General features: G+C 41.2%; 3 protein-coding genes across 4 annotated transcripts in view; 2 read left to right on the top strand and 1 right to left on the bottom strand.

The window, feature by feature from the left end:
- LOC114568302 (voltage-dependent calcium channel gamma-6 subunit) overlaps positions 1-6605 on the bottom strand; it is a 13901-nt gene extending 7296 nt beyond the window's left edge. Inside the window, exons 1-2 of one of the 2 annotated variants that reach the window (XM_028597837.1) lie at positions 6555-6605; positions 612-1385 (exon numbers count right to left, since the gene is read on the bottom strand). In XM_028597837.1, coding sequence (XP_028453638.1) covers positions 612-803 — 192 coding nt within the window. In that variant the 5' untranslated portion in view covers positions 804-1385; positions 6555-6605. Of the gene's footprint in view, positions 155-611; positions 1386-6554 lie in introns of those variants that run through there. The other variant, XM_028597838.1, reaches the window with a different exon arrangement.
- Positions 6606-46049: 39444 nt separating this feature from the next.
- LOC114568542 (lactose-binding lectin l-2) lies at positions 46050-57796 on the top strand. The gene is made up of 6 exons (XM_028598164.1): positions 46050-46113; positions 47645-47751; positions 49935-50055; positions 52959-53110; positions 56531-56655; positions 57646-57796. The coding sequence occupies exons 1-6, from the start codon at positions 46050-46052 to the stop codon at positions 57794-57796; spliced, it is 720 nt and encodes a 239-aa protein (XP_028453965.1).
- A 1494-nt stretch (positions 57797-59290) lies between these two features.
- On the top strand, positions 59291-65593 carry LOC114568261 (cytochrome c oxidase subunit 6B1). Its single transcript, XM_028597745.1, has 4 exons — positions 59291-59398; positions 60735-60858; positions 64346-64446; positions 65440-65593. The coding sequence occupies exons 2-4, from the start codon at positions 60753-60755 to the stop codon at positions 65491-65493; spliced, it is 261 nt and encodes an 86-aa protein (XP_028453546.1). The 5' UTR covers positions 59291-59398; positions 60735-60752; the 3' UTR covers positions 65494-65593.
- Positions 65594-72089: the final 6496 nt, after the last annotated feature.

Here is a 72089-nt window from a genome sequence, read left to right as displayed (position 1 = left end):
TCGTTTCAGCGGACATCACAGTTATGTTTAGCCGAGAAAAAGTGAGCGGCATGCGGCGACGAGAGTTAAGTTTAGGCACTAAAACGACTAGTTAAGTTTAGGAAAAAGATCGTGGTTTTGGATTAAAACATTCCCGAGGAACGAACACGCGTTTCCTTGGTGTTATGCCCAGGAAGCGAACTCCGCTATATTTTATAACCCACCCATCCCCCCTCCTCTGTGTGGTCCGCAGCAATCTTATACAGCAGCAGTCAGTGTGGTGCATACAGCAAAAAATACGTACGAATTACAGTGCATTACTTTTCATAGCTATATGTATAAATGGTTCATGAGAACAGCCTGAGCATTTATATCCCACCTGCAGATTACTCACATGGTTTTTACAACATTTTATCTCCGTAATGTCAAAGAACTGCATTTGACATTTTGTAAATACTTATTTTCTAACATTAGAAGTCATTCAGCTGCTCTTGTGGAGTGTTCCCTGCCCTTTGGACGAGCCTGATTTCAGTTGAAAAAGCAGCTGAATGACTGATGGGTTCCATTAGCTCCAAAGTATTTTCGTACAGCCTAAGGGGGAACACACATTCACACTATATGAAACCAGTCACCTTCCCTTCCTGGGCCTCACTCATGGCGTGTCCTGCTGACGTCGTCCTGCGGCGCTTGCCCCCCCCACCGCGTCCAGTCATGAGGCCGGAAAGACCTCCTCCAGCACCCTGGGGTGCTCCTACCGTTGCAAGCGCCGTTCCTGGCGGTGCCATGCGGCCGTCATCATCGGTCACAGAAAAGGCAGACCACATGTTGTGACGAAATGGAAAACAACTAAGACAGATGAGTGGTGTTCAGTTTAGCAGCTAAGTTTGCCTTGCGCTTTGCCCTCAACAGGGATGGTTAAAAAAGAACAAAAACAGAGGAAAGCTGTTGTCAGTTTGTGCCCATTAAAAAAAAAACAAAAAAAAAAAAACAGGACAAATACCTGAGACGGTATAAAAGTAAAATAATGTCCAACAGGTGTATCTGACAGAAAGGAAGGAAAAGCACAGGAAGAGGTAGAAATGTGAACCTTAAAAGAAAACTGTGATAAGAACAGCGAAAAAAAAACAGTATACAAAAGCAGAATAAAAAATGTTTAAACCCAAAGAGTCTTCTTGGTATCAAAAACTAAACATACTTCTGTGAAAAACGTTCTCAGACAAAAGCAGGAATCAGCCTTCTCTTGAGAAAAAGCCCCAGAAAAAATGGCGGCTTTGATGACGGATGCAAAACTGATAAACGAATCATAATGAAAAGAGAAAAAAAAGATGACAGAAAATGTGTGTAGAAAAATGTGGCCGCTGAGAGTCTGTAGAGGTAGAAGTCAGGAGTGGATGAAGTGATGTAACCTGGGGATGGAAATAGAAAGAGAAAAGAAAGAAGGAGAAAGTAAAAGTAACTAGAAGGCATTTATATACAGAATGTCCTTAGACAGATGTTCTGGTCTTTTGCACAAACTTCACTTTATAAAGAACAGAAATGTATAGATGGAGGAACTGCTGCACATTTCATGGTACAAAAATAAACCAAGAAGCAGTATCGATCAAGCAGTAGTGCTAATACTGTGCTAGCAGTATTAGCACTGTGCTTTCTCCACTGATATGCCACGTTAATCAGATTTTAGCTTTGTAGAGATAAAGTGGAGAATGACACTACTGTCTGTGTATATGGATGTGTAGACACGTTTGCATTTATAGGTGCATAAAATCTCTTTAAGCCATAATTTTTGACTCATGTGGATGTGTGCGATAATGAATATGACTTCACTTCTTTGGGAATTTCCATCTTAAATTTGTTATGAGAACTTTAACATTCATTTTTAAACAGAAAAGAAAAAAAACAATCAGTAGGTGTGAGGAAAACATCATGAAAGACACAGACACAGTTGTTTGCTGTGATTTGAAAGCCAAAACAAAAGAAAGTAAAATCTGATTAATTAATTACCGATTTTAACAGAAATAGGTCAATTACTGAAAATATTGCAGACAAGTGACAAGAGTCTAGAATCGAGATCTTACTCCCCGTTTACACCTGGCATTAACAATGCAATCTGGATCTGGTTATCTTAACGAGGAAGAATGCATGGGTTGCCCGCTGGCCGACCAAGCAGCATCTTGCTTGTATGACAGCTAAGAGGGCTGATGACAACCCCCCCCCCCCCCATGATGTGTTCATGTCTTTTTGTAAATAAAGATGAAATATAACAATTTACTTGAGTTGTTTTCGTTATTTGATAACCACTAATAAAAAGCTATTTGTGTAGGGGCCAGTAAAAATTGAATTCAGGCACGTAGAATTGCTTCACTTGCCCGGTTGTGAAATAAAACCTTAAAGAGTAACTAACATTTTTTTCAACCTGGACCTTATTTTTCCTGTTTCTGTGTTTAAGTGACTGATGGGAACAACAATCTTTGACAATGGTCTAGTATAAAGTGAGATTGCTGCAGTCGGCAGCAACAAACCAAGCTACAATGTAAGTTAAAAGGGCAATTGTGCAGCTTATATTTACCTTCACAAAAGTGCTTGTTTTGTCACTGACAGGCTCAGATTAATATACTAAGTGTCTGACAACATTATGGAAAGGATCCCTTCAGAGAAAGACCTTTAAAACCTCTTTGAGACCTTTCTGTTTAACCAGAAACCGCTCTGAAGTAGTTAGCGCTAAACCCACCAGAATTCATTTAAAAAAGCAATCCTTTAAGCGTGTATAGAGCCAACATATTTTCACATGTAAATCAGTAAAATATGTGTTTATTTCAACCAAAACTAGAGTTGTGATGGTTGGAAAAGTGGAAAAACCCAAAATGGCTTTTCATAGTTTTATTTTGTTTCTGTCGACTTTGAATTAAGTGCATTTTACGATGCTAAAATTACTGTTTATTTACATGGAGTCTGGTGGGTCTAGCGAATGCAATTTCGCGGATGTTTTTATGTTTACTCTTTAACAGAAAGGTCGTCCTCCTTAGAAATCCTTTCCATAATGTTGTCAGACGCTTGGAATATAAATTAGAGCCTGTCAGTGGCAAAACAAGCCCTTTTTTGAAGGTAAATACAAGCTGGACAATTGCCCTATTAACTTACATTGTAGCTTGTTTTGCCTCTGCCGACTGCAGCAATGTAATTTAATACTGGACCAATTTCAAAGATTGTTGTTCCCATCAGTCACTTAGACACAAAAACATAGGAAAGCAGGGTCCAGGTTGAAGAAAAATAACGGTAGTTACCCTTTATCTTCGAACCCTGGCATAATGCAGGTGGAATGGCCAATGTACAGTGTATATTGTGCCTCGCATTTTGATTTTGGATCACAAGGTGAAAGGTCACCAAGTTACTGCACCATTTCTTTAATAGATCTGGGAAGGTGCTGTGTTTCTTAAAAAACAACACCAGTTGCATATTGAGATACCATCACACTGCAGGCCAAATTTGAGATAACAAGAACATATTAAAATACAGACTGCAAAAACATAACACTTAATACCCTCTTAGTTGCTGGTTTGGAATGTATCCGTTTACAATCTTTGATGACATCCATCTCTTGTTCTTATGCCAAATAAATGTAATGTAATGGAGTGCATGGGGCAAATGGGGTCTTCTAGGACCCCTTGCTGCCAAAATCATCAAAATGTCAAAGAGTGACAGGTTGCCAGAACTCTAATGGGTCCAGTAACTTAAGAGTAAAAGCATTTGTTCGTCTGTAATTGGGCAGTGTGAAAACAAACAAGTCAGATCTAAAAATGTAATAAAATAAGTTGTTCTATTATAGTCTGCATAAACCAAAGACAGTAACTGAATGTATTATCCAGAATTCGGAAACTTCCTCAGTTGATGCTTCTGATAGAAGACAAGCTTCCTCCAATCACAAATAATTATCTGTGCTGTCTGTTCTAGTTTTTCGATCAGAAACGGAAAAGCAATGTAAAAGCACTTGCAGCATGGTGGAATCACAATCAATTGTCTATTTTGAGATGTTATGTGACAGCAAAACCCAACAGAAAAAAACACTCAGGGTGCTGTATCATAACCTGCTATCTATTCTGAGACGCTTTGTGGTACCTCAGCGGCACAAAAACATTCATCGTGTTCAAGCCATAACCAATTATCTATTCCGAGAAGCTCTGTGATGGAGAAGTCACGCAGATACGCTGCCGATGAATTGAATCTTAAACCCTTTATGTCTGTAGGGTGAAAGAAACAGCTGTCCCGCTGCATTCCACCAGGATGTGGTGACAACAGACATGACATGCCGTCCTCCCTCTTGTTAGCAAAAATGAAACACATTCCCCAGGGAGAACAAATAACTTTGCTTTCCCATCACAGTCTGTCTTGTTAACGAGCTAACAAGCTACAGAGTGTAAGTTTAGGATCGTTTTCCGGCAAAGTTCTCCATGGAATACAGATAATAAGACAAATTGGCACAGTGTAATACATAAAGAAATACACTTTCACACATATTTAACTCATACCCTGTTAGTAAGTCACATCTTATCAGTTCAAACACTGACACAGCTATTTAGATTCAGTCACCAAGTATCTCATTAAGAGAATCTGCAGGTACATTTATGCTGCAGTAGTGCACCAGTAAGAAATGTACCAACTCCCAACTGGTTGTTAATACTAAACAAGATGTACAGTACAGTGTAGTCTATGCAGTAACTCCAAAAGAAATGACTCAAGTCATCATTCTATTTAAGCCTAAAAGAAAGTCTATTTGTCACAAATACTGTGTAAATGTAAAAAGAAATAATACATTTTTATGTCCTTTTGTCTTGACCCCTGAGTGGAGACATTCCGTTTTACCATTTGAAAATATTCAAATTGAATAAAAGGAAGAAGGCTTATATTTCAGTTGGGTACATGTTAAATTAATCTACAAATAATTGAGACATTTAGACAAACTGAAATCATTAGATTTGACAAAAGAGAATTAAGAACTTATCCACTCGAAGCGGTTGACAGCATGTCAATAAACGATTAAATGTTGCTTAATCTTCACTCAAAATGGTCAATGCAGTACAAATTTTAAACATAACTGAGTAATTAAGGATATTAGGATAATAGTATTATCCTACTTAGTAGTAGAAGAATTATTGATACAAGAAGAAGTAGTAGTATCGTAGTGACACATTCTCACTCCCAACTTGTCACATACAGACGCTTTGGCATAATTTTTTCAACACACAGAGTAGGGCAAGGTTTAGGTAATCTATATCCACGACGTTCCACTTTCGGGATTGCTCAGGTGCCGCCAGAAATTCCGCCGGATGTCCTTTTCAGCCGGATGTCTGTTACCTTTCACTTCTTTGTGTTGGAATTTTAAACTCCGGTCGATTTCTGAGGACTATGGTTAACTGCTCCTCAGATCTCTGCAGGGTAAATCCAGACATCTAGCTATAGACTATCTGTCCAATCTGAGTTTTCTGTCGCACAAGTAAAACAACTTTTAAACGTACACAAATTCTCACCAAAACATGTTCCTTCCCGAGGCTATTTTGCAGAGGCACTGGGGCTCCGTCCAGTGCTTAGTGCCGCCCAAGACTATTGTGATTGGTTTAAAGAAATGCCAATAAACCAAAGCACGTTTTTCTCCCATCCCGAAATACTGTGTGGACTAGCCAGACCTGTATGCCAATTCTGTTTTCCAAAGAGATATGCCAAAAATGAGGCAGGCACTGGGCATCTTGTTCAAGCATACTCTGGCAGGCGCATCGGACCTTCAAGCTTTCTGTTAGACACAGAATGAACTACTCTTCAACTGGAACAAACAACTGCAATACTGATGTTAACAATACTACTGTCTGTATTTTTCACTACTGGGTTATTATGCACTGTATTGATTTATTATCGTACAGTTCCTGATAAGTCCAACACTAAAACCAGGGTTGTATATATTAATAAATACATTTGAATATGTCAAGGAACAAATATATTTCTACTTAATACATAAATAAAACCACAGTAAACAACCGGGCAACATTCACATCTGTCATTACAGAACAAGTTAGTTAAAGAAATAGTTAGTGGTCAAGAATATGAAAGCATTTAGTAAACGCTGCTGTCCTTACTCATGACATCTGACCATGGCTTTCTTTATAAGGCATCCAATTGGCCTCACTGGAAAAGTAGCACTGAAGCATGAGGAAGGAACTCATTACAGCGGCTGTCACCAGCGACAAACACTCTTTAAAAAGTTCACTCTCTTAAAATATCCTTCTTACTGTCTCCAAGAATAAGTCAAAATGGAATTTTGCTCCGAGGAGAAAGTTCCTGCATTATGTCATAGCAAACTGGACTCCATCAACACTTGCAACGTTTGAAGAAGAAGCCATTTCAGCTTTATTCACCCCACTAGCTCAAACCCCCCACCACACCCCCCACCCCCAAACAGTTTAGCAGACAAACAATATCATGCTAAAATTAGACACATTAGTTTTATTTTTTCCCTCTTTAACAGGTGCTCCACAACGCTCGCCGCCACTTCACACATATCACAACAATGGTATTAACAAGTTGCTGACCTGGTTTTTGTGTGTGTGCTTCTGCTCGGAGTGACTGAGGGCGAGGCGAGGAGAGGGAGTGAGCGAGGGAGAGAGAGAGGTGGTCAGTGAGCGAGGGAGGGAGGGGAAAAGAGGGTGGAGGTCCAAGTAGGAGTCGGTGTTACGTTCGAGGGAGGATGGGGGGTATTTAAGAGTGCACGTGTGTGTGGAGGTGAAAAAGAGGATCCGCTTATTGCCCTAAGTGTGTGCGTGTGTGTGTGTGTGTGTGTGTGTGTTTTTCTCGTTTAACTACATTCGTGGGGTCCAAAAACCAGGAATACGGTAAACTTGTGGGGTCCCGACAACTTTGTGGGGCCAAAATGCTGGACCCCACAACATTAAAGGTCAGTTTGAGGGTTAAGACTTGGTTTTAGGATTAGGGTTAGAATTAGGTTATGGTTAGGGTGAGGGTTAGGGTAAGGGGCTAGGGAATGCATTATGTCAGTGGCGGGTCCCCACAAAGATAGTGAGACGCAGTGTGTGTGTGTGTGTGTGTGTGTGTGTGTGTGTGTGAGGGAATGCAGTAGCATCTGAAAGTGAATCTGTTTGTTTATGCTAACGTGGACAGTTGTGCTGGACAAGTCTCATGGCTTGAAAATGTACTTGTGTAGAAATGTGTCACACCACACCAACACACACACACACACAGACAACCCCAACTCCTTATCTGTGTGTGTACGTGCATGTTATGCCTCCCTTCTATCTATTTTTGCCCCCCACCTGTTAATGACATTAAAGCCGACCCAGGGGAAAAGGCTGCAGCGGGGGGGCTTGTGTCAGCTCGACTCTGGCTGGGAGGCTCGTGTCTGCGGCCACCGCTACGATCCCGCTGATTGAAGAGGGAATTGTAGATTCATCACCTCGAAAACAAGTTACACTGTCAGGTTGCCTGCTCACATGGTCAGACGTCGGAGCCGTGAGATCGATTCCAAGCGGACAGTGAAACCCTCACACCATCACACCATCACAGCCTGCATGACAAATGCAAATGCAGCACTTTATCCTCAGTTTGTTTGTACTAAAAGACGATGTCTTTAAAAAAAGGTTGTAACAGTCTAAAACTTAACTTTTATAACGTTTACAGTGTTGTGCTCCATTTAGTGGACTATTCAGATTGACACTTAAAGAAGATACATTATGGAAAACTAAAAATGTCAATGTTCAAGAGGTGGATTGTAGATGGGACTCAATTTCACAAGCTTTTTGATGTGATGAATGACTGCCCTAGATGCCCTGAATAAGCTATTTTGACCTGTCATGTCATATTAGGGGGGAAATGGCAGTTCCAGTACTATTCACATACCGTACAACAAAACTGCATTCTCAATTCTGATGTATCACAAATATGTTTCTAATCAAGTCTGCGTAAGAAAGGATGTTGGGGTGGATGGATGCGTCAAACAAAGACAGGACTTTTACTACCCAGGAGGCCGCTGTTTGTGTAGCCTGGAAATCCAGACCCAAATCCGAAAGATTAAGGGTCTGGCATTGAGTAATGAAAATGGCTCGAGGGGCGGCACCAAGCATGCATATGAAAATCTCATTGCAGGCAATTCAGATAACACTACGACCAATCACAACAATACACGGGGTGACGTATCCAGAGCCCCATACGCTTAAGCTAACTGGTAAATTAAAGAACTATAAAAGAACTAGGGTAGTGTTTGTGTCCAGCGTGAAACCAAAAGTCAATGTTGATTTGCTTATGTAACAAACTTAACATACATTACATACCTAACATGCTTAACTTATGTATGTATATTAAAGTGGCTATATGTAACTTTCAGTTTGTGTTGATTCTAGCGGCCGCTTTGGACAAAAGCAGAAGTGTTTTTACCACACCTGCTGCCGTAAAGCTCTTTTTTTTTTACGGTGCTGTATTGCCCACTGTAGATTACTTAGATTACTTACATTAGTGACCGTTACCGGGAGGTCATATAGTCATGATTAATGTTTTGCTCAGACAGAAAATCAATAATTTACAATAAGAGAATAAGTTACGGATGCATCTTTGCATTTCAAGTGTTGCATACTTTGGATGTCTCGTGAGCTAAACCCGGATATCACCGTCACTGTGGAACGAGAAAGAGATTGTTGTAGCAACCAACGTAATAATAACTTGGATTAATATAGCGCATTTCATGAAACCCACGGATGCTTTACACAAGTTGTATTACAGTGGGACAAGGACAAGAAAATAGGCCAATGCAAACATGGACTAAAAGGAATTAAACATCCGCGCTAAATGGAAGTGGGAGGTAATATAATGTTGGCTACTGACATACAACCACATCGCGCATTGTAAAGTTATTTTATGAATGAAATATACATATAACATACCTGAGGGACTTCAGGGTGGGTTTTGAATCATTTAAAATCCCGTAATTGTCTCCATCTGTTGACTCATGTTATCGCCCGTTGTCTTTCACTTTCCCTTTTAACTTTTAGTTGTTCTTGTTTAATTTCCTCCTTTCCTGACCTGTCAGAATGTTTTGCTGTAGCGCAATCTACCTACCACAAATCATTCTGTTACTTCGCGGGAAAAATGGGACCCGGGCAGATGCCTTACTAAAAACTATATAAAGATAACGTTCTTTTCACTGTTAGTCTCGTTTGCTGTTACAGGTCATTTAGGACCATTGTATGAAAAATGACAGAGCTTCAGAAACCTTAAAAAGTTACATATAGTCACTTTAAATGACGTAACAAATGTACTTTTTCTAACCCTAACCCAAGTATTTGCATTTATAATCACAATGTTAAAGGTGCAGTAGATAAGACTTATTAAACTAACTTTCTGTCATATAGCTCCCTGTTCAGATGCACCAATCATGGCCAGGGGGGGAGTGTCTAACTGCGTGTCAATCACTGCTCATGCACACGCCTTCATTCTCCCTTGTGGGGGGAGGGGCTTAGAGAACATTTTTGGGCTTTAGCAGGAAGGGGGGAGGGACTGAGAAGTTGTCGATGGTAAATTTTTTTGGCTAAGTCTTCCCAATCCTACCTACAGCACCTTTAACCAAGTGTTTAAAACAGTGACAGTTTCGCAACATGTGCCAGTCGCTGGAAAATACATGATGTGTTTTGTGTGGGTATGGCAATCCTGATGTGAGTGTTGTGGAAAAGTATGCTCGAAATTGAGGAGCTCAACTAATACATTAATGCTCTTCACATTCGTATCCAACAACCAGATTATCAGGACCTCTGGGTAGAACTCAGACACAATGGACAAGAAAAAAATCCAGTAAGAAGGCTTCTATACCAACCAAGCAGTCACTTCAACTAATTTGATATTGACATTATAACATATATATATATATATACTCTAGTAGTCTACACTAAGTATTCATTCAGTAGTTTTTTACCTCCATATAATCAAAGGGTCATTGCCTGGTCCTTCTGCTGCCTTGGAGAGGGAGAGAGAGAGAGAGAATACTGCAGTCAGATGTGCCTGGCATTGTGATAAATGGTGTGTGTGCAAACAAGAAGGCCAGACAGACAAAGACAGACAGAGTTGGGGGACAGAATGGAAGGGAGAGACAGATTAAGAAAAGAACAGCGAGGAAAGAGAAGAACCGAAGAATGATGGACACGGAGACGAGACAGGATCAGACAGTTACCTCACCGCTGAGCCTGAGCAGCCACATTAAAATGCACAGCATGCGGAGGTGGATGGTGGAGGCTGGTTTGGAGCAGCTCAGAGTTACCAACTAATTACATGTTGTTGTTAATAGTCAGCCCTGAAGCTACTGGTTCAAGACCAGTTAACACTTTTTTGAATGGTTTAATATCTTGACTGGTGAATACAAAAAGGTTTCACCGAAGTGATTTAACATGATGAAATGATTTTGTCATTTCAACCTTTCACCTTCTGTTTTGTCCCATAAAGCATGCATTGATAGCTTTATTTACTGATGACCTATTGATGCTGTTTTAATGCACTAGGGAACTCATACATGGAACAGAAATATGGGGTTTGTGAACTGATAGAAGAAAAATCAACATTTATTGATTTTAATGCTTTCTTTTTTACCACTGCAATGTGTTTATTGCTACTTCACTGTGACCCCTAATTGTTTAAAAATCACCATAAAGTACAATGTGGCTCAACTTTTTATTTTTTTTATTTTACCCTTTATTCCTTTGACAGGAAAAGGTGACTTTACACCAGACTTTACAACTATTGGTCTAAAGGACAGCTCACTCAGCCAATCAGGTGATACATGAACCAGTAACCTAAGGGTGTGCTGACTCCTTATCAGCATAACATTAGTTCCCAACAAACGTAGGTGTTGAAAAAATTTTGTCATGTATTTTTAATGGAAAACTGCAGTTCTTAATCCACCTGTGCATCCATCCCCCGTGCAGTAGTGAGCGCTAACCATAAGATGGCACTCCCTGGCAGGGAGGGAGGGAGGGAGGGATGGTGGAGGGTGTGATACTGAGCTGCTCTGATCCTTCAGGCATGCAGAGAGTCAGGAGCCTGACCCCTGAACTTGTGTGTTGCAGGGAGGTCTGATGGGATTACAACCACTCAGAGGGGCAAGAGGATTGATTGTGATGTATGACCTGTTGGGGACAAAGTCCCCCCTTCAGTTGCAATTCTTGTCACATCTTGTCATAAACATACTGTATCAGATGGACAGTCTGAAAAATAGAAAATTAGCCAGCTGGCTAACAGTGGCACATTGACAGAAATGTTGATTAATGTGTGTTGTATGTAGTGAGGTCCAGTGGTAGCGAGCGGGAATGGTGGATGGCAGGAATGAAGTGGCAGCCAGAGTCAGGTTCCAAAGAACTGTAGCGAAGACAAGAGAAAATAGATCAGGACAGGCAAAAAAAAATCACAAAGAGAAATATCCAGCGGGTTGAGTCAGCAGCGAGACTAACGTGGTCGTCTTGACTCTGATCTGACGAAGAGTGGCAGGTTGACCGGGGTATTAAAAGCTGAGGTGATTATGGTGAATGAACTGTAGCTGGAACCCTGACTTCAGCACACCAGGCTTCACACCTGCAATTAAAAGCAGACAGAGGGGAGGGGGAGAGGAGAGACAGAATGCTACCTGGCGGTAGCAGGCCTAACAGTAGATCAGAGATCTTCAACAGGGGGTCTGTGACACGTAGGGGGACCTCAGAGTTACGCTTGATTTAGACTTCTAAATTCACAAACGTGCACCTCTCGAAAAACGTAACGACACGTTGCGGCCGAGGCTTGGTAGCGTTGCATTTCCCCTGACTCATTTCTAGGTACTCCTTCTCCATAAACAACATGAAATCAAGGAGAGGGTTAACTTTTCCAGCTACAGATTTCCCACCGTGGTCAGAAAGCCCAGGGGAGACACTTTGTTTCTCTCACTATGACTCTAGAGTCGCTACTCGCTCCGAAGCTAATCGCCGCCACTCTCTCACTTTCTCCCTCGCTCTACCACACACTCCCCACACGCACACATGCGGGCTTGACGGGTACACCAACGCACAGGTATAAACTTCAGGCCACTTACGTAAGAACCATAAATCAGGCTTAACTCCAGGGGGACCGCCACATTATTGTTTGTTAATTTTATGAAAGTTCTTTATTTTTAAATTAAAATGTCTGAAAATATAGATTAACATGAAAAACTTTGACCATGTATGTTTAACATTAACATGTGATGTATAAATAATGTATAAATATCCATCCATCCACCCAGTTTAATATGCAGCTCAGTTTAAAACAATATATATAGTAGGGGGTCCCAGCTCTGTCTCTCTTTCAGCGACGGGGTCCTTGGCCTAAAAAACGTTGAAGACCCCTGCTGATCAAAGGTTCACACTCGACACTGCCTGCCCAGATGTTAATTGGATGAACAGATGAATGAAAGAGACTCCTTTCATTTTAGTTAGATGTTAAACAACAGCTCAGTTATCTTGGTGCAAGTGGAGTTGGTGTATTTCATACATGTAGGCTATTCGTGTATTTTCCAAGGAAGTGAGATCATTGCGTTACCACAGTGAGAGCAGAGCTGTGTCAGCTACTTTTCTTGTGGCTCTCTGTCTGACTTGAAGCAGTCGCTGAGGCGGGGAGAGAAAAGGAGATTGCCATCAAAGGACAGAATTGGAGACAAGTGTAAAGCTATAATTAAAGGAAGCAACAAAAACAAAGTTTGGAAAGCGGAAAAGAGGGGTTTTGAAGGAACAAACGGAGATAATGGCAGCCATCTGGTGCGTCAAATCAAGCTCATCTCTCCTCCCTAATCCGTTGTCCTCAATCTGTGACTCATAACGTACAGATGTAGGCAGATGCGCACAGAGACAAACTTTTCGGCACACAGTTCTGTTTGTTCTTCATTTTCTCTGTGACCTTGTTATTCATCCGTACACTCCCCTCCACCAGCAGCTCTCCTCCGTCTTCAGTTGTTATTGTACAAAAGACAATTAGAAATAATTATCCACCTGCGTCAGCGATGACCCTCCCCCCAGGTCACGGTCCAAATAACCGTATGTATGAAGTGTTCACTGTCTTGATGATGTGTTACGGTAATAATGGCAGAACAAAACACAGAGGGAGCATTGTGCTTTCTGTGAATGAGATTACTTATTTTTTTCTGAACTGAAGTCCTCTCTAAACACAGTAGAGATAAAGTTGTCAAAGTGTGGAGCTTCTTCAATTGTTTGTATAACACGGGGGAACAAAAAGCCTCATTAGTCTCGCTGTGGATAACAGCAGTCCAAAGTCTTGAGAATCCTACAACGGAAATGTCTGGACACACTGGTTTCCTCGCTCCTCTAGAAGCCTCCTCTCTCCTTGTCTCCTCAGCATTTAAGGGATTAGAAGATCCTCCACGATGGCGGACAGCGAGCGATTTCCGGGTCACGGGAGGTAAGAGGAAGCATAAGGTAGCGTAATGAAAAGCACCCCGTGTGTTTGCCAGATTGTCTACACGCTTCCGCCTAGCTTATACCAGCCTTCATCCTGCCTGCCATTTGATGATTCTCTGCCGAGCCCCTTATTGGATTTGTTTGCCTGATCTGAGACCTGATCTGTCTGGTTTCAATCCTCGTCCGGAATTTGGCCAAAGTAAACTTGGACTTCTATCTTAACCTGCCTGTCTGTGAGTCGTGCTTTTGAGGTTCAAGCTTTGTAACGGCTCTTTCTGAGCCGTTACAACATGAACTAAAATTTCTTTTTGTACTTTTTCGTTTTCTTCGTCTCCAAGCTGCAGCACTGATACTAAATCATTATATACTGCATGAGCAACAAAAGGTGACTCTGGCCAGTTCCTATTATTCATCATTGTTTGACAGCTTTTGTGACCTCAACCTGTGGCGATGACCCAGATAATGTAATTCACAAAATGAGATGTTGGCTGAGAAATGCTGTTGCCTCGCCCTCGATAACATCCTTAAAACAGGCAGAGATGTCAGTGGTCAAATTCAAATTTTGAATGTCAGTTCAAGAAGAAAGGAAAAGGTTGTATTTTTTTCCCATATCATGAAATTGATGCCTTTTAGTTTGTGAAAATAGAAACACAAATACCAGTGCTTGATTTCATGCAAATATCTTGCACATAAATGTGTACTTTCGGGGGAATATCAACAAAAAAGAATCAGACGCTCAACAATTTCTTCTGAACTTGTTTTTGTGAAGCTGAAACTAAATATGTGAACAGCAGAAGGAGGTGCAAACCATCATCATGGAAACAATGGTTTTCAAAAGCAACAAAAGCTCTTCTTTTTTTACAACTTTGCTATCAAAACGTTTAAGTCAGTTCTAAAATTGTGTTTTAGCTGTTTTATAAGGGCATTTGTAATAGCACTGCAGCTTGTATGAGCTGTCAATCAAAATGACAGATCAGACGATGAAGTTTTCTATTCCACAGTTCGAACAGAAATATTCAAATTTATTCATAGTTTCATTCCTGTGTGGTTGCATTTAAAATGTGCTAATCTCGCTCCGAAATCTATAATGTATCTGTCAGTCCTTCACCGAGTGAAGAGCTTTGTTTCATTCTGGCATGAATACATTTGGGGATTAAAATGATTTCCTGACATCTATCATTCAACAGCACTAGAAAGGGGAGCTGGTCTGTAAAAATAGCATCGACATACCTGCTGTCTGTTGGAGAACCTGTACGATTACCTCTACATGGACAATCTATCAGCCCTCAAAACTCATTTCATTTGCACATGTACAGAACATGAAAAGCAATTTAGGACATTTTCTGTTTTCATAGGATTTCTTTCCTGGATACAGAGTGTCAGACCCTCAACTTAAAGGGGAAAAGTTCATTCATTTTGAAGTAAAGGCTTGATTTTTTTTAATACCTTTCTGCATTATGGGGCCTATTTCCCCCTGATACTGACCCATTCTCACTCTCATCGCGTAAAATACAGCCGCTTGGTCGGATGTCTTTGGTGTTGACGCTAAAAGTCTCCTTTAGCGTCAGATCTAAATTTAGATAAACGCGCTTGGTCGGGACTAAGTAAAAGATCGTGGGTGGGCTTTAAAAAGGGATGTTTACGTGACACGCAGGACACGAACCCTGGTTTTTGACCCATCCACCACCCCAATCAACCTCCCCACGCTGAATTTCGGGCTTTCATACTTCTCGCTACCATTGTCGCTGTTAATACAACGTCATCATCACGCGTCGCGGAGCTGCTGCTCTGCCCGGTGCGTTCCAGGGGTGCTGAGAGCCACTGACCAAGCGTCCGTACGAGTTGGGAGTGAGAACGGGTTGCTGATACATACCAGTAGTGGAATATTAAGAAGTACATATACTCAAGTACTGTTAATAAGTACACATTTGAGGTGCTTGTACTTTACTTGAGTCTTTTCTTTTCATGCCACTTTCTACTCCTACTCCGCTACATTTCAGAACGAAATATTGTACTTTTTACTCTACATTAATCTGACAGCTTTCTCACTCCGAACTCGTAAAAAAAAAACTGGAAACGATAAAAACAGTTCTGTGTTATTTTACAAATCAAGATTTTTGCACAAAAAAACACATGTAGTTTATAAAATCTTAAGTTGTATTATAAATGAAACTACCCAACAATATATAGGCCTACAAGTACAGCTGAAATTATAAGACGATAAAACGCAGAACGGTTTTCATCGTTTCCAGTTTCTAAAATGTGAGGATTTCTTGCATTGATAGTACATTTTCCTGATGATACTTACAGACTTTTAGTTAAGTAACATTTTAAATGCAGGACCTTTACTTGTAAGAGACTATTTCTGAAGTGTGGTATTAGTACTTAGTACTATCCAAGTTGTGTTTGTGCCTATACTTAAAGGTCCCATGGCATGGAAATTTCACTTTATGAGTTTTTTTTTTAACATTAATATGCGTTCCCCCAGCCTGCCTATGGTCCCCCAGTGGCTAGAAATGGCGATAGGTGTAAACCGAGCCCTGGGTATCCTGCTCTGCCTTTGGGAAAATGAAAGCTCAGATGGGCCAATCAGGAATCTTCTCCTTATGAGGTCATAAGGGGAAAAGTTACCTCCCCTTTCTCTGCTTTGCCCGCCCAGAGAATTTGGCCCACCCATGAGAGACATCATGGCTTTCAAACAAGCAAAGTGGCAGTTGGTCAAGGCCACACCCCCACCCTCCACCTTGCCCCCTCTTTCTCCTCCTCAATAGCATTTAAAGCTACAGACACAGAAATGGCACATCCTAAGGAAAGCTCATTGAGGGACTGGCTCTAGTGGCTGTAATTCTGCACCAAGGCTGAATTTTGGGAAAGAGACTTCAGATACAGTATTAGGGGACCACTAAGGTCTATATAAAAGAGACTTCAGATACAGTATTAGGGGACAACTAAGGCCTATATAAAAAGCATCCAAAAAGCAGCATGTCATGGAACCTTTAATCAAACCTTAGCTGTACTGTTGTTCCATCATTTCAACAGTGTCAGATCAGAAAACACTTCTGATAACAGGGACATAGTGTAATCCCTTGAACCTTTTTTTCTGTCATCTTAATACATAATCTCATACAATTACAACTGATTTACCCTAACCTAGATGATAAACTGATTGAACAGAAACACCAACTTACGTTTACTTAAATAACATCTCTGACTCGTTGTGTACTCATCATTAGTAGGTCTTTCACCCATGGCCAATCAGGTGTGTGGGACTTCTCCAGTCGTAACCTCAAATCGGGAAGCACCTAAAATTGTAAATAGGTGGGCGTGGTTACATTTGCTGGGTCCTCGGTCAAGGCTAAAGGCCCAACCCTAATCTTCAATTAAAAGGACGCCAGAGGCCAAAGTGATTAAAGTGAATTCAAATAGAGTTTGACCCAGCCCTGGGATTTCACAGCGAGCACTTACAGCCCGTGTAACACATTGAAATGGGTTTGCAGAATAAAAAGAAAAACACACAGTTTAAAGATGATTGTAGAAAGAAAAATTTTAAATTTGTATTTTACATTTAGCGTAATGTACAGCAGAAGAAAAGTTATGATGGTCTATTAATCTAAAGACCTCTTGTTGCTTAAATTTGGTTTTTAAGTTACTGATGTATTACTACCCTGCACAGATCATCTTTCTCTCAACGGTTGAGTAAGGAATTATTAGTTTCTGAATACAGCACTGCAGGTTTGCATTAAAAAAATATTCACAAGTCTCATGCAAAAGCGAGAAAACCTGACACAAAATGGCAGTTGGGAGCTAGTTGGGAGCTAGGGTGAAGAAACATACAGTAAAGAGGTGTGTGTGTGTGAGTGAGTGAGTGAGTGAGTGAGTGAGTGAGTGAGTGAGAGAGAGAGAGAGAGAGAGAGAGAGAGAGAGAGAGTGTGTGTGTGTTAAAATTATCTACCTAAAGCCAATCCTCCTCAAGCTGATCAGTGTGCTGAAGGGACTAACCAGCTTGGGAACTTCAAACTTGCACGCAGGTAAGAAAACTTTTTGTTTCTTTCTCACAAAGTTATTTGTTATTTCTTAAAAGCAAAACCTCTGGTATTTTAAACATATATGAGTGTTAATCCTCTGCTTTGAGCTACTCGATCAGGCAATGCTGAAACACAAAGTTAAAACTGAACTCCTCAGGTAGTTTACAGTAATGCAGATGATGTGAATAATGCTCCTGCAGACTGAATGAGATTTTGATGTTATGTGTTTAAATCATCTGCACTTTTTAGAAACCAGTTTGTCTCATTTTCAATATTGCAAATATAAGGTGTGATTTATTTAGTTATGTAATACACTTATACGGATTGTCTATATGGGGCCAGAAGTCTATAAGCTGTAAGCTTATGTGCTATATACATACTGCACAAATAGCACAGCAGCGCAAGAGTAACTGATTGAGTAATATAGTTTCTGCCAAAAATATATCTGAACTCAAATCAAAACCACCCTTAAAATCACTTAATTTTACTGATTGAACGTTTGGCGAGATGTCCTGGTGCAGGAACGTGATGTTTGAAAATGTAGTTTTGCTTATTTGCATTTCTATTTTTGCTCTCCGTAACAGTCTGCGTGCATCTTTGTTATAAACTAAAAGGCCTGTCATTTCAATTACTGCATCTCGTGTCAGTGAACAATAAGCAGCAGGTTAAGCTAAAGACACTTCCTGAATTTACATAAAGCATTGCTGCGCTATGATATGAAGTTGATGGTTTATGTTGAAAGACTTGAAAGAAGTCTCAAAACTAAAGGCTACTTGCACATGTGTTCATTGCCATTTAACAATGTGAAAATACATTTTAATTATTGCATTAAAACTTTTTTAAATGTAAGATTTGACTTGGCAGCATCAGTAAATTGCAGCCGATGGGTTACTGAATATGATTCGTTTTGTGGTGTTTTAGTGATTGTTTTTGTACCATGTTGGAGTACCTTAACCGGTGCAAGACATTATTTTGGTGCCGATATTTTCCGGCTAAATTAATCACCACCACCCCATCCCCAACTGTGCATGTGCCTGCATCTTCAGCCACGTCTAATATTCAGCGCCGGTTTGATGAGCTTTAGCTCACGTGCGGCTAAGATCTTGAGGTGTTTGACACATCGTCTTTAACCTTTGTGCAATCGCCTTATGTGTTTACAAGTATAAATACATCCAGTTAAATAATCAAATTGTATAAGCAAAGACATTCAAATAGACAGTACTGTAGCAGCTGTATCTCATTCGGTGATCATTTGCTGTGCTATCATTCCCTTAGCATAAATGTTGTTGTTTGTTCAGATGTGTCATATATATCAGATTGTCTTATGTCTGTTTTGCAAAAGAAGTGTTGTGGTTATTAAGTTCCTAAATTGTTGTTTCAATCGAAATGCCGCTTCCAACTTAACATCAGCAAAATGCGTCAAACAGACATACAATACACGGGAGTCTTTTGTTGTTGTGGCCTTGGCATTCTCTTCAGTCCCTTCCTGTGTATCCTGCGGAGCGTTTGGCCCAGTCTGCGCAGTGCTGATGGGCCACGCGCAGCACTGAGACCTTGGTTTGATTCCTCTTCATTAGTTGCAGCGAGGCCAGAGACAGCTTACAGAAGCCAAACAGAATGTGAGGAGATCCATCACCCCTCAGATCACAAATCCACTTCTTGACAAGTGTGACACCGTCTCTCACTAAATCACTGACGGACAAGAATTAAGATAAATGATAGTATTATTTCAAAGATTGAACAGGGACTTAAATCCTTGGGTGGTGGGAAGATAGACAACCTTAAGAACAAAATGAAATGCCTTTTAGTTCATTCCGCCGAAACGCGTTGAAGTTGGTTTTCAACTTAATCTATTGAGAATGTGCCAGATGAACTAAAGGCATTTCAATTTTTTCTTAAGACGAGTGCCTTTGGCTTTACCTTGATGTCTATTAGATTCATTCTTGCCCCCAACCAAAGTGCAATGTCTTTTGTTCCCTAACATTAGTTCCAAGAAGCTCTCCAGTTCTTCCTTTTCTTCATCGAGTATTACCTAAAGTTCAACATCGAGATCCAGTCTGTAAGAGGTGAAAGTTCGGACCAAACTTTTAACTTTGCCATCTAATTCTGGGACTGCAGAGGGGGAACCATGTTACTACTGTTTCTGTTTCTGTTGTTGTCCTCATATTAAGCACCTTTTACTGACATGCTGTTATTTGTGGTTCACTCTTTCTCAATACACTTTCTTGCAACACGAGTGCTTCACAGACCAAACTAAATCAAAATCAAATAGCGCAGAGGAGGTCTCAACTTCACATCAAGTGGCTGTTGAATTAAAGTGCTTCACAGAATGATACAACAGAAAGAACATCACAATGGATTAGTGTCCAGAGTCTAAAAGAAAACAGGGATTCGGAGTCTGTGTTTCTTTAATGCTTTTTACTTTTAACACTTCTGGGATAATGTGTGATGGAAGTCTCTCTGTTTTTACAATAGGCAGTCCAGACCTTTGTTGAGAAACCTGAGCTCCTTGCACTAATCCAGTGCATCGTCACATATGGGTCAATTATGTAAGCAGCTCATAACAACAGAAAATTACGTTTCTTGTTAGCCACTAACTCTCACGGCTGTAGTAATTATTGCGAGAGCAAATGAGGTTGTGGTGTTGGATGTGTCAAACAAACACATGACTTTCTCTCAGGAGACCAGGGTTCGTGTCCCGTGTAAAAAACAAATGTCAACTTTCATTTTGAAATTATCCGAGTAATAGTCTTGCATTGCCAGACCTATCTCCACAGCGCTGCGGAGCAAAGTCTGGCTCCACCACAGACACATTACAGAATAGGAGAAACAAACACTCTGAGTTGTTTGCATTTCTTTAAACCAATCACTTGCTCTGGTCACAGCGACGGTGGCTATAATATTATATATAATAGTCTCAGGAAGGAACTTGTTTTGGTGGAACATTTGCACCCCTCAAAAGAAAACGCCACATACAATATTAAGTAAAGTTAACACAAGTTCACACAATACAGTAACGTGAGCTATTTAAATTAGCTGGACACATGGTTAAATGTCGTCTTTTACCAGTGTATCAGCCTTGCCTTGTTGCATGATCTAAATTTTCTTAAAAACTTGCCATTTTCAGCGTGTAGCTTGCTAGCTCCAAGTTTTGTGTTCGGTGTGGGACATTGTCACATTACGTCCTCATTTTAGTAGCTTCACGTGACTCATTTTAAACCAATCCCTGATGTTTTACTAGCCCTAAGTAATTTTGTCGCCTAAACTTAACTAGTTGGGTTTCATAATGTTTACTACGTGTTTAAAACTGCACCTGTTACGTTAAATAGAGCGGTCACATTACTACGGTCACATTGAACTTTGACCCTGCGGCAGTTAATAGAACAGTCATATGTTTTAGGTGTTTTGGTGATCGACCTATAATGTTATTAAGGTACGAGGATGTGTTGTTCCACGGCATTACAAGTATTGTAATTGCCTGGTGAGGCAGGACGGTCTGTGATGAAGCTGTCCCTGTTTAAACTCATAGAAAGTAAAAGAATGGACTCTGGACGGAGACCAGTGAAGTCAATTAGAAGCACTTTTCAGGTGATGACTGAGCGTACTGCACAGCCTCAAACTGAGCTTGTCGCCATAGATGTGACGTGAGCAACCTGTCTGAAAGTTGTAAGTCTTCTGGTAGCTGTGCCATTTCGAATTTTGCAGAGACGGAGAGTGTAGGTATATGTAAGGAGATAACATAGGCACAGGCTAATTATTGATAATTAAAATGTTAGTTAACATTAGTAATTAAACTTAAACAGCTAATGTGAGTCGAAACTGCCTGCGAGCTTATCCTGACTATACGGTAATTTCTCTACTATGCGACAGAAAGTTGCGTGGTTATGACACAATCGTTAGCCTATTTTTACAAAAACGTCTGCTACGGGGCCATAACATGAGATACAAGGTAATGGAGCCTTTTATACATTGTCGTGTTTCTTTAGAAATAAACGATGGACAAATGGAGTCTTTTAACGCTTCAGATGTAAAGTTATTCGCTGACAAAGTGACGCCAAAATGAATGGGAGTCAATGGAATGCTAACGGCAGGTGATGGCTTGTTAGCCTAAGAGTCTCTCCATAGGAGGTAGGCTTTCTGGATGCTCGCTTACCCCCTTGTTTAAACTCAGTCAGTGTTTTAACCTCAGGGTGAAGGCAGGGCGCTGGCCTCTGAGCAGCACAGGTTAGCCTGAGTTCACTTCGGCCCACGTTCACACAAGTTTTTTTCCACTCTTAATGCTGTTGTGGGAAACATAGTCTATATCCACAACTTTCCACTTCCGGGATTGCTCTCTTTCCGTCGGAAATTCCGCCGGATGTCACTCTTTTCGGATGTCCGTTTTCGGATGTCCCGTTACTTTACGCTTTCTATGTGTTGGAATTCTAAACTCTGGTGGATTTTTGAGGACTATGGTTAACAACTCCTCAGATCTCTGCAGGGTAAATCCAGACCGCTAGCTAGACTATCTGTCCAATCTGAGTTTTCTGTTGTTGTTGTTGTTGTTGTAAACTTGACAATAAGTAAAATTGCAGCTGTAAAAATGTTCTTATATTATTTTTACAGCATATCTACATTTCTATTGACCTTCTTATGCAAGACAATAGCAAAAAAAGAATTCATATTCTGAACATCATTTTTGGACGTTGTTTTTTTTGTGTTTATCACATTAAAATGTTTGGTAATGATAATGTTTAAAGTGAGGGTTAGAGTCAGGTTACTTTGGCTTTGTCTCACTTTGCTCATTTTCATCCTGTCATTCTCCTCCGCCCCCTCCTCCCCAGAATCGAAGTTTACGGAGGTTTGGCAGGCTGAGACCGCAGCATCCACAACAATGTTGCTAGACGCTTGTCTTACATGGGACATTTTTAGGACATTACTTCACAGGACAGCGGAGTATCTAACGTTAGATGCTGGCTATACTGCTCAAGCGGAGCTCTGTACCCAACTGACAGACAAACTTTTTTGGCTTAGAATTACGGTAGGAACCGTTAAAAACACAACAACCTCGCCGTCGTCTCAACCCGATGGACATACACTTTATTTGCTTAGAATTACGGCAACAATCGCTAAACACACTGCAAACTCACGATCCTCTCGATTTACAGCCTCCCTCTCTTGGCTTAAAATAACTCACCGTTGTCGGCTACGGCCGCTGAACAGGCTACACGTTGTAAATACCCGTGGCCTGCTTGCCTGCCCGGTCCTCCGGTAACATTAGCATTAGCATGGCGGCGTTAGCCAGGACCAGTCGGGATGACTTTACTGGCTTTGTCTCAATTGTTTTTGCAAGTAACCAACTTGGGTACGCTAGCTATATAATTCAATGTGAGTACACAAATGTTGAAATGACATAAAATGCCCGTCCATTGTAGCTGTGTTGACGCTCGTAGAGCTCTAAACTGTAATTACACGTAGCTGTGTGGATGTTCAAAAGGGAAGTAAGTAACTTGTCTTTAGCCCTTTTTAGTTGATTTTTAATTAAACTTGTTCTGGTTTGCAGTGACAGGAAGATAGATCTTTGTTTTAGTCATACAGTTCTTCAAAATAGTTCTTATAGAAATCTGTTGTTGTCATCCATGATTGTGTTTGATTGTCTGTCAGCAACTACGCAATTTTAACCAACGAACAACGGAAGTTTTTGGAGATGGCCGACAAAAGCCCCAAAACAGAGGCATGAGACAGCCTTGAGACATCTAGCAGGTTAAATATCTGGACTTCATAACAAAAAAGTCCTCATGACTAAAAGATCTCACAATGAAAAGTCCTTACAATGTCTTCAAAAGTCCCCACATATTACAAGTCTGCATAACAAAAAGTCTTCACAGCTTAACAATGTTACAACAAAGTCCTGCCAATGTTCTTACAATCAAAAGTTCTCACAGAGAAAAGCCATCGTGCTGAGGAGGAAGGTCTGACAAAGCGAGACTAGTGTGGACTGTGAAAAAAATGGTTCAGACTTTGTTAACAAAGGCTTCAACACTCAAATAGCTTGTTTATAATGCAGAGAGATCAGGATGTACAGACAGCTATAAAGACTGCTGAGAGGATATTAAAGAGAGTAACAGTCTCGTTTTTTTTCTACTCAAACTTTCCCATTATGCACTCCAATGCATTTCTTTTGCATAACATATCGAAAAGAAAGTTTTGATAATGAATATCAGCATGTTTGATAAAAGCATACTAATGATAATAGAGTCTACATACTGTCCCAAAAGGCTTTTATGTTTTATTAAGTTACATTTTGAATGAATTTAGGGTAGTCCATTATCGCCTATGAAATCTCAGAAGTGATACAGCTTTTGGTCTGTCTCATGCTGATTGTCCGAAAAGAGAGTTTGAATCTTAAAAAGGCTTTTACCGGTTTAATAAATGTAATGTAGTAAGTTAGAGTGGTGCTAAAAGTTCACTCAGAACTATGAGCTTTTTCCTTAGATTCCTTTGATGAAGATTGAGCTTCCGTGGGAAACACTCTGTCTGTTTAGACATTCTATTCAAAGTTAAAATAAGTACTGAAAACAAATCCAGAATTAGAAGAAGAAAGGCTTATATAGTTTGCTTGTAAGAAGAGAATATGTTAAGTTTTTCTGAATGGAAAGTCTGATTGTTTCAAATTTCTCATGTGGAGGAAAGGTGGGAAGGAGCTTTGACTTCACATACTTTACTATAAAGTTCACTTTTTACAGGATATTTAGTTACACACTATTTCATGACAGAAATCTGAGACATAATACTTTTTTGAATTGCTGCTATGCGGAAGAAAACAAAACATTTTACTTGCTGAACTGATCCAAAAGTTATCTAAAATTTCTAAATCTATTCAACAACAAAATGTCTCCCTTTGTCTAACTTTTGTCTCAATGAGAGCGGTGTTTTTTCAGCAGTTTCCCATATCTGTACTTGTAATTAAATGGGAGAAATGAATGTCCATCCAGGTGTTAGAACACTCCCCCAGCCTGTCACCTTGCTGTTTAAAGAAATTAAGACTGTTGGCTGTGACACATGGTGTCACAACACCTCCTGCACCTTCAGTCCTCAAAGTGCCACTTGGCTGTTGTGTTGTGTTTTGGCCAGTCACGTTGAGACAGACTTGACTCTCCTCCACACCGAGTTGAACCATCCAGCCGGAGCTCCTGATGGGGAGGGAGGGTGCGCTTGTGTAATGAGTTCATGAGGCAATGAGGTCAGCTCAGAGGCCTGCACAGGAAGAGGAGGAGGAGGAGGAGGAGGAGGAGAAGGAGCACCTTTAAGATGGAGTAAAGAAAGGCCATGTATATCCAGTGAACCTGGATAACTGATCCATTCGGCTGGGATTGGCTTGAGAAGCTGAACGTGTACGTGCCCGGACACTGTACATGTTAGCGTCACACAACAGCGAGGACAGATGTAGTGGAAGTTTTTTTTTATAAACCATAAGGTTTATACACCCTGAGAAAGGCTCAAGCCGACAAGCATTGGTGTATTTTTTTAATGTCTTGCCCTATTTATTAAAGGTCTTTTTATCACTTTTTGTAACCAACCTTGAGTGTCTGGGCATGATTTTTTTTATGACTTTCTTGGTCATTATTCTTTTTCCTTTTTGTAAAACATACTGTAAGTTTTATTGGCATTTTTAGAGCTCTTATAGTGTGCATCATAGTAAGAACAAATCCTAGATGGATGGATGGATGGATGGATGAATGGATGGATGAATGGATGGACGGACTATATTAATCCCAATCTGGGAAATTACTCTGTTACAGCGGCAAGTTACAGAGACATACATACATACCCACTACACAGAAAATACAATTAATATACTAGCATAATAAATAAGAATATAAAAAAATAAGCTAAAATAAAATATGCCAGAACAACTACTAAAAAGAATATACTCAGAGGAATGAAAAGAATGTTCATGTATGTACAAGTGTAGAATAAAATGTACTACCTACATACATAGCATATATCATAAGTCCTAAATCATAAGTGTTATTGACAAAAATAATATTAATATGACAAATATGAATTCGGGGAACACTTTTAACTTCCAAATGATTCTCACAAAAAAAATAAAAATCTAATGTTGAACACTGGGAAATATTCATTGTAGTAATAAACTTGAACAGGAAATTTAGACATAATGCAAACTTCCTATGAAAACGTGTTTTTTTTTTTGTTCATTGTGGCTGTTGATGGCCTGATAATGTTAACTGGCTGCATGTCACTCACATGTTCTTCTTCTGCATTGACACGTGGGACAACAATGGCTTGACTTTATGGGTGGGCGGGAAAGTTGCTTTGGCAGAACGAGGACCCTGCAGCCAATCCCTCGTTAGCATTAAATCCATCCAATCCTATTAGTCTGTCACCGCTGAGAGGAGGAGGTGAGACGGGGAGACGCGTTCCTGTAGCCTGCAATGTCTCTGCTGAGGGAAACGTGAACAGATCGACCGGATGCACTCCACCTGTAAGAGCCACTGTGAGCCATAGTTACTTTGTACTGAAAGACAGAAAAGTACAGAAAAAATAGAGTACAAGTAATGATTTGAAAGAAACATTCAAAAGAAATAATTGTCATGCATAAAAACAATTGGAGAAAATTACATGAAATAAAGAAACTATGTCTGATAGGCTATTGTTCTCACTGCCCACTCAGTGTCATTAGCCTTGGTGTGATGCTCTATGGGTTTATGTGTGATGCCTTGTGCCTCAGTGAAGTATCATGTCTCTTTAATCTCACATATGTTGTCTTTAAGTATCAGACAGCGGGGCTCACTGTCAGATTAAATCCTTCATCTTTCACTTGATTCACTCAGTGAACCGACTTTACAATTATCATGTTAATTGCTAGATAGCAGGTGGTTACAAAATCAATACTGGTATAAAAGTGAAACTTTCTGCTATAGTTTTGACTGTGATGTCACTTCCTGTCTTTTGTCCTATATATTTCCTGTTAGTGTCTAACTTCTGGTTGAGCCAAGCAAACCTTGAGGAGGGGAAACATAGACACAGTTATTAAATGATCAAAAACAGAAGGAGAGAGCATTGTGTGGAAGGAAATGAACAAAAAGTGGCAACAGCACTGGGAACAACAACAAAAGGGAAGACATTTATATAACATCCAAAATAGTTGTTGGTAATGTAAGGAGAGGAGGAGGAAATAGGAAAGAGGAGACGGTCATCACCAGACTGAGAATTGGGCCTACTTATTTAAATAGTACGCTTTTCATCATGGGGAAACATCCAACAGGGTTGTGAAAAAGATGTCAAAAACCAGAAACTGTGTGACATGTTTTAACTGAATGTAGGAAATATATGTTAGAGAGAAGGATCATGATGGGGGGAACTGGATTGGGAAACATACTGGAATGTGGAGGAGGTGAACAAGGCAGGAGGTATCTGATTAGTTTTTAAATGGTAGCTGAGTTGTTGGAGAGAATCTGAGGAACTAGCTGAAAACAGTAGGTGAAATGTGACACCAGTAGTTGGTGGTAGTCCAAACGCAATGGATGCAAACCGCCGTTAAAATACACAGAAGAAGACACTCCTGGTTAGTCAAACTGAAGAAGGCCTGTGCGCCACAACGCGTTAACTTTTTCTTCAACAAGACTGCCTTGGTTTTCCCCCCCTGTTCTGATGTTATTTTGTCACCCCTGCACCAGAGAGCACCTTGTTGGACTTTTTTCCAACCATCACCACCAAAATGAAAACACTCCTTTCCTCTGTCTTCCTAGCCAAGTTCCTTGCGCATAACTGTTATAAAGCCTTTAGGGGTGTCAGGTTGAAGATAAATCTCAAACGGAGGGCAACAAGTTGTTATATCTTAATGAGAAAATGGGAAATTTCCTCCTTTTTGTGACCTTTAGAGTTGCTTTCAGGGGTGTCGCACTGGGGGTGGAAATGGGACTGAATACCCAGGGCCCTCATGTGAGGAGGGCCCAAAAAGATGCTAGAATGAATAGCTGTGGATGCGGAGAGGCCCATAGAGAATGCCTTTCTATAGAGCCCAGAATGTTGTGCTTGTAGGTGGATTGTGTCAACGTTGTACAAAGCCAGGCTAGCTGTTTCCTCTTTCCAGTCTTTACGCTAAGCTAAGCTAACAGGTTGCTGGCTGCGGCTTCATAGTCATAATCTGCTCATCCAACTCTCAGCAAGAAAGCTAATAGCCTACGTGTATTTCTCACAGTGTTAAACTACTGCTTTAACAAAAACCATTGCGCATAAAACCAATGCTGTCATTTTTCTGAGGAGGACAGTGTCACCGAGAGTGCAGTGCCTGAGACTCGGCGGTTTGTACTTAATGGGTGCTGTGGGTGTTTGAACTGGTGATAGGCTATGGAGATAAGGAGCTTAGAGGGAACAGCGTCCTGTGTGTTCATTTTTGCTTTCTGGCTGACCCAACAGATGGAATGTTTTTTTTTTTTTTTTTTTTAGCTGGAAACATGTAAATAGATCATCTCTGCTCACTTTAATTAATCGACCATAGCTGCATTGTTCCTCACCTTAAACATTCTAAAACCTGTTCCCCTCACGAATGTGAAAACAGTCACACCTGCACAAAAAAACTTGATTTCCTTTTTCACTAACAAGCAACCAATGGCAAAATATATATGGAGTTTCTGTTTATTAGTTTATGCTATATAGTTAGGAAACCTTCAGAAATTAGGCAGAGTGATGTGGTTAGAAACATAGATATTTTTGACTGTACACATGCAAAGCTGGTGAGCAAGAATTTAACAGATGGGGATGTGCAAATGAGCAAAGTTTAAAATCCCCATCTGTTAAAAAAAATATATATATACAATATTCATGGCAACTGTTAGAACTCAGAAACACATTCAGTTACTGATAGCCTATAGTTAAACATCACAGCTATGTACGACTAGGGTTTTTTTTTTTTCATTTTGGTTCTAGGATCATCATCCCTCCCAGTTGATCCTTCCCCTCTTACACTCTGACTTTGTCTCCCGTGCTTGGCAAGTCAAGGCAAAGCAGCTTTATTTATATAGCACATTTCAGCAGCAAGGCAATTTATATTGCTCTACATAAAACATTGAAGAGCAGTTAAAAGCAAATAAAAACATTTGTTAAAGAATATAAAAAACAGCTTAAATAGAATAAGACAGGAATAAAATACAAGAATAAAAGTTACAGTGACTTTTTACACTTGATTTTAAAAAGCCAGAGTCTTTAAATAGCCTATAAATGTGCTGGCCGAGGGCGGGTGAGCTCTGGCACTGATTCACACGGTCCTGGTGTGAGTGGCTGGTCTCAACAGGCCCGCAAATGTTTCAACTTAAACCCAGCTTTCATTACGTGAATTGCTTGGCTGTGGTTTTGGGGGCAGGTTAATTGGCTGTAATCTTATCACACTGTGGCCTGCTGCACTCTTCATGACCCCCCCCCCAGTCTAGGGCTCGGAAATGCCGGCGTGCTGAAGGAGCAATTTGATAATTGGAGATGAATTGTTTACCATGCAGATCACCTTTCACTTACCCATCCTCTTCCTGTTATATAGTGCTACATTTCTCCTAATTCAGTCGTGACCCAGATTCCCGTCTTTTAAATCTCATTCTGTCCACTTTAAGTTTCACTCCTTCAATGAAAGATCTTGACAATTATATATGTTACGTGATCTCTAGTTTTTCTTGTGGTTGTTCTATTTGGTTGCGATCTAAATGGTTTATGCTTCAAACTGAAAATTACCCAAACCAAAATATCAATATACTCCATCATTTTGAAACAGAGTCAATCAAAGTTCCTGTTAGTCATTTATTTGCCATTATATCAACACATAGCTTGTTTTTCTTGTCCTATAGGTTGGATACCCTCTGGGATCTGATGGGTGGTTAGAAGCCGAAGTTAAAGGGATTACTCTTGACTGTCGAACGCAGGAGGTTCTTGGAGTCGAGAGGGAGCACCTGACTAGCGGTGGCCTAACACCTCTTCCCAGAGACAGCAGGTTCTATCAAGATACATCAGCCCAGCTTAACTCGCCATGGAGCCAATGGCACTGTTGTATTGAAGCAACAAACAGCTAAAGACTTCAGCAGCACCCTTTGTGTGCTTCGGGAATACTGCCTTGGAATTTGTACTGCTTGTCGTTCAAAAGGACTTTATGTGGTCTGGGAGGAGTTTCCAGCTGCAATTTTATGGTTGACATGCGTTACCCCACCACCTTTCAATCCAGCACTTATAACCTCTATTCATGGTGTTTGGCGCAACAAAGCTAAGGCCTAGGAGGACTGTCATTTGTCGAGGAATAACTTGGACTCAGGCCAAACATGGCCAGAGACGTCAGTCCTCTGAGCCTCATGCCTCTGTCTGCAAAACACCACCAATGGGTTGGAGCCTCTCTGGGGTCTATCCTCCCCTTCTCCCCCTTACGTTCTCTAATTTTTTACTACTTCCTGTCATGTGCAGCAGCAGCAGGAAGTTTGCCTGGCATAGAATATGACTATGGCATTAGCCCTAAATTTGTTTGCACCCCAATTCCCCCAGAAGCAGACCCCAGCTGCTATTCGCCACCCAGTGTGCCCCATGGACCAAGCAGTAACGGCCACACAAACGGTCACAACGGCAGTAGCCGGCGAGGCATGATGTCCGAAGAGGCCAAAGCCACCATCTTGCACCTGCGCGAGAGCCTTGTGAGGCAAAAGGAGACCATCCTGGACCAGCGGGAGACCATCAGGGAGCTGACCGCCAAGCTCACCTTGTGCGAGGGCTTCGGTGGCGGTCACCACGGCACCGACCACCACGACAACCATCACGATACCCATCATGACAATCATCACGACGGCCACCATGACGGCCACCACGACGGCCACCACGACGACCACCACGGGCCGCACGGCAGCCACCACACACCCTCGTCGTCGCACCACGGTTCTTCGCCGTATCACAGCAGCGATCACCACTACTCCCACGGCGGCCACAGGTCCGACCCCCACCACAGGAAGCCCTCGACATACGGAAAGCACAGCTCCTTCTCCCCTGAACAGACGGGCAAAACACTGCAGACACTGAAGGAGAGGCTCGAGAACTTGCAGGTGAGTGCAAAAATCTGCAATACACGCTCAGAGAAGAGGCATGTTTTTGTGTCACCAGTGGGGATTAACCACTAAACAACAAAGATTTGGAAGTGTCAACCAATGCCAGGAAAGATATGCACTGATAGATGGACATTTCTGAAGTTCAGTTCAAGACACAGCAGGGGGTAAAATGCAGTTAGTTTGTAGCCTGTTTGACATCTTGTACCACAAGCCCCTGCTTTATGACAACCAGCTTCTTGCCCCAAAATTGAGGAAAAACGTTTGTTCAAGCAGCAATTACAACTCATATTTGCGTTTATATGGGGGGTGCCCTCTAGTGGCCATAGTAATTATTACAGGAGCAAAGTGTAAGAGCGCCAAATTACACGTAGGAGATAGGTGGATGGGTCACACACAGGAATTTCACCCAGAAGACAAGGCTTTGTGTCCCATTTGAAAATCAAAAGGAAACGGTGAGTTTTTTTTTTCACTACGTAACAAGCGTAACACCACGTTCTGCGTCACGTGCGTAACCGGAAGTGAAGTAACATAACAGATGAACTGATTTTAACCCAAACCACAATCTTTTTTCTAAACTTAACCAAGTAGTTTTGATGCCTAAACCTAACCAAACTGTGACTGTTTCACAACGTTAGGAGGGAAAGCGCTTCTGTGGGTCGTATTAGAGGGTAGGAATCAACTGCCTATATTGTTGTGTGGTTTGGAGAACTCGTTGGAATTGAGAGTTGGAGCTCATCTCTAGTCCATAGTATATTGTACAGGTACACCTGCAGTATTGACTTTCTGTCTTGTAGCTTCAGCCACTACTGCCTTTTGTCTTCCAGCCCAAGGGATGTGAGAAGGGCTGTAGAGCTTGTAATTACAGTATACAAATAATTAGCTAAAGTTAGTGTTAAATGTTACTGATATGAATTATTGAACATGTTAAAAGCAGCCGGGTGCGTTTTGTGATGTCTATTGTTAACTGCTAAATGTAAGAGCTGGGTTGGAACTTACCACTCCAGACTAATATACAGGACATTTTGGAAAAAAATATAAAAATAAACAATTTGTTTGAATTTAAAAGAATACATGTGTTAAAGATAACGTGTTTAGTGTTTCAGAGGGCAAGCCATTTCAAAGATCAGCTACTAAAAAAAAAAAAAATTGAAAACAGCATGTGGGACTCCATTTAAAGCACGCACATTGTAAGAAGTGGTGCTAGAAAAGAGGCTGGTTAAGGAGACATGTTTTAAAGTGCAGTTTAAACATTCCAGCAGAGTCTGCCTCTCTAATATCTCTGGGTAGGCTGTTCCCCAGTTTGTGAGCATGGCTGAAAAGAAGCTGCATCTGCAATCAATCTTTTGAGTATCTAGAGAAGCAGCAGTAACACATTAAAGGGCTCACGAAGGAACATAAGACGACAGGGAATCTCTCTCTCAATGATCCAGTCCTAAGCCGTTGAGAGCTTTGTATAAAAGTAGAAGGACTTTAAAATGACTTACAGCTGTTGTCTGACAACCGACAACTGTTAACGAAACACAAACTAATAGACCACAGAGAGATGAAGCAGGTAGAAAGTTCCGCAAGTAAATAAACTATAAGAAAACAATCTACGGTCTGCAGCAAGGTTATGTTTATTGTCAACGTATTTAACTTGTGTAGACTACAGTATTTAAAGAAGACAAATGGTTCATGCATTTCCATTAAAGTTCCATTAGAGTTCAGTGATCCAAAGTGACTCCTACAAAAGCTGTTACATTACATTTTTTAATAATTAAAGAATCTAATTAAAGGATCCAAGAGTTTCTTCTCTTAACGATACAAAAACACGGCAGGGCTACCAAGGCACAGCGCTGTCTCCTGCCTAAAAAATAGTTGTTATATGGCTACAATTAAAGCTCTGATGTTTCAGGTGAAAGGGGGTAAATATTCTGTAAAAGCTCCTGAAGGACTTACTTCTCCTGCACCATACGAACATTTGGAGATGCTTAGTAATGTGTCCACAAGGAGAGGTGAAACAGACTGCAGGGAGACGGAAGCCTATCAAAGGTTTGACATAATTGGGGTCGTATCCAGCGTCATTAAGGGTCACAAGCTCAGACGCCAAATCATCTGCCACTGCTGTCCGCTGCCAAAGTACTGTAGGAAGGATGTGTTTCATGAAGACATGGTAACCCACGGGATATTGTTTGTGTTCCCTGCATTAAAAGGCATTTTTCTGATTAATTACATACTCAGTTAAAAAAAAAAGTGATGACACTTTTAGTGGCATATATCTGTAGTTTTGGAATAAACGCAAAGATTTAAAGTAAGAGTCAAAAGTTGGAGGAGATACTTCTCACATTAAGAACTAGAGATGGTCCGATACCATTTTTTTTCTTCCCAATACCGATTCTGATACCTGAAATTGCGTATCGGCCGATACCGAGTACTGATCCGATACCAGTGCGCCATATATTTTATTATGTTTTAACAACTGTATACTACTATCCCTGTATGGATGTGATATGATGTATAACAGCTGTATAATACTATCCCTGTATGGATGTGATGTATAACAGCTGTATACTACTGTCCCTGTATGGATGTGATATGATGTATAACAGCTATATACTACTATCCCTGTATGGATGTGATATGATGTATAACAGCTGTATACTACTATCCCTGTATGGATGTGATATGATGTATAACAGCTGTATACTACTATCCCTGTATGGATGTGATATGATGTATAACAGCTGTATACTACTATCTCTGTATGGATGTGATATCATGTATAACAGCTGTATACTACTATCCCTGTATGGATGTGATATGATGTATAACAGCTGTATACTACTATCCCTGTATGGATGTGATATGATGTATAACAACTGTATACTACTATCCCTGTATGGATGTGATATGATTTCTATCTTTGTTGTCGGTCTGGCTCAGGTTAAACGCTTATGTGTGTGAAACATGAACAAACACAAACAATGAATGCCACAGAACTTTCTTTAATTATCCAGTTTGACAGTCAGTTATAACGGAAAAAGAACATAAATAAACTACTTCAACGTAGATTTTCTTTAGGGCTTTATTCCGTGGTATCAGATCAGTGCATAAACTCCAGTACTTCCCGATACCGATACCAGCATTTTAGAGAGTATCGGTATCGCCTCAGGAACATCTCTATTAAGAACCACCCATCAGTCTTTGTGAGACACACAGCACCTACAAAGCAAAACATCAAAATGCTAATGTCCTCTCAGAGTTGTTCCAGCTCTCGATCTCTGCTGGATATCAGTGGCCAAGACTGAGCTCAAACAGAAAGCTGCTCTAAGTTGATTAGCCCTCATAACCCCTAAACAACCTTTGCGGTAAACCATCACATGTTGACAAGTGAAGCTTAGAGGAGCAAGAGGGACGGTCCTAGTTTCTGAGAAAGATCTCCACAACATCAGTATTGTTAACTTTACTGTTTATTCATCCTGGAGAATTGCACTGAGATTAACCTGGGGAAACCAGGCCAAGTAAACCAGGCCAAGCCTGGGGAAACCAGGCCAAATAAGTCAACTTTGTCTCATTTATAAAGCGTCACAAGCCAAAAAGGTTTGGAACCACTGATCCGACAGTCTAAAAAAATCTTCATTTTTACGTAAATTTAATTCTACGGGGAGCCCAATGAAGCATTAAATTAGTGCTCACTGGGAACTGTTTTAGCTGTTGTCGTGGCTCTCTCCGAATTTTGTCGCACAGCAAGTGATACAGTCTCTAAATTGTCTGACTTATTTACAATTTTTAATGATGCTGGGGTCACATTGCGAGACTAAAACCCTGCTGCCCTCGTCATCAGTGCAGGTGATCTCAGGCCGTGCTCAGGGAAAGTGTTGAAATCCCCTTCAATCTCTCTCAAAAGTGTGAGACAAACCAGAAGCCAAGCCAGGATTTATGTCACTCCTTCCACTGACAGGATGTCTATACCGCCAGCCTCTGGCCACGCGCCGAAGGGCGCAAGTGAGCCTCACCTTCAATTAGCTTCATCCTCCCTGACGAGGCTATTAATCGTGGCGTGCGCTGGCAGGGAACAAAGCCGGATTTGCTGGTGAAAAAGACAAGGATGAGCAAGGGAGACGAGGGAGGGGCGGAAATTATTCCCCTGCAACTTTAAATGTCATTCCACAATTCGTCTTTATTTGCTGCACATAACTAAATTCACTGCAAAGAACTTCTGACTCTTGGTTATTTCTAAATTTAATTGTTTTCTTGAAAGCTCACAGCTTGTTAGTTTTGACATTTCTTGAAGACAAAGTGTATTCTTGACCTTGGAAAGTAGTACTTAACAGAACAATCCCGACTCATGGTCCACTTTCTAGCTTTTTCAGTATCCCACATCTTCATCAGCATATCGTGTTTGCTCAGTTCCGCTTATCAAGAAGATAATAAATAATTGTTAATGAGGACCCCCTTAAGGATCTTTGCAGGATGCTGATAATAATATTTTTTTATGTTATGATGGTGGTGATGATTTTAATGATGGTAAAAGTATTCCTGTGATAGGAACGGTCTACTGCATTACAAACCCCAAAGTGTAGTGGTTTCAGGGCAGAGTAAGATAATAGCACTTGGTTATAAAAATTAAAATGTAGACTAAACAAATAGATGGAACATGTATGCCATTGGCATTAAAGATAAATCCAACAAGTCCTTCAAACTATACATAATCGGCTGTTTATTCCTACCCTCTAATACGACTCATAGGGAATTTCATAAATTAGTGGCCCCTAGCGGTGGAAATATACGACCCACAGTAGTGCTTTCCGTCCTCATATCTAAACCAGAGAACGGTCGGGTTTGTAAACATGTTAACATTAAACGGTCACAGTTTGGTTAGGTTTAGGCACCAAAACTACTTAGTCAAGTTTAAAAAAGATTGTGGTTAGGGTTGAAATCATTTATGTTACTTCACTTCCGGTTACGCAGAACGTGACCTAGTTCCATTTGTTCTGTAAAAAAAAAGTTAAAAAAAATAAATAAAAATGCTGGTTATTTTGATTTTCAAAGGGACAGGAACCCTGGTCTGCTGGGAGAAAGTCCTGTGTTTGTTTGACCCATCCACCACCTTAACCTGCCTCCTTATGCCTAAATAGGCACTCTTATCCCCTTGACGCCTGAATTTATTCACAATTATATAAACAAAATATTATGTGTGTTTCTGGCTCCAAGCTGATGCTAAATTAAGTTGAGATTGTTAATTTGTCTATAGCATATGGAATAGATATAAATTTAGGTATGATGCAAATTAGCGACAACAGGCTTTATGGTAAAATTCTTTACAAAATGGTCAAATTAATAAAACACATAGATTTCATTCATGTCACAAAGTTGTTAGAACTTCTAAACTGTAATTGACAAATACATGGATCTTGACAACGGCATGAAAGAAAACACTCTTCTACTCCCTAACATTGACAGTAGTTTCTTTAGGGTTAGGGGCAGGGGTAGGGTTAGGTGTAGGGGCAGGGGTAGGGTTAGGTGTAGGGGCAGGGGCAGGGGTAGGGTTAGGGGTAGGGTTAGGTTTAATTTCGCTTCCGTGAACCGGATGTATCTCCCACTCCGACCGGTCCTACGAGAAACCAGTGCATGCAAAAGGTTCCGAGGTATGTATCGCATGTAAACAAACCGGCATTGGGGGGAATACACACGCTATCTCGCCTGCAGTCGGAATGGAAGGGGTTTGATGCAAATTAGCGACAGTCGGCGTTAAGGGGTTAAATTTCGTCACATTACTTCCTGCTTCCTGCTTTGCTCCCATTATAATTATTAAAAGGCACCGCCACTATAAACACAGAGTTATAATTGCTGCTTGAACAAACTACCTATGGGAGCGTTTTTGTGAGGGGAAGACAGTGTCAATAAATCCTAACCCTCAAAATCTCAAGCTAGGAGCTATTCAGGTTCTGTTCATTGTTTGACCAGAGGACATACTTCTAAAGCCATATTTCATATAGTTTATGACATTCAAGTGGAAACTAAATCCCTCAGAGCAGAGCAGAACTCATGACCGATGCGTTTTTCTTTGTTCTGCAGGCCAGGAACTCCTCCAGCTCCTACTCCAGCTCACTGAGAGAACTCCTCCAGCGGAAGATCACCGCCCTGGAGGAGCAGCTGCACAGCTACTACAGAGATACCCGTGACTACGGTCACCGGGACGACCACCATGACGATCACCACGACGTTCACCCCGACGACCACCACGGCAGCAGCCACCCCGACGACCATCACGACAACCACCACGACGACCACCGTGGTACCGGTCACCGGGACGACCACCACGACAGCCATCACGGCAGCCACCACGATAGCCACAGGAACAACCACCGTGGCGGTTACCATAATCGCCACCACGACCACCACTACGACTGGCACAACAGCCGGCAACGTGGTCACTATGGCAACCATCACAGCACCCACCATTACGATGACCACCACAACGATCACCACGACTATCACCCCGAGGATCACCACGAAGATCACCACGACTATCACCACGGGCCTGGACACCACGATGACCACCATGAGGATCACCATGACAATCACCACGGCAACGACCACCATGACAGCCGCCACGGGATCGATCACAGCCCGCGGCGGGTGCTTTCCAGCGGCAAAGAGACCAATCTGCGCGGCGCGGGGCACGGCAAGCTGGAAACAGTGCTCAGCCAGCTGCACCACGGCAACATTGACTCTGGTACACACACCAGGCTGTTCTTATCAAACAATCGTACATATCGCTACGAAAAGTAATGCACCATCATTCGTATTTATTCCACGTATTTATTGGTGTATGCACCACATTGACTGTCGCAGCATAACAGCCTGGATCCACGTTGGGAGGAGGTTGGGGTGGATGTTTGTGTCCTAACACACCGGGCTTTCAAGCAAGGGAGCGGAGTTTGTGTCCCTGAACTAGAAAACACAAGACTTTTACCAAGGAAACGGGTGTCTGTATCCCAGGAGTATTACTTAAGGGAACTGGTGTTTTAAAGGTCCCATGACATGGTGCTTTTTGGATGCTTTTATATAGACCTTAGTGGTCCCCTAATACTGTATCTGAAGTCTCTTTTATATCGACCTTAGTGGTCCCCTAATACTGTATCTGAAGTCTCTTTTATATAGACCTTAGTGGTCCCCTAATACTGTATCTGAAGTCTCTTTTATATAGACCTTAGTGGTCCCCTAATACTGTATCTTAAGTCTCTTTTATATAGGCCTTAGTGGTCCCCTAATACTGTATCTGAAGTCTCTTTTATATAGACCTTAGTGGTCCCCTAATACTGTATCTGAAGTCTCTTTTATATAGACCTTAGTGGTCCCCTAATACTGTATTTGAAGTCTCTTTTATATAGACCTTAGTGGTCCCCTATTACTGTATCTGAAATCTCTTTCCCGAATTTCAGCCTTGGTGCAGAATTACAGCCACTAGAGCCAGTCACACAATGAGCTTTCCTTAGGATGTGCCATTTCTGTGTCTGTAGCTTTAAATGCTATTGAGGAGGAGAGGGGGTGTGGCAAGGTGGAGGGGGTTGGTGTGGCCTTGACCAACTGCCACTTTGCTCGTTTGAAAGCCATGATGTCTCTCTCTCATGGGTGGGCCAAATTCTCTGGGCGGGCAAAGCAGAGAAAGGGGAGGTAACCTTGCTCCTTATGACCTCATAAGGAGAAGATTCCAGATCGGCCCATCTGAGCTTTCATTTTCTCAAAGGCAGAGCAGGATACCCAGGGCTCAGTTTACACCTATCGCCATTTCTAGCCACTGGGGGACCAAAGGCAGGCTGGGGGACTGCATATTAATGTTAAAAAACCTCATAAAGTCAAATTTTCATGCCATGGGACCTTTAACCCAAACCACAAGCTTTTTGTCTAATCTTAACTAGTCATTCTGATGGCTAAACTTAACTGTTGTCAGCACAGTCACCTTTTTGTCGGCTAAATGCAACAGCTGCTGAAATGACCGTAACCTCACGGTATCCTGTACTTAGTTCACAGTCACCTTTTCTGGGCTAAATTTAACTGTTAGGACCGCTAAACTTTCTGGCCAGCGGTCGTAATACAAATTGTTGTGCATACGTTTTTGTACGATACTCTACAAACCCGTTCATGAGAATGCATTGCACACACACACACACACACACACACACACACACACACACACACACACACACACACAAACACACACACATACTCACACAGCTTCTGTATAGTTTAGCCTCTAATTTCTTTACATTTCAAGCCTGTGCAGTGATTATAAGCCAACATTTAACCCACATTCTGCACTCTCTGTCTCACCAGGAGTCCACAAGAAGTTGAAAAGTCCCAACGCTTTCCTGCTTGACTTCCCCATGAAAACCAATTACATGTACGCCAGGATGAAGCGGTCAGTGGTCAACGAAATTTTCGCAATGACCATCTGCCTGCGGCTGAAGGCCGGAGCAGGTCCTGGCCTCGGTACTCCCTTCTCCTATGCTGTACCTGGACAAGCCAATGAGCTGGTGCTCATTGAATGGGGCAGCAATCCAATGGAGCTGCTAATCAATGACAAGGTAAAAGCAATGTAATCAAAAATGTAATCAAAAATGTATTGTAGAGTGTCAAGGGCCAGGAGATGTTAAGAAACCCAGATTTGGACATTAAACATTACTTTCATAAGTGACTAATGTGAACAAAAATCTTTGTAATTGGTCCAGTATTGAGCGAAAATGCTGTAACCTGCAGCCGCGAAACCGGGCTACAATGTAATCGTGAGGGCAAATGTGCACCGTCAGTTTCTGTCCACTAAAAGTGCTGTTTTTGCCGCGGACTGGCTCATATTAAGGGTTAGATTATATCTAAGTGTCCTTTTCGTTTAACCAAAAACAGCCCCGAAATCACCATCGCCAAACTTGCCACACTACATCTAAATAAACTATACTTTTAGCATGTATAGAGCCATATTTCCACATGTAAATGGGTGAGTTAAGGGTTTATTTCAACCAAACCAGAGAGGTGATTGTTGGAACATTTGAAGGACGAACCAAGACAACTTTTAACTTTTAATTTGTTTCTGTCGACTTTGAATGAAGTGTGTTTTACATTGATAAATGTACGGTTTGATTAAATTGAGTCTGGTGGGATTAGCAATAGCAGTATTGGGTCTTTTCAAAAAAAGGATCTTACTCTTTAAACAAATGGTCGACCTCTGTAAGGATCCTTTCCATAATGTTGTCAGACACTTATTAATAATATTCTGAGCCTGTCAGTGGTAAGACAAGCACTTTTGCAGCTTGTTTAATAACAGACCAGTGTCAAAAATGGTTGTTCCCATCAGTCAGACACAAAAACATAGGAAAATAGGGCCCAGGTTGGAAAATATAGATGTTACCCCATAAAACTATTTGTTGAAGCTTTTACAAATAAAATTATTAAGCTGCCAGATACAGTAGCTCCTATTTGTGTGGTGACCCCTGCTGATATTGCTAAAGAAAATACTGGTGCTATTAAAGGATTAAGGATATGAAGTTCTTATAGAAGGATTTTCCAGTCAGGGCTTTAGGAGACCGGTGTTCATAGGTAACACTGCTGTTCTCACACTTCCATGCCCCAGAGTGTTGCTAATCTTGCACACAGTGAAGTGTGATAGTCACAGCTCAGACTGACAGGACAGCATCACCTCCCAAGTGGAGGTCAGAGCTATTAGGAGAGCCAGCAATGACCTCAGACTCAGGACCCAAATATTTGCCATGTCATGCTCTCAGTCACTGGTTAGTCAGACGAACTTGTCAGGTGGCAGTGACATGCACAGACTGAAGAGCAATGAAAAGAGGCATGTTTTGTGTGCGCCAGGTTAAGAGCAAAGCACACCCACCATGTCTTTGTCAGTACCACACACCAGATGTGCCATGCAGACAGAAGGAGTACTCAAGGCGACCAAAATGTTTCAATTAACTTTGATTAGGTGAAAACACTGTTAGCGATGCCCCTTCGTTGAAAAGGTTGAGCAACTCCTGACTTAGACAATTTTGTGTAATAGATTTCATTTTATGAAAATTTTGGACATCTCAGTTTGAATGACGTTAACTCGCACACAGATTGTTGACTTGCAAATGATTCAATTATGCCATTAGCATTCTAATCTTTTGTTCTCTGAAAAAGCTGAGCTTCCTTGCCCCAGTACTGTGAGCAGTGAGCTCAAATCAAACACAACAACACAGCAATTAATCTGATTATCCTAATTGATTGGCCTAATTGTCTGTCGGAGTGACATTAGGAGGGATGAACTGTCATGTTTGCTTTCTTCTCGTCACACACTTGACAGTCATCAAACTGATCAATGACAAAGAATGCAAATTAATCTCAGTCTGTAATCAGTTATAAGAGTTTATGAAGATAAACAGAGTGGAGATTCTCATATATATATATATATATATATATATATATATATATATATATATATATATATATATATATATATATATATATATACTGATCCACTTCCCCTACATTAGTAATCTGTCTAAAGCTATCATCCAATAGAGGTTTGTCATGTAATTTTATTTTACAATGTTACAGTGATTTTTGGGGAAAGATTCCTCCAGATGGAAGAACCTCACCTTTAATGGTATGTCTGTCCCTGTCTTCCTGTCTGTCTCTCTCCACCTGTGAGTTTAGGCGGTGACAATGCCAATAACCATGACAGATAGGAAGTGGCATCATGTGTGTATGACGTGGACAACACGAGACGGTGTCTGGGAGGCCTACCAGGACGGGGTGAAGAAAGGCTCGGGACAAAACCTGTCAGCCTGGCACCCCATTAAACCAGGAGGGACCTTCATCCTGGGCCAGGAGCAGGTAAGACATACGGCATGCTTTTTGGCAGAGATCCAGTATGTGCAAAAACTGTAGATTGTAGAAAGTAAGACTTTAAAACACATTGCTGTAGGACAGGGCTTCTCAAAGTCTGGACCAAGGTCCGCATCCAGACCAAAGTCTGTCCGGACCCAGCCCATACCTTGTGTTATGAATACAATACCTTATAAAGTGTAAAGTTTTTCTATTTTTAAATACATTTTCTATTGACCAATACATTGTTAGTGACGTTGAATGTACAGTAGTGGTGTGACGGACCAGAGTTAATCTGTACAGATTTTGTGTGGTGTGTAAAATGTTCTAAATAAATGACAAAATGTAAATAGTTACTTAATAGACTTATTATTACAGAGTAAGAGTAGGCTACCAAAAAAAAGTTGGTACCACTGGGTAATGGTGCAGAATTCCAGGTACTGGTATCGGTCAACAATTGACCAGGAAAAACAATTAATCAACTTATGTTGCTTAGAAGTTATAAGTGAGTTGATTAAATGTTATTTTGTTGGGGTTAGGTTTGGGTTAAAACCTAACGTCCGAAATGGGTATTATGAGGGGCAAAGGCACAAGGGTTAGGGTTATTTCCCGAGTTAGGGTTAGGGTTATTGCCAATCGTTCTGGTCTTCTGACCTTGAATAAAAATCAGATGCGGACCTTTGAGTAATACGTTTGAGAACCTCTGGTGTAGGATGTAAAATATCATTGCCATAGTGTCAGTTGAATTTAGCTATAATCTTTGTTTTATGACTTTCAAAAGCTCGCAGATCTTAATGTCAGTAATCCCTGTGTTCAGACTCTATCTAACATTTTAAACCTGTTCCTAACTGGTCCTCACAGGACACAGTGGGAGGCCACTTCGACGTCACTCAGTCCTTCATGGGAGAGTTGTCTGATCTCCAGTTCTGGTCCAGAGTCCTGACGCCCAACGAGATCTACAGCCAGGCCACCTGCGGAGGCCACCTCATTGGTGATGTCATGTCCTGGTTGGAGGAATCAGTGGAGCTCCACGGAGGGCTCACCGAGGTGCCCTTTGACCCCTGCCACTAAGGACTGACACTGGACCCCAACACCGAGAGCCGTAGCATCGTCATCCCAACGTATTTCAATTACATGCCCCCCCCACCCCCACCCCGTCAAAAATAGTTGGAGAGTGGGAAAATGTTATTTAGTCACAGATCAAAGATGGGGGAATGATTAATTTCATTGCTTGCTCTGGTTGCAAGCTCAGCCACGGGCAACAGGCAGAGCAGGAGGAGTTCTTTTGCTTTTTCTATATATTTTTGCCATTCCTGTCTGATCTTTCTGCCTTCTCCACCTACACCCTCACTTCTTCGCTCTGACGCTCTCAGCAGGATGACTTTGAAGGCTCCAAAGAGCGCAGGGCTTTGGATTTACTGGCTGTGTGGTCATGACTACGGCTGAATCTCAGGGATCCAACACACATAATAGGATTTCATTCCATCGGAACAGGTCCAAAGGTTGCTTGTTGCCATTAGCTCCCCATGCACTAGCTTGTTTTGTTTGGTATGTGAGCAACATGAGGTGAAAGAGTGGTGTAAAGCCCCAGAATACAAATGAAGCCGCGCTGAGACCTGAACCGTGATGATTCATCCATGTTGCTAGAGTACTGACAATCGAATATCTGCTCACTGTTTTGTCGAGACAAAGGAATAATGTTGTTTCGGGTGTTTTTTTTTACAATGTTGGTCAAATTTGGCACAAGCTACTGTTGATTTTGCACGTTGAGATTGTTGACTGTTTTGTACTAGTATTTCATATTGAAAACTCGCTTTCGTGGCATTCAGAAAAACAAACTGTATCCATGTATGATGTGTTCTTTATAACCATGAGATTACATTTTGTCGATTCAGGACTGAGAATGACATTTTGTTTCTTTGTTCAAAAGTCGGCCGTTGCATAAGAGCACCGCAGGCGACTCAATGTCAGACATGACAGGCCACCTGGCTCCACAGTCGCAGTGTTAACTGTCCCTCAACATGTCACCGCGGTAATGCTGATGTCTCCTCGGCAACCGGTGGCTTACAGCTGGATTTACCTATGGACAACTGATCTGATCCTGCCTATTTCGGACCAGCTCAAAACCCATGGCAGAGTCAGACACACTCACACACACTCTGCATACACTTAGAGAAGATAAAGAGGTGAAAGGAGACTTTGTTGATCTCTGTTTGTAGCGCAACCTTTTAAGTTTTTTTAAGAAGAGGCTTTTTGTACATGTAAATTATATCAGATAGTAATTTTAATTACTAAAAACATGTATTGTGGCATTTCTCACATTGTAAATAAGTAAATAAGTACATAGCACTTTCTCAACCCAATGTTAACCCTGAGGTTGTTTAAGAGCAACTTTTTGGAAGTAAACTGTTTATTATTCGTTTATCATAACCGTGTTAAACTCAAAGGGGTTGAACTCTTTTTATTGATAGTCAAAAGAAAATGGGGTATTTGTTGTTGCCATGGTAACAGAATCTCTCAGCATCAGGACCACATCATCGCACTACAGCTGTGAATATATACAGTATAAAATGTTTCTTCGACTGTAACGCCAAGACGAGCAGCATTTTTAAAAAACATGCTCCTGTTTTCCTCTCATGATAGTGGGCCAAATGCATGTGACATTTGTTTCATATGTTGCTTCTTCTGTCTTTGTTCTATAGACATCAGTTTACCCACCCAACTGTGTAGTGTTAGGCTGAATGAAAAAAATAACATATACAACTTTATGCATAAAGACTTGCTTATTCTCGCCTTTGGTGTACACTTTAATGTTTATTAGTTGTTTTTTTATGTTTATTCTTGTGTCTTTGGCTGTAAATATTCAAAGTATTGCAGTGTGTTCAGGCAACAGTCCCTCCCTCATGTGTAAGCCAAAACTATAAACTGAATTGTAAAACTTGAAAGAGGAAGAAAATCCACTGTAAATGCTGTCAAATATTTGTAAAGATGTGAGGATTTTGATTAAAACTATTTAAAATATGTTATGAATTCAAACTGGACCACAAACTCATTTCTTTTGACATTTTGCACAATGCGCATGTTGTATTGTCTTGTGATTCTCTGTGATAAGCAAAGGCAACTGGACTTGCAGAAATTGTTGAAGACGTTTTGTCTCTCATCCAAGAGAATTCTTCAGTTCCGACTGACTAGTGGGGAGTCCCAGACCTTTAACCTCTGGTGGTTTGTGTCACTTGAGGCCCGATAGTCACGTGAGGGTCATTGGGTGGATCCCAAATCTCTTATTTGATCTATCCTCACTCCTCGCTTGAACCCAAAGTTGTTCTCATCCGCATTCGTGAAGGCCGTCTCAAAGCTCTCATTCCTGGCCTGGGGAACGAGGATCGGGGAGGGATCTCTGAGAAGCTACGAGTGAGGATGCACGGGAGCAGCCTTCCCGGAAGCCGTGCAGCTGAAAGCTGTCGCTATCTCTGCCCATACAGCTGACGAATTCATGTGACGCTTCAGAGAAAAGGACGTCTCATCCCTCTAAAAACACATTTCCTTGTTTCCTTGCATGATTTCCTTTCCCATGCTTTTTCGGTGGGACGGACTAAAATGCGAAAAAAGGGAAGCAAGTGAAGGAAACGTGGATGCAATTGAAGGACCTGTGACATACCCACTGAGTCACACGGGAGTCCTCGGGAGTCATAGGGAGTCGTGGGGAGCCGTTGGGAGCAGTTTGGTCGTTGAGAGTCACATGGGAGTCGTTGGCACATCCAGTCAAGGTGGTGTCACATGGGAGTCCTTGGTAGCCGTTGGGTCGTTGGGAGTCGCATGGGAGTAATGTGGGAGTTGTTGGCACATCCATTCAAGGTGGTCTCACATGGGAGTCGTAGGGAGCCGTTGGGAGTCACATGGGAGTTCTTGGGAGCCGTTGGGTCGTTGGGAGTCACATGGGAGTAAAGTGGGAGTTGTTGGCACATCCATTCAAGGTGGTCTCACATGGGAGTCGTAGGGAGCCGTTGGGAGTCACATGGGAGCCAGTGCTGTCAAAGGTGGATCGTTGACCCACCTGGTTGTCATGTGAGTCACCTGAGTCAAGGTGTGGATGTCTTTTGAGCTGGCTTGGGAAGGAGCTCAGGACTTCAAGAATTTCTGCAAGTCCAGTTGCCTTTGCTTACCACACAGAACTATCATGACCTGGATGACAGAGGACCTTCACAGACATCGTCTTGTGATGAATTTCAAATAGCAGGTCCGATTGATCCAGCCATGATTAAAAACCCCAAAAAAGTGCAGCTCTGCGACAGGTAGTTAAGGTGTGAATGTTTCTGTTTTACATTGATGAATTTCAATATTTTTCAACAATATTTTACATTACGGGAGGAATGAAGAACAGATGATGATGGACACTTCCATGGTGGTTACAGCTGTACATCAGCTGCTGAACTCTTGTTTGGTTATCAGACCCAGCTCTGCTTTGCATACAGTTGCAGAGGAGCCAGTATTTTCATATGAGATATATCATTCTACATTAGGAACACTAGGCTGTTCTTGTGTTCCTGCTTTGGGGAAATGAAGATTTTAGGTATTAAAACACTATAAGAGAAACAGCTACCGCAGAGCTATTATGCATTAATGCAGTTACTGAAAACAAAACCTTCATGCAAGCTGGAGCTCTGTCAGGTGAAACCATGGGAGTGAACAATGGATTGGCTCTGCTGGAGGAACAACAACAGGAAACATCTACAGACAAAAGTAATTTCTTTTTCTTTTTTGTAAAATGTTTTAAGCTGTAGCCACATTTATGTATTTAAACATGAAATGTTTATCATTTTAAGATACATTTTAACACATGTCCTTCATGAAGTTGTGATATCGATACAGCAAATTAAAGGCTTTTTACCTTACACGGAGAACAAGGGCATTAAGTGGATTTTAGAAGTGCTCGCAATTTCTATGTTTTATATTTTATGCTGTTTTACTTTCAAATCAATTACCTGCGTGGACTGTGTCAAGTGGGTTTTAGAAGAATAATGTTGAGTGTTAGTCATTATTACTTTAGCCGATGAGTTGTTAATGAGCTGCTCTTTCTGCTTTGATGCTTTTGATGCAGAATGATGCAATGATTAGTTGAATTGGTTCTCTTCCAAACAATAATAATAGCTCTAACATATAAACAGCTAATACAAAATAGTGATGTCTGGCCATGCAGATAGTTTCGGCTTCATCTGCTGCAGTTTTGTGAAGTGCCACTTCCCTTAGAATTAAAGTTTAAAGCATCAAAATGACATTTGGAAACTAAATATGAATGTTTCTTTGCAGAAACAATATCCAAGTTTCTTACAATAATCTACAAACCTCGCTGCACAGGGGCCGCTGCAGTCTTGGCAGCAACCTACTCGGCACTTCAGCAAATAAAACTGAAACTATCAGCGTGGCCTGATGCTATTAGAGGTAAGAAAATACAATCTGCCTGCATGTTTAGGTACACCTGCAGAATATTATGCAACAAGCTTATCAATAGGATTCTATATATGTATTAGAATCAATATACAATATAATGTAGACTACTGCGACCAGGACCGGCCCGTGGAGTACAGGGGAATACAAAGAGTGCTATCCAGGGTGCAATTTGTGAAAAAAGCAGAGGGGGGGAATGTTTTTTTTATCCCGCACATCAAAACTAAACATGCAAGAATGAATCTCCTTTGCAATAATAATAAATGACCAGGCATGCCAAACACTTAAATATGCACTTTAATATTCAATGGAAAACACAGATGTCTTGCCTAAATTTAACTGTCAGCGCAGCATGACACTCACTTTTTCTGGCTAATCTCCACTACCACGGCCCCTGGAAGGCCCGTCATCTGGCGGTGCCTGTAGCTGGCTCACAGTCACCTATTGACAGCTAAACAACTGCCGCTGGTAGCCGGCATCCCGGGGCTCTGTAGTGGCTAAATACAACCAGCAACTGCTACTCAGATTTTATTGTTCTATGGCATTATAGACTGTTGATATTACAGCGATTTACTTAGTTTGAATTACTTCTATTTTAGGCATATCTTGGTCTGTTGGTGAAGTAGCATTGATCCCTTTGAGGGGGTGATACAGTTTGTCCCCACCGGGAATAAAACTAATTCAGCAGAGGAAGGGATGTGTGGACCAAATCCCACGCACCTGCTGTTTGGACTAGCCAGACCCTCCTCCACAGCGCTGGGGAGAAAGGTCTGGCAATGTGAGACTACAGTCTTATGTGACGTGTTGTTTTGTTGTTGTCTCTCAGGCTGGCTGGGTCAGTACAGACAGCTGGCTCATTACTTCTCTCTGCTCTGCTTTCTGCTCATCATCATCACTCTGCTCCAGACTCTCTGCTGTGAGTACTTCCTGACAGTTTCACTTTTTAATATTAACCCATCAGTGGAAAGTTTTTAATTGTTCATTTTTGGTACAAGGATTTTAAGGCAAGGCCGATTTCATTACATGTAAAGTCTGTAAACTGTACTTTAAAATGCATACTACACCATACAAAAAGTAAAATATAGGCTACAGAATAATTTAATAAATAAAATACAAGAGTTTACATAATTTACAGTAAATAATATATAATTCCAAATTGGATGTAGCCAACGTTACAATGACGATTAATTTAGGATAGGGATGGTATTTTTCTATATTTGTCTTGTCAATAAATCCAATGTCTGTTGCTCTCAGCTCCAAGCCCATTGGTTCCTACTAAAGGTGTAAATCTTAAAAAAGGCTCACAAATATGTATTATTTCCTAAAACAGCTGATTATTGTAGTTTTTAGGTTTAAGTCACTCAAACCGGAGGAAATAGTGCATTTGTTGGTGACTATATTCATGCACATTTGGTGCTGTAGTAAAAAAGGAACATGTCAGCCAGTGCCAGGGGCGGAGCGGAGGGATGGCTTCAGGGGCTCCAGCCCCAAATGTTTTCTTACAGTAAATGCCCCAAATCTTTCACGATTTTGAAATAACTTTCACTTTCTCCTCAATCTCTGACTGGACCGGAAAATCTAAAATATGTTTCATAATTAGTAATGCTGTTTCTACCCTACCCATGTTATGTAGCCTTATGGCCCTGACACACCAACCCGATTATCGGCCGTGGGACAGTCTGGCGAATTTGGTGACTCGAGTCTGTTCGGTGTGTTCCGTGCCGTCGTCCGTCGGAGGAGATGTCGGTCTTCATTTTGGGCCGACCTGACTTGCTGGGTCGGAAGGGCGGGCAGTCGGACTCACTCCAACAATCTGATTGGTGGAGTGCTAACCCGGAAATAACGAGCGGGATGAGTGACGAACGCCTCTCAAAATCTGACGAAAATCTTTTAAACTGACCTTTGTCGATCTGAAATGAAGATGGATTCAGCAACTGTATGGCCTATTTTTCGCTTAAAATGTTTCTAGAAACACGTTTCAGTGAACTATTTTCATAAAATACGAGATCATGCCATTACTATCGGCTGGAGAAGCCAGACCCATGTGACAAGTTGTCATTTCCGGTTTTCATTTTTTGTATTACGTCTCGTGCACGTGCATAACATACGCTCAACACGGCATCACTTCGGAGTGTTCCGAGGCACTTTTTGGACTTCGGGGAGCCGACTGATCCGTCCGACTGCCTTTTCTGCCGACGGTAAGTCGTCGGGTTGGTGTGTCAGGGGCTTTAAAGATAGTAAAATCAGACAATGTTGTGTCTTTTAAGGTCGCAGGAGTGAAAATGAGTCATCCTCAACATGTGTTGTGTTCTCGTTTCAGAATAACGACAACAGTTGGAGAGCAATTAGATACCAAATAGGATGTAGGCTCTGCATGATGTTTTTTTTCCTTGGCAGCTATGATCTTTTTCCCAAATGATTATTTATAAAATGGCTTGAAAGACGCATAAAGAAAGATGTATATAGCTGCCGTAAATGGAGGGGAAGAAATTGCCCCCTAGGTTTGGGCTGAGCCCCGAATGTTTCCAACATCTGGCTCCACCCCGGCCCATTGCAACAGTGTGGCTCATTGATGTTTTTAAGACAACAATGGTGCTCTATGGCACGGAAGATATTTCAGGCTTTGACTAACCAGACAATATTTATTAGTAGGATCGCATCATTTGGATTTCTTGAACTAGTGCTGATATACTGTTTCTATTTTAAAAGGCTAAAACTTCACAGCAGCCATAAGCGGATAATCTGTATCATCTTTGCTTTAAAAAATCCAGAATATTCTTTAAAGTCGTGCCAGCAGCTGACATTTTGCCAAAAAATGAAGACGTCATTCTTTTCACGTCCTATTTTAGCTTGAATGTCTTCATTTGACGGTTTACAGAGATTAACTCTTTATAATTCTTCTGAATGGTGTCCTCTTTTTATTATTTTTTTTTACCTCTGTGTTTTCTCCACGACACATCCTTTATTATCCTGTATCCATGGTAACAGGTAATGGGACTTTCTGGTGTGTGTGTGTGTGTGTGTGTGTGTGTGTGTGTGTGTGTGTGTGTGTGTGTGTGTTTGATATCACAGTGGTTCAGATCACCTTGGTGTCACAGTCACAGTCTACCCTGCAGGAAAGCAAACTGAGAGATGCGACACACAGACTGGAGAAGCTCAACCAGTCATATCGCCTCCTGTTCTCCCAGTATCCAGCTCTGAACCAGTACTGTCCAGTCAGCAATGCTACCACCGGTGGTAAGTGCTGTGTGGGTGGACTCTTTGGGTCAGGGTTGATGGAGGAGCCAACGGGGTGTGGACGAGTGAGGACATTTATGTAAAGTAAAGCTGTCCAGTCCTCAGTTCTTCAAAGGGGATGCAGAGTGTCAACAGGGGCCCTCACAAGTATGTATGCATATATAGATAGATATGTAGACAGATAGATAGATAGATAGACAGACAGACAGACAGACAGACAGACAGATACAAACATACATATACATACATACATACATACAGTATCTCACAAAAGGAATTTATGGAAAGTACCCCATGCCAATCTCTAGGTATGGTGAAGGGTATGTGATGATGTGGGGCTATTTAATACTTTGCATTTGTTACCTGTGAGTTTACTGCTCCTTGGTCTTTGCAATCTACTAAAGTGGAAACAGCTGAGGGCTACACCCTGAACAAAGCTGTTTGCGTTGCCACCCGTGAGTTCTTACTCAGCTCTATTTTAACATGTACTAACATTTTCAACATGAAATAGTTTGTGCCAAGAGTGCCTTGGACCTTGTTTCTTTTTTGAAGATTTTTGTTAATTTTGGTGTTTGGCATCGTTCATTTGGCTGACATTTACATCAAAATGTTATATCCGTAGACCAACAATTAGTCTGGATCAACGGTACAGTTCCAGGATAATTGCCTGATATCCCTCACCTTCCGCTCGATGCTGTTTTAAGCCCCCAACGTCGTCTTCAAGGCACCGCTGCAACCGTCGACTTCAAGGCACCTAACCCTAACCTTAACCCTAACCATAGACAGACACCAACATAGATAGTGAAATATAAGAAGCCTAACCATTGCCTAATCTTTGTGCCTTCCAGGCAGCGCTGCTTGGAAGAAGACGTTGGGGGCTTAAAACACCAAACACCTCATCTGCCGTTCTCAAAATCCGTTTGCTTCGGGAAACAATAACCTTCTAGCTAGCAAGCTACACGCTGAAAATGTCAAGTTTAAAAAAAATGTGGGATTGTACAACTAGGCAGGCCTGCTTGGTTCTTTAAGGGACTTATTGTAAAGATTTACAAAGAATATGTTTACGGCATTTACTCTAACTGGGACATTTTGAGACGATAATAGAGGATTACTGTGGACAAAGTAGCTACACACGGTGATACACCGGTAAGAGCAAATTAAGTTTAACCATGTATTTAGCTCATTTAAATAGCTCACGTTACTGTATTGTGTGAACAGCTAACTTCACTTAATATTATATGTGACGTTTTCTTTTGCCGGGTGCAAATGTTCCACTAAAACAAGTTCCTTCCTGAGACTATTTTGCAGAGCCACCATTGCCCGGAGCTTAGCGCCGCCCAAGACGATTGTGATTGGTTTAAAGAAATGCAAACAACCCATAGCGTTTTTTTCTTCTATCCTAGAATGTATCTAGGCTGGTCCTACCAGACTCTGGTAAATTAGCCTGGTCCTACCAGACTCTCGTAGATTTCATTAGTACAGAGAGTCTGGCCACTCTCCATTGACAAGTGTTAACTTCCTTGAAGGCGGGTACTCTGTTGAAGTTTAAAACTATTGGATCTGCCCAGAGCCACTCTGGATCTGCCAGAACCAATCGCTAACGTTTGGTCGTGACGTTTGTCATGCGCATGTGCAACAAGAGGGGAGACCGACAAATATCGGCTTATATTTAGCATTAGCATCGCTAGCGTTCGCCTTAGCCAACTCCTTCACCACTAACGGAGCGAGCTGGAAAATCCTACTTTTCCTGAACCCACGCGGGGAGGAGGGCCACAACATCATGGCCCCCAACACAATTCAGTAAAGATCGTTCTTCCTCTGGCTTTAACTTCTGGATATTCGGCAGCGTTGCTGCCAAAACGGACCGAATGGCTTCGCTCGCATCTTTCTCGCGCACGTCCTAATGTCATCGTTCTCAGCCACTCCCTCTGTTCACTGATTGGACCGCCAAATATTTGACCAGAGAAAACCCAAGAATATACGGCGAACCCAGACGGAGTACTGAAGGAAAATGAAAATTGAGCGGAAGTACATAGGAGGGCGGAGCCAGGCTAGGATGTATCTGTGGTGTAGCCAGACCTTATACTCCACAGCACTGTGGTGATAGGTCTGGCAATGCGAGACTAACCGACAATCGATCACATCTGCTTTACCTCACGAACTTCTTGGTTTAGCTCTTTTGTGCTGCATCAAAGAAAGAAAGAAAGTTCTGTAAAAGTACCCAGATGTCCACAACTGAAAAGTATTTGCAGAAAAAAAAACTTTTAAGCCAGCAGCTCTGATTTGCATAGTGATTTGCAAAAGTACACAAACCACAAACCGCTCAAGCATGACCATGTTTCATTTTGGAAACAGATAACACAAATTCTGTCTGCTTTTGTTTCTGTACCTGAAACTATAACCGTCCACTGTAGCAGACATCAAGCATTCATTGTATTGAGAAAAAAAACATTTTCAATTCACCCCTAAAATAGTTTTTTGTAAAAAAATAAATAAATTTAATTTGAACATTTTTACTACATACATTAGACATTTTTGCATGATTGTTGCAATTCTGCATAATGTACAGCAGTTTATTCCCCTCAAACACACAATTTAATAAACTTAAAAACAAAACTCAGTGGAAAACATTTGGACATGATTATAGTTTATATATATATATATATATATATATATATATATTATGACTCTTTTGAATTAGAACAAGTGCTTTGTTATTTTGTAATTCATGCATGAAAGGGCACCAAACAGCCACATCTGGCTGTTTTCACAGCTGGAAATGTACCCAGTCTTGACATTTCTGTTGTGAAAAGGTCATTTGCAGCTCGAAGCAGATTAAAACACAATCAAAGGATAAGTCATTGCATCTTGCGTCCTCTTTCTTTTCTTTTTTATCCACCCAGAGAGAGTGTGCGGACCATGTCCAGCCGGCTGGACGCTTCAGGGAGAGAAATGTTTCCTGTTCAGTCAGGACCGGGCCGACTGGATCAGCAGCCAGTACCGCTGCATGACACTGGGTGGCGCTGTGGCCACAGTCAGGACAGAGGAAGAACAGGTAAACACACACACAGACACACACACAGACACACAGTTTTTTTCTGCTCCGTCCAGGTGTCATTTAGAATGCCTTCACTGAGGACATGAGGACACCTTCACTTTTTAAAAGCAAATTTGTTAAACATGTTCTAAAATATAGAATATGTGATATGGGATATGTTTTTGAACATGCAGAACATGAGCAGAAATCATACAGTCTAGCAGTTTACAAAATAATTGAAATGCATTCATGTATCATTGATCACATCAATTTATTAAGAAGAGACACAACAGGCAAACCCATCATTTTTCAATTTTGAGTTGTTGGGCTATATTGCTTCCCCTTTAATGGCTTCTTTCAGACTATTGGGTGGAGTAAAACATCCAAAATACACATTTAGATGTTTATTTTAGTTTGACTACTAACAACCAAGTGAAATATAAATCACTAATGGTAATTATGTTACCTGTCGAGAAGAAATGTGGCTACATCTACATCGTTCTTCAGATCTTAAAAATCCCGGAGCTCACGTCACCTCTGAAAAGCCACTTCACCACCGGAGTTTTGGGAAACTTTTCTGCAGCTCGTGCGTGGGGGAAGTGGGAGGGGAAAACGCTATATATGCGTGTGCGTGTCTAAGCAGTGATTGACAGGCAGACAGACACCCCCTGTGGCCCTGATTGGAGAAAATCAACCAGGAGCGGTGGAATTTTGCCAATCGCACTACAGGCTGTAGGTGGTGCCAGAGGAGCTGGATTTTTTTTATATTACATAATTAATGTAGTACTACTGGATCATAGGGTCAGTTTCAGCAAATATGACAGAAAGTTACTTTTATAAGACTTACCTACTGCCTCTTTAATGTAAGTAATCAACTGGGGAAGGTTCATGTTCATGTAGTTAATATTGACTGTATTCCTCTGTAATGTCTTGCAAAATGTAAGATTCTTTTTTGTATGGCTGTTGACAGTATTTTCTGATTTATTGAGTGATGGAAAGAGAGATCCCAAATTCCCTCTGTGAAAACCTTTCACTCTAATATGTTAACAACAAAAAACAAGAATTCTGGAAATGTGTGCAAATCAGCACATATTTAACAAGAGAAAGCCTCATTTGCATATTTAAACATACAATTTCAGAAAACTTGTAAAAGAAGAAGAAGAAGAAGGGTTTTACAGTTTTTTTTAATCTTTCCGAATCACTCTTCTTGCAAAACTCTGAACTCATTCTCACTCGCGAAAACACATTTCACATTTCATTTTCTTTGTCCTTTGGCCTTTTGCGGTTGGACTACTGCATTATTCTACAAGTGCCTAATACCGTAAGTAGTACTTGCACTACTTGCAGTGTACATTATATTCACTCTAGTTGTGATATACCTTTTGTTTTCATTGCAAAATATGTTTACTGTATGAAATAAACATTTGTTCTGTAACATGCCCTGGACACTGTGTTCTCAAATTGTTGAGGTAATGTCTAATGAATGCTCTGTAGTGTTGAGTTATTGACTGGCTGTGTGTATGATCTGAAAGCACTGGTTGATTTTGACAGCAGAGTCAGGTGTTTTGTGAATATACTGTAGTTTGAGAATTTGGTTTTGTGTTGTGGTGAAAATGGGTGAGGGTTTCAAGAAATGAAATCGAGCAATCGAGAAACTGTAATGTAAGTAATGAACTAGGGAAGTTTTATGGTGGTATCTAGTAGTTATTCCCACCCCTGGGGGCCCACTGCGTCGAGAAGTATACCTCTATATATATATATATATAGAGGTAGAGGTTTGTGGGTGCCGCTCTACCAACTGAGCTATCCAGGCGCCCAACACTCGTAAACATTTGAGATGCTTTCCCTGAAATATCAGCTGTAAGGACAGCACATTTAAACGCACACACGTCGTCAGAGAGGAAAGTTAAGAATAGATTTAAGACGTCTATGGAATGTGGAGAGACCATCTGCCCGTCGCAGCTCGAGGTCATCTCAGGCTTGTCTTTCGCTGTTTTACTGTATACGCAACAAAGTTCATGTGCTCGATGTTGTTCCCAGAGATGTGAGGTGGTGGTGGTGGGGGGGGTTAAAAGATGTCTGGAGAATACGGGGAGAAATTACACTTTTTCTCGATTGCCAAGACACATTTCTCGAAACTCTCCCCCATATTCTCAAAACTGTAAACACAAAACCAAATTCTCAAACTGCAGTATATTCACAAAACACCTGACTCTGCTGGCAAAATCAACCAATGTTTTCAGATCATACACACGGCCAGTCAATAACTCAACACTACAGAGCATTCATTAGACATTACCTCAAAAAATTTGAGAACACAGTCCAACCGCAAAAAGGCCAAAGGACAAAGAAAATGAAATGAAAAGCACACGACAGTACACTAAAAGAATATTGTGAAACGCTGTGCCACTTGTGCACTCTGAACTGGCGTACATTCTCTACGGTCGGTTTGATCACCTCCGTAGAAACGTGTGCGTGCGTAGAATTTTTGAGTCGTCGTGTGTAAACGATGACAACTTGGTTTGTGGTTGTGTTTAACTCTTTGCAACACAAGTGCATCACAGTGTGCAATGGGTTTTAGCAAGTGAGAATGTGTTCAGAGTTTTGCAAGAAGAGTGACTGAATCGACAAATGGGTTTAGGCCACTGAGCATTTGGTTCAGAGAATGGGGTTTAGTGTTTTAGCAGTTCAGAAAAAAACTGTAAGACATTTCTGTCTCTCTTTCAATTTAAGCAACACTAGAGAACTTTTTGTAACTTAAAATAATGTTTCCAAAATCGTTTCAGTGGTTCATCAACCATGTTGCAGCGACACTCTCTCCCAGTGCACTGATTAAAACTGTACTTAACTTTCGTATTGTCTTCATGTTGACCATGCACCTGTTGTCCTTCTGTTTGGCCTGTTTACAACTCATAACGTATAAATTATCACTCAATTCTATGTTCCATGTTCTTAGCCATCTTCATCCCAACTTATTTACTCTACTTTTGCACTTCTTTTTTGGAATTCATGGTCAATGAACCTGATTTACATAGTGGAAAAAGACAGAAATTATGAATTATTTTCATTTAAAGTTAAGATTAGAGGAATTTATGTTGATGGGTTGACAACAGACGGGTACATGTCAAAGTTCCGTCGCGATACTGTTTTGAAACCATTTCAATTTCCTTTACGGCAGCACCCAATTTTAATAAAAGTACGTTTTTTTAATTTCATTTTACTTGCAAAGAGCATCCATGTTATTTTTGGGGCCAATTTGGTTGAAAGAAACCCATATTTCTAATATAGTAACTTTGAAAACGGGTCAAATATGACCCGAGAACAACAGGAGAGTTAATAGATCCAGAGTCATGATAATAATAATTATAATAATTAATAGTCACTCATTATCTGTCGCTCATCATCACTTCCACCCCTTCCACCCTATTTTTTTCTCAGTTGTTTCTGTGGAACAAGGCCAAGAGTCTGAGCCAAGGAGACTCGTACTGGCTGGGCCTGAGGATCAGTGGTGATGGCGGGGGCTGGCAGTGGAGTGACGGCTCTCCGGTGGAGAAGGGACCTGGGTGAGTGATGCCGGGGGGAGGGGGAGGAGGAGGAAGAGGGGGAGGAGGGTTGTACAGGGACGAACAGGGCTCCTGAGGTGAGGAACAACCAGAAACTGATTTCCATTCCTGTAGCTTGAGAGTCACATGTGGCCCTGATTGGTGCATCTGAACAGGGAGCGGTGGATTTTTGCAAATCGCACTACAGGCTGTAGGAGGTGCCAGAGGAGCCAGATTTTTTTTAAATGACCTGCTTCATGTAGTTCTACTGGAACATAGGGTCAGTTTCAGCAAATATGAATGAAAGTTAGTTTTATAAGTCTTTCTTACTGCACCTTTAAAATGTTTATGATACCCTGAGTGAATATGAAACATAGGCTGAACTATATACACAAAAGAGGCTTCTAAGTTAAATCTACTGAGTCTGCACAGGCGTACGACAGACATTCCTCATGATTTACATATAAAAATATATTTTTAAATAAGAACTGAAAGCAGAGTTTACGTATTTGCAGACATTGAAGGAAAAAATAACAATAAAAAACACAACGAAGGTGTCGAAATAAGAAGCAACAGCAAGAAAAATGTCTTTTAATAAGAGACAACCCAGTAGCACATATTATATGGGATTTTTGTTCAGCATATTTGTTTTGATATTATTTAGGCTATTTGGTAATAAATAATAGACCTACTTTATCTGTAAAGTGTCCTGAGATAACGTCTGTTATGATTTGACACTATAAATAAAATGTAATTGAATTGAATGCAATGTAAAAGGCAGCTAATATCTTTTAATCGTGAATTTAGACCGACAGAATCCTCTCACTTTGCATAATACTGTGATTGTGTTTGCCTGAACCGGGGAGAGGGTTGAAAGAGGGTGGGCAGCTGTTTTAATTTCATGATGCATTTTCATATGGAGGACTAGAGGTTGCTATGGTAACAGATTACAGTAAAGCCTGTGTTTTGTTGTGTTTAGTTTTTTTCCTCTCTGCGTGCGTCTCCCTGCAGGTTTTGGGAGCGTGAGCCCGATAAAACAGACAGCAGGGAGCTGTGTGGTCGGCTCACACCTGGAGACAACTACAGGAAGAGCTGGTACACCTACAGATGCTCCAACCTGCTGAAGAGGATCTGTGAGAGGAGACGAGCTACTCTACAGTGAGAGGAGAGGAGAGAGAGAGGAGAGGAGAGGAGAAGAGAGGAGAGGAGAGGAGAGGAGAGAGGGGAAATGAAAGGAGAGGAGATGAGAGGAGAGAAGAGAGAGGAAAGGAAAGGAAATGAGAGGAGAGAAGAGGAGAGGAGAGGAGAGGAAACAAGAGGAAATGAAAGGAGAGGAAACAAGAGGAATTGAGACGAAAGGGAATGAGAGGAGGAAAATTTGAGGAGAGGAGACGAGTGGAGATGAGTGGAGACGAGAGGAGATGAGAGGAGACGAGAAGAAACGAGAGAGGAAATGAAAGTAAATGAGAGTAGAGGAGAGGAGAGGAAATGAGAGGAATTGAAAATAGAGAGGAGAGTAAACATGAGGAAATGAGACGAGAGGAGACGAGAGGAAACGAGAGGAAACGAGAGAAGAGGAAATGAAAGGAGGGGAGAGGATAGGAAATTAGAGGATAGGAAACATAAGGAGACTAGAGGAACTGATATAAAGTTAAGCCTATATGTGCCGCTGATTTAAACGTATGAGCTGTTCTAATAATTATAACAATAATAAAATACACAACTCACTCAAATGAGTCTTATTTGTTTTATTTATTTGTTTGTTCATTTTTTATTTTTTTATTTTACTTTTGTTGTTGTTTTGATATTTCTTTTAAGAATCCGACTTCACTAATCTTTATTCAAACTCCACCGAGGGTTATTAATATTTATATTAATTAATCCTTCTGGAAATTTGGCTTTCCACAAGTCCTAAATTAAAATGACCATTTTGCATTTTAAAAAGAAACCATAACAATAATAGCATTAGACAACCAGATAAACTCCAAAGTAAATTTTTATTTTGCAAGTTTTCTTGTCAATGGGATTGCAAAAAAAATGTAAATAATGATATATAGGCAATATAAGTGTTGAGGTGATGTATGACATTACATAGGCTATGACATGTATCTTGATTATACAAGAACATAAAAACATACAATAATAATGTCAACGATAGGTCCACTTACTAGCTTTTTACAGTCAATAGTCTTTAGTGGACCTTCCACTAAGATTTTCTGTCAGACTAATTTGCATTGGGCCACATTCACCATCACGATTATGATCCTCATCATTAGAATATCTTGTCAACAAGTGGTCCTGTATACTGTCTATGCCGTATGCAAAATTACGAATCCCACTATGGCCACGCCAAGACCATTGACATATAAAAAAGGCCAAGACCCACTTGGCGTGGCCATAGTGGTCGATTGGTTGGGGTTAGGCATTTGACCTCGAGTGGTTAAGGTTAGGATAACCGATTGGTCAGGGGATAGGACCTGAACAAATCAGGTTACGTTACCTTACGTAAGCATAGACGCCTAGCCAATAGTAGCTATTGAGGGCGGGTCTTGGCGTGGGAAAAAAAAGATGGATGTATAGGTCCTGCATCATCCTTTGCTGCTGTTTGTAATTGTACCTCCTCAAAGTGTCCACCAGGGGGCGGTGTTTTCTTAAACATGACTTCAAGCGTCATTCATGTTTCCCGGCATGCCCTGCGAGTGAGTAGCCCTTCAGACCAAAGGACACCGGGCGTTAAGATCATAGCGGAATTTCTCTGTGAAAGGTGAACAGTTTTTCTTAAGAATGACATGCTTTCTGCCTCATCAGTACGTTGTTAGTTAATGTTTTTGAAAGTATATGTATTCAGTCATTTATGTGTTTATCTCTGGCAAACAGGTTCAGTGTAAAAAGGCGTCCAGTAAATTATTAGCAAACGTTCAGTGACACCTGACCAGGCTTAACGTTAATTTGCCTATATTTATCTCTAAAGGTTTACGTCAGTGAACGGGCTTGAAATTGTAACGCGTGTTGTTATTTTTAATACTAGGGATTTCCGAACCAGCATTGAGGTTGTTATTCACAAGCTAATTGTTAGCTTGAAACAGTCGCTGTCACTGAATGATTACAGACTCGAGGCTAACGTTAGCCAAACATGCTTCACATTGCATTGGAACTCCATTTGTTTTTTCCAGTCTTTTTTAACATTTTCAGCCTTTTGTGCTAAATGCATATCTCGTAGAGCACAATTAAAGGTATCTTACTAGTCCGTAGAGTCAGCTGGTAAATTCGGCAGCCGACACAGTTTTAACCAAGATGTGGTTTAAAAGCAATGCAAATGATAAAGTTTACCAATTGGTGCTCAGTGCTATCCTCTGCCCTTGACAGTTTGTTTTGGGTGAAAAACATGTCCTCTCTTGTTCTGCAGACTCACTGTCTTTTTGTCATGTCTAATAAATATGGCCCACTGTCTTTCTACTGTTACATTATGATCTCAGTGGCTCACACCCTGTTAGTCAGGGTTCAAAATTAGCACCATCCACCAGCCAAATGCTGGTAACATATGCAAGTGGCTGGTAGATTTGCTTCACTCAGCAGCCTAAAAGACAATGGCAATCTACTGAGTGGCTGGTAGAATTTAAACATGTACTAGGCATTTGGCTGGTGGACGAATTAAAGTAAATGTAGAACCCTGCGGTTGGTCTGCAGCTCATCTTTTAACAGGAGCACATAGGCGAGATCACACATTAACCCCCGTACTGGCCTTCCTTCATTGGCTCCCTGTAGAATTGATTTAAAGATAGTATTGTTTACGTACAAAGCACTTACTGGGCTAGCTCCAACCTATCTCTCCAACCTGCTGAAACCATATTCTGGCTCCTACACTGTCTGTTGTTAAATCCTGTCTAAAAACCTATTTTTATTCTCAGGGTTTTAACACATTTCAATAGCTGCCTTTCGATATTACTATCGTTTTGCTATTATACTGTTGTCCTTTTGTCGTTTCGTGTTCATTGTGTTCTTTCTATGTTTTTCTGATTGTACAGCACTTTGGTCAACTGTTGTTTTTAAATGTGCTCCGTAAATAAATTTGGATTTGGGATTGGATTGGTCCTCTGCAGAAATCCAGCAGCTTGAAGATGTCTGACCAGATCGATGAGAAGATCAAGAACTACAGGACGGCTCCATTCGACGCCCGCTTCCCCAACACCAACCAGACCCGCAACTGTTTCCAGAACTATCTGGGTAAACAAGACAACCGATTTACTTCCCCCCTCTTAGCTCTGTTAACCCTTGTGTTGTCCTCGGGTCAAATTTAACCCGTTTTTAATATCGGAAATAGGGGTTTCTTTCAACCAAGTTGCCCAAAAGTAACACAGATGGTTCCATGAAACGCTCTTCACAAGTAAAAGTAAGGATTAGTTCAATACTATCATTGACTTTTGGGTGTTTTAATCAATTTTTGACTAAAACATCCCCTGGTCGTAATAATGTATACTTTTTGCATTTTTTTAAACTCTAAAATAAGATAAAATTTCATAAAGGATACATGTTTATTGACTATAAAATCCAAAAATGAGTTTAAAAATAGTGGTAACAAGTTGGTGTAAGTGTAAGCGCGGAAAATATTAACAAAAAATGCAAAAGAAAATTGATCATTTTGACACTGGAGGACAACACGAGGATGTGATCCTTCAGGTTGTATTTCTTCAGGTTTCTTGATTTTACTCGTGTAGAATGTTAACAGTATCCGCATGTTTTCTTGTGTCAAGAGCTGCAAAGATGAATCGATTAGTTGTCAACTATTAAATTAATCTGCAACTATTTTGATAATCGGTTGGAGTCATTTTAGAAATTCTCTGATTCCAGCTCCTTCAATGTGAATATTTTCTAGTGTCTTCACTCCTTTGTGACAGTAAAGTGAATATGTTTGAGTTGTGTAAAAAAAAAAATAATAATAATAATCTTATTTTTTTTTGTAATGTGGTGAGGCTAAGAGACTTTACAACCGGTGCAAATCCTGCTCAACACCTACCAAAACATTTCACATTTGTTCAAGTTAAAATGTCCGGAGGTCAGTATTGAAATCAGAGCCGTGTTGAGGCCTACGTGAACCGGTCCCGCTGCAGCTGCTGGGACTCTGCGTTATTTCATATTGAAAACACAAAGAACAAGACTGAATACATTTAACATGTTCCTGCTTTGTCAAAGGTCAGTATGATGTTTACAGCAGCCAACTGACGAGGGCTTACGATTCTATTTTTGTCTCCGCTTCCTCCAAATCCATATTTGTACTGTTTGTTTCTCTCTGTTTTATCAGACACAGCTCCTGTTTTGAAGATCTGGTAGTGGCTGTATCTCAGCTTCCTTTCTAGGGCTGTGCTAAATAGTTTGAAGCTTCATTCATAACGTTAATACAGTACAGGCCAAAAGTTTGGACACACCTTCTCATTCAAATGCGTTTCCTTTTTATTTTCATGACTATTTACATTGTAGATTCTCACTGAAGGCATCAAAACTATGAATGAACACATATGGAATTATGTACTTAACAAAAAAGTGTGAAATAACTGAAAACATGTCTTATATTTTAGATTCTTCAAAGTAGCCACCCTTTGCTTTTTTATTAATAAGGGAACAAATTCCACTAATTAACCCTGACAAAGCACACCTGTGAAGGTAAAACCATTTCAGGTGACTACCTCATGAAGCGCATTGAGAGAACACCAAGGGTTTGCAGAGTTATCAAAAAAAGCAAAGGGTGGCTACTTTGAAGAATCTAAAATATAAGACATTTTTTCAGTTATTTCACACTTTTTTGTTAAGTACATAATTCCATATGTGTTCATTCATAGTTTTGATGCCTTCAGTGAGAATCTACAATGTAAACAGTCATGAAAATAAAGAAACACATTGAATGAGAAGGTGTGTCCAAACTTTTGGCCTGTACTGTATTTGAATTCTAAATCAACATTTGAATGCTCCACAGCTTTTTTTTTTTTTTTTTTTTTTTCTATTCATTCTGTTTAAACCCAGTATTTCTGCAAAGTTGCAGATAAAGATTAGGCTACACTAATACTTTTAGTAATATACTATTTGTAGAGTTAGATTCCAGTGGCAGAGGATTGTTTCCTAATCGTTTGATGCAAACAATTCCAGTAACTCCAGAGCGTTACTAGCCTGGCTCCGCCCTCCTACGTACTTCCATTCAATTATCATTTTTCTTTAGTACTCCGTCTGGGTTTGCGGTATATTCTTGGGTTTTCTCCGGCCAAATCTTTACCGGTCCAATCAGCGAACAGATGGCTGAGAACGATGGCGTTGAGGTTGTGCGCTAGTTTGAGTTGTAGTTCCGTAATGGCGACGGAGAAAGATGCGAGCGAAGCCATTCAGTCCGTTGTGGCAACGCTGACGAATATCCAGAAGTTAAAGCCCGAGCAAGAACAATCTTTACTGAGTTGTGTTGGTGGCCATGATGTTGTGGCCTCTCCTCTCCACGGGGTTCGAGAAAAGTTTTCCAGTTTTCCAGCTTGCCCCGTTAGTGGTGAAGGAGTTGGCTAAGGCGAACGCTAGCAATTCTAAGTCAACGTCACGACCAAACGTTAGCGATTGGTTCTGGCAGATCCAGAGTGGCTCTGGGCAGATCCAATAGTTTTAAACTTCAACAGAGTACCCGCCTTCAAGGAAGTTAACACTTGTCAATGGAGAGTGGTCAGACTCTCTGTAGTAATGAAATCTACGAGAGTCTGGTAGAACCAAGCATTGCTTCTGCTGTAGCATAATCTTGAAATAAAAAAACACTCACTTTATTCAAATTTAAGGGATTTTCTTTGAGGTTTTCTTTTTTATAGAGTGACGTCATAAAGAGTTTGCTCACTCATTTATTGTCATCCTCTTCCTGCTGATTTTCAAAGTAAAAGTAGCTATAGGCAGCGCTTTGGAATTCAGTCAGTCTGTGTAGTTTCACAAACGGGCATGATCGCAACCCAAAGTATGTTGTTAATTCAAGTAGTTGTATCCTCAAAGTGTATTTGTTTTTTTTAATCAACTGACTGAATATTTCATATGGAATTAAAGAGTCCTAGCAACTGTATTTAAGTTATAGAAAGTGTTGATTCTTCGGACTTTAAGCTGCTTCAGACTAATGGCTCCCTCTGATTTGCAGCCCTGTCCGTGACGCAAAATTACGAATCCCACTATGTCCACGCCAAGACCCACTTGTCGTCGCCATAGTGGTCGATTAGTTGGGGTTAGGCATTTGACCTCGAGTGGTTAAGGTTAGGATAGCCGATTGGTCAGGGGATAGGACCTGTACAAATCTGGTTACGTTACCTTGCATAAGCATGGACGCCTAGCCATGATGGGCGGGTCTCGGCATGGCCATAGTGGGAAAAATATATCCCGTCCGGGATGCGTATTTACGAATCCTACTGTGGCCACGCCAAGACCCGCCCTTCAATAGCATTCACACACTATTGGATTACTATTGGCCAGGCGTCCATGCTTACGCAAGGTAACGTAACCCCATTTGATCAGGTCCTACCCCCTGACCAATCGGCTATCCTAACCTTAACCACTCGAGGTCAATGCCTAACCCCAACCAATCGAGCTGCTTCATACGGGCGGGTCTTTGCGTGGCCATAGCAGGATTCGTAAATAAGCGTCCGGGATCACTGCCGGCTGTTTACTTCCTGCTTTTGACATTTCTTCTTCCGCCATGTGTTCTCTGCAGATTTCCACAGATGTAACAAAGCTCTGTCCGCCAAAGACCAGGACACGGCTCCCTGTGATTGGTACCAGAGGGTCTACAAGAGCCTTTGCCCCATGAGCTGGGTACGTTACATCACATACTGACTGTTTTCATCTTTTAAAGCTTTAGTGCGTACATTTTTTATAGTCATGAACGTCCGGTACATTCAAGCCGTTGCCAAATGAGTGGATACCACGCTAAGTAAGGCTATCGGCTCCACACAACTCTCTCTGTGTTTCTCAGTATGGCTATGTTTACAAAATGGTGTGAAGTGAAGACAATTACCTCTTCTGAAGAGTCCATCATGTTTTTTTAGTCCTCCGTGTCCTCCTTGGCTACTAGCAACTGCGTGGAGGAGGGGTGGGGGGGTGGTGCGCAATCCCGGAAGGCTTGTATCATGTGGATGCAGACTGATCTCATAAAGTGGCGTGTGTATGACACGCCAATTCGTATGCCGTTTTTTGCGTGTTATCAAGACGCATAATTGCTTCTTAGCGTGTTTATCAACACCGTTCGGCCGCCATTTACCTACATTACTTGTGAATTTTCGCCGTATTGTGAAAGAGCGTAAGTCCGCCGAGGGAGGTTGGTTGGGGTGGCGACGTTGGTCACCGTTGTGTTTTTGTTACTAAAGCCTTTCCCAATGTTCTTTTTTCCTAAACCAAACCTTACAGATACAGTATGTATACAGCTGTATACAGCTTAGATATACATGTGGAAAGCTCAAAATGCGTACAGATAACACGCCATTTGGCTTTAGGAAAGTGGCGTGTATGTTTAAGCAAAGTCATGATGCCATGTTGGTGGATGCAACAACAGTGCTGCTGTCATTACTTAGAATTCCTCAATGGGGGGGAGACCAAAACTACGCACTATAGCTTTAACAACTGCTGTAATCATCACCCATAACTACACAAATGTCACTTATTTTATTTGATCAGCTGCAAATTAGAAACTAGAAATGTTTGGTGCATTAAGATAATGTAAATAAATTTCCAATTGTTACCTTAAGCGTGATGTCTTTGTCCTTTTTTTGAGCGTCTCTTTATTTATCTTACTTTCTTTCTCTACTGCAGGTTCAGAAATGGGACGAGCAGTTGGAGGCGGGAACTTTTCCCGGAAAGATCTGAACGGCCACATTCCTCCTGTATTTATCTCGGTATCCTAATGTGAAACATCTGCTCTTTCTGTACAGAAGCAACTAAATAAATTATTCAATGTTACTGTGAACCTTCGCTGTAGTCGTGCTGCTTTGTATTTGATATTATCTATTCAAACTGGTGTGTAGACCCTTTACATCAGCCTTGCACATGAACATGAACAAAATTAAAGAATAGAATGTGCGCATTAAATCTATTACAAACGAGAGATTGATCTTCAGAAGCTCTTCGTTTGAAACATGACAGCAGTGTAACACTTAAGAGGTCCAAGAGTTTAAAGATATTAAATATTAATGTATTTTTATCACGCTGGCAGCCTGCTATGATATAAAATACCCTAATGAAGATGTATGGGAACGGGAAGTTATGTAATTTCTGAAATGGTAAAGTAGGAGAGGTATCAGCGAGGCAGACAGGTAAGGAGAAACAACAACACTATTTTTCGTTTTTTTAGATTGTTTCTTTAATCTTAAATGTCCAGTGTGTAACCTGTTTAGTTGTTCATTATCAAAATCTGTGTTGCCCGTTCACAAACTTTTTCATGAATATGTAACACCACCGTCAATTCCAAGTATTCCTATTGGCTTGAAATTTTACATTTACATTCACCTGAACTGGGGTAGACGCTCCATATTCACGCGCCATCTTGAAATACGTTAGCGGGTAAGGGACATACAGGACACACTGCTTCGTGTTTTTGCTGTCACATGATCAACTCACAGGTGCTGCTAATGCTGCTAATGGGTATCGTAGCTTCCCGGCCACGGCAAGTTTGAAGAAGGAAACACGGAGGACCACACATAATCAAAATCCAAATTTCAGGAACAGGAGCCTTCTTCGCCCAGAAAAAGTAAAAGGATATTAAAAAGAGCAAGAGACCGGCTTTTTGAAGCGTGAAGGCTACCGTAGCTGTAATACGTACTTTGAACTGCGTGGCGAGAGAGAGTTGATTGCGATATATGATCTCAACGCTAGATGGGAGAAATTTCTAACACATTTGGCCTTTAACGTGTAAAATGTAATTTGTTGAAAAGTAAAAACAAAGTGAAGAATCTGACGAATAGATTTTGGCAGATTTAGCTTTTTAGATACCAAAAATGTGAGATGGAAGATGGCAAACATGGGCATTTAAGCGTAACTCTCGCCAAAATGCAACCTAGGGTCTTTTTGTGAATGTGCCCGAGTCAAACCTTCGTTTAAAAGCATATTTAGGACGTAGGCGCCACTTTTAAGATTTACCGTATTTTTGTTTTTCCATCAAATGGCCTTTTGAGTGGGAGTGATAGGGGCACTTTTATGCTAGCCTCAAAATAGCTATTTTTAAAACACTAAGAAGGCTTGACACAACATGAAACTTTGTTCATAGTATCACCAGGGGTTCTACACCTTAACGAAAGCATTGACAACATTGTTTTTGTACCCAGAGTTTACTAAAAAGAAAGGGTTTTGAACAACTCACCGTAACTCTTGTTGTTTCCGGCCGCAGCCATTTTGTCAGTCAAAAACAATCGATTTCTGAATGCAACGTAAGAGGGAGGAGAGTAAAGACGGAAAGCTCCTAAAGCTTAGCTCCGTATAAATGCACGAATAATTCGTTGTTTTGTCGTTAGTGAAAAACAATATTGACCTTGCAGTTGAAAAAGGAACCTCATATAAGAATGATTCGAATATCGACTCGTTTTGACTGCCGAGGGGGTAGCGGCCAGAAACAACAAGAGCTATGGTGAGTTGTTCAAAACCTTTCTTTTTAGTAAACTCTGTGAACACAAACAACTTTGTCAACACTTGTGTTAAGGTGTAGAGCCCCTGGTGATACTATGAACAAAGTCTCATGTTGTGTCGAGCCTTCTCAGTGTTTTAAATATAGCTATTTTGAGGCTAGAATAAAAGTGCCCCTATCACTCCCATTCAAAAGGCCATTTGACCGAAAAAAAACGAGAATACGGCAAATCTTAAAAGTGGCACTTCCATCCTAAATATGCTTTTAAACGAAAGTTTGACTCGGGTGCATTCACAAACAGACCCTAGGTTTCATTTTGGCGAGAGTTACACTTTAAGGGGGAGAAATTAAAAATGTAAATCGAGTTAATTAAATGTATGTAGCTTAAACAAAAATCTCCCATTTGTTTGAGAACAAATTGAATTTGAAAGATTTAAAAAGTACAATTACAATATGGTGAAACAGAATGGCAAAACTTCCATAAAGTACAAATGTACAGTGCCAGTCAAGGGTTTAGACACGCTTTCTCTTCCACTTGAATGGGAAAGCGTCTCCACACATTTTTAGGCCTTTATTTTCACGGGACAGATGAAGACATGAAAGGGGACAGAGGGAGAATGACATGCAGCATATGGCCGCAGGTCAGAGTCAAACTCGCGACCGCTGCGTCGAGGAGTAAACTTCTACATATGTGCGCCCGCGCTACCAACTGAGCTAACCAGGCCACAGTGTGTCCAAACTTTGGACTGGTACTGTATGAAGGGAAAAGTGTCCCATTTCAGACACATTTTGTGTCATGATTAATATCTAGTTAACACTTTGTTTTTTTTTTCCACATAAAAATTCAGAACATACACAACATGTATTATTTCTCCCTCATTGAGCTATTCTGGATCTGGCTTCGCCCCGCCCACCACCACAGCTCTCGCTACATTGAGACATAATCAATAATTGCATTCTAGTAACCCAAAACTGGGACACCACCTTTGTAACAAAAACCGTAAAATAGATTAGATTCAACTTTATTGTGCAGAATTAAATGCAGTTTAGCATCTAACCAGAAGTGTAAAAAGCAGAAGTTTAAAAACAAAAAATCTTGACATTGGAAACAGCTGTTTAGAAAACAACCTAAGGCACGAAAGGTGCTAAGCGGTTGCAGAGTCACAACTGGATTATGCTAAATTCAATGCATCATTTTTACACAAACCTCCATGATGCACCATCAGCTGACTTGTTAAAGTCTCCGTGTCACGAGCACATCATAAGACTGGGACAACTGCGTCGTGTGCATCATTTTGATATAGCTGAGTTGATTTCACATTCATATGGACAGTTGGCCCGTGTGCTGGCTGTTCACAAACTATCAATGTCTGCAAATACAGGAAGAAAAAAAAAGGTTTAAAAAAGTAATCATTTCTACAACTGAAGCATCATCTGACACGTTGCCTCAGTAACGGATCGCTTTGCATCCGCATCTGCAGCATCAGCAACAGTCACCCAGCAGCTACTGTCAAGGTCGCCCGCGAGAGGCATCATGGGAAGGCGAGCACGAGGGATGGAGCGGAGGGAGAGGAGGGGGGGGTGGTCATAATAATTATCCCCTCACGGTCCTCAGGAAGCACCCTAGCGCGCATGCGCCCACGCTTTGTGTCCGCTAAGCTGAAGTAGGCCTAACAGAATAAAAAAAAAGGCTGCGACCATAATAGGACATGGTCGCCTCGCCCTCACGGGACGCGGTGATGATGCACAAGAGTCACGGATTTCTGCACGTAGAAGCGGAGGGGCGTGGCCACGTCACGGCCTCGCAGCATGCCAGTTTTTCATAGGTTGATGGAGTAGACGAAAAAGAAATAATGAAAACATCTGCGTGCGGCTACGTGCGCTTCTCCTCGCAATCTCACGTATGAGACGAATTCCAAGAGAAAAGGAGGGAGGCACCGGCTGAAAAATAAAACTGCCGCAGCTCACCGAGGGTCATCTTTTTGGTCCGGGCCGGTAAACACGACAGGTGAGTGACACTTTATTGTCTGGTTTGGGCTGCTTTTGCACGGATTTGGGTTTTTTAAGGGGGGGTTATTTTGTGAAACATCTACTGCTAGCTCCAGTTTGACCGACATCACAGAGGGAGAAAGAGGTTACCGGAAAAATATGCATCTCCATTGTATTCCCTGTACTGTATAATTATCTCCATGTGTGAATTAGTGAATTAGTGTGTGGTTAGTGATGGGGACGGGACGGGACGGGAAAGCGGTCGCGTCCTGCCTGCCGGAGCCAGGCTGGTACCGCGGACAGCGCCTAAAGAGGTGTGCTCCTTTTCCCGCAGCTCGTAGCGCCGGCGGGCGGGTTCTGCAAAGCCTTTTTTTACCACCACCTGAAGATCTCCTCCTTTCTGCATCCTTCAGTTGGAGAAAAAAAAAAGAACTTTCATCCAGCTAGACGTCAGAAGATGGAAGGCCAGGCAAGTGATTTTCTTTCTTCTCAGTTTCTGTTGAGACCCACCAAAAGGGCGCTATAATTAATTAAATTTTTTTTAATTTGAAGTTTTAATCGGAGTTATGCTCCAGGAATATCACAGCATCGTGAAACTAAAAACCCAGAATCCAGTGCCGAGATCATTCGGAAAAAAAGATTCTGACGCATTTTCAGAAAATAGTGCTTGTCAAAATCGCATATGCCTAAATCTCTATTTTTCAAAAGTTATTGATGGCCTACCGCATTTTGGAAATGTCTGCTTTTCACCTATCCGATTTCATTTGTGAAGCCACCTCGCCTTTGTTTTAATGGCCCTGTGCCTCTTCATTAAAGTACTGTAAGTTCTCAGACTCCTTGGTGTCTTTTCTAGTTACATAATTCAGTGCCCCCTATCGTGATTGACCAAGATGATGTGAAATATGCACAGTTAGCAAAGTAGAATAACGTTCAAAATGACATTAAAAGGGGGTTGGGGAGGGGGTCTTTACAACTCAGAGATCAGTGGTGTAGTGGTGCATGTGTAAGGAGTGTTTCTATATATAAAGTGAGAGCTGTGTGGTGTGAGTCATCCAGGAACACTGCAGGAGTGTGTTAAGTGTCCATGGGAGACACATCATGCATGGGCTGTAGCCTTTATCTTTGTGATGAGTTTTTTTTTTTTTTTTTTTTTAAGCGTGCATGCTTGCTTTTCTTTGATATTGTGCGTAGGTCTGTGTTCAGTAGTATCGGTCGACTAACTGAGTGTGAGAAACAGAGGTGTGCATGGCTTTTTGTTTTGTATTCATGAGGAGGAAAAAATGTCCTCGAAACAAGAGACAGAGAAGATCTATTTCATTTTTTTTATTCTCCATTTGTTGAAAATTAGGTTTGATTTAAAATGGGGATGGAGGGTTAGTAACGTAATGTTGGAATTTGGGAGAAAGTATCGGCTCAAAACTCGCATTTCTTCTCCAAACACAGATTAAAATAACAACTTTTTCAGATATTTGGAACGGCGGAAATCAAGGTTTGATAGCAAACTCATTATTCGGAAAGACTTAGGCTGTCGTTTCTAAAGTTGCAGTAGCAGAAAATAGACCAGAATGCAATGCAGCTACAAGACGCCTCTTCAATATTGAAAACACACACTTTACACTCTCTTTTGCACGTATGTTAGCCAACAGACACACTCTTCCTCTGGGGTTTGCTGAAAGGAACTGTAGAAAATCAAATTAGAAGTAGAAGTAGATGTGAGATATCAAATCTGTTTAGTGATAACCTGTGATTGTCTCTGATGCTGCATGTGCTTTTGTGATGTCTGGCTAGGGTCTTAGTGGCTACATGTGCCTTTATTTGTCTGGTTATGCTTGTTTTATGTATTCGTCCGTCTAGGTCTCTCTTGCAAAAGATAGCCTGGTCTCAATAGGATTAGCGGAAGAAAATGAAGATTATACATGGAGAAAAAGTAGATGGGGCCGTAGATGGAGACTGGATATTTGATTGATTGATCAAAATCAGGACGACCATCTCTGGAGAATTAGTGCTGTGAAGAACAATCTTTCATGAGATCAGCAAACATTTTAGCCTTTATTTTGACTCGAAATGTGACTTAAAAGTGATGTTAGCAATGCCTTAAAAGTCCAGTTTGCGCACAAGCAAAGACTGATGCTAAGTTTGTGCTCCATTATGGAAAATAATCACAATTAGTGGGGCGCCTGGGTAGCTCACCTGGTAGAGCGTGCGCCCTATGTACAGAGGCATCGTCCTCGCCGCAGTGCCCACTGGTTCAATTCCGACTTGCAGCCCCTTTGCTGCATGTCACCCCCCCTCTCTCTCCCCTTTCAAGTCTAAGCTCTCCTGTTAAATAAATGCCCCAAAAAATAATCACAATTAGTTTGGTCAATATTGAAATCATGATTATTTAACACCATTACTCATAGACTTTTGGAAAGTTTGTGGTAAAATAAAAACTGTTCTTAAAGGTGATGTTACGCATTTGTTTTTAGGCTACAACATTTTTTGTCACATACAGCAAACATCTCCTCACTATCCGCGAGCTGCCTGTCCCCTGAACACACTGTAAAAATAAACATAGACAGCCCAGGCTCCACAAACGCCAACAATAACAAACTGGCCAACCTGCACCACCAAACATAACAAACAGTGTTCCAGCATTCCAGCCAAGAACTGACAATAAGGACTTGGGGGTGGAGGTTGGAGGGTTAGTGTGTGAAAGGGGGGGAGGGGATGGGATGAGGAGGAGGGAGGGCGAGCTAGCTAGCCTCCTTTTTGTTTGACGATACTTCAAACCTCAACAAGAAGTGAATTCACCCAACATCACTTAGAGCACCTTTAAGCCCAAATTCAATGGGAAGGAAAATCACAAACATGACCG

The sequence above is a fragment of the Perca flavescens genome, chromosome 14 (genome assembly GCF_004354835.1).
Source record: "Perca flavescens isolate YP-PL-M2 chromosome 14, PFLA_1.0, whole genome shotgun sequence".
NCBI lineage: Eukaryota > Metazoa > Chordata > Actinopteri > Perciformes > Percidae > Perca > Perca flavescens.
The sequence above is the reverse complement of the archived record's forward strand: the minus strand, read 5'-3'. Positions and strand labels throughout refer to the sequence as shown.

What these genes read in the sequence shown, in the direction of transcription:
- LOC114568542 (XM_028598164.1), top strand. Translation starts at nt 46,050, where the DNA reads ATGGGAGTGAACAATGGATTGGCTCTGCTGGAGGAACAACAACAGGAA. An exon ending in GCTGTGAGTACTTCCTGACA is followed by an intron (nt 47,752 to 49,934) that starts GTTTCACTTTTT and finishes TCTACCCTGCAG; the next exon opens with GAAAGCAAACTGAGAGATGC. An exon ending in CAGCAATGCTACCACCGGTG is followed by an intron (nt 50,056 to 52,958) that starts GTAAGTGCTGTG and finishes TTATCCACCCAG; the next exon opens with AGAGAGTGTGCGGACCATGT.
- LOC114568261 (XM_028597745.1), top strand. Translation starts at nt 60,753, where the DNA reads ATGTCTGACCAGATCGATGAGAAGATCAAGAACTACAGGACGGCTCCA. An exon ending in CTGTTTCCAGAACTATCTGG is followed by an intron (nt 60,859 to 64,345) that starts GTAAACAAGACA and finishes TGTTCTCTGCAG; the next exon opens with ATTTCCACAGATGTAACAAA. An exon ending in GCCTTTGCCCCATGAGCTGG is followed by an intron (nt 64,447 to 65,439) that starts GTACGTTACATC and finishes TCTCTACTGCAG; the next exon opens with GTTCAGAAATGGGACGAGCA.